Source organism: Cibotium barometz, chromosome 4 (genome assembly GCF_041138505.1).
Source record: "Cibotium barometz isolate CiBa-2024 chromosome 4, ASM4113850v1, whole genome shotgun sequence".
NCBI lineage: Eukaryota > Viridiplantae > Streptophyta > Polypodiopsida > Cyatheales > Cibotiaceae > Cibotium > Cibotium barometz.
The window spans coordinates 24,817,059-24,889,147 of NC_141049.1; the positions used below are offsets into that span (position 1 = coordinate 24,817,059).

Below are 72,089 nucleotides of genomic sequence, written 5' to 3' on the forward strand. Positions count from 1 at the left end.
AAATGAATTCTACATCATACATAAAACTTGGAAATTCTATCTTAAGTTGAGACCCTAACACTTACTCCGTTAATATGAGATAGCCAAGCTTTGAGGTGATGCTTTCCATCCCATACCAAAAAAATTTTGCCTCTCAAATCTGACCACTCGTTAGGGAGCTCTTCTTCAAACACAATGTTTATTCTTGCCCACATTAGACCCCACTCCTGTACATCATCATCATTAACTTGAATAAAGCCCTCCCCAGGCCTTTCAAACTAATAAGAAATGGTACAATGGCATCAATATAGCCGATAATCTCTATCTTTTAGCGTGATCTTCAGGCTTTGGCTCTCGATCCTCAAACTTCTTTGCATCTTCTATTGAGACATGTGTCTCTACAAAATCCATATTTATGGTTCCCTGACTCATTTTCACTACTTAACACCGAAATTAATGCTTCCACTAGAAGAAGGAGAAGAGTTATGTTTCAGCCCTGCAAACAAAGAGGAGAAGATCCACTGCCCAAATGGAGAATCTGTCTGCATGAATGGCTCTGAAAGGGGGGTAAAACTTTAGCACAACTGATGGAACCACTTAAGGCTCACCCACAGAGAAATTAGGGCAAACACAAACACTATGCAGGCTGTAAATCTGTGCGTGGCCACGATCACGAATTCTCCACTGCCCGGATGAAAAATTTGTCTACATGAATTTCTCCGAAAGGGGGGTAAAACCCTAGCATGACCAGCACAGTTGCTGTTGGAACTGCTTCTCTCTCACCCATTAGGGCAAGTGGTCTTTAGTTTTTCTCTTTCATTTTACTGTAATTATATGCATTATGTTTATATGAGCATTGTGTTGTCAAGGCAATGAGAGAGAGAGAGAGAGAGAGAGAGAGAGAGAGAGAGAGAGAGAGAGAGAGAGAGAGAGAGAGAGAGATGACACGAGCTTGAGGATTGAGCGTAAAGCTTGGTAGGCATTATTAGGTAAGGGAGGCACACTCTCATTGTCAACTTAAGATGCCATCACCTAGGAGTCCATTAATCCTCCATTAACCACGATGGCCCATTGTCTCACTAAATATAAGGCCTTCTTTGACTCTATACGGATGTGAGCTACAATGAAAGTACACATTATGCAAAAATGTGTCACATATAATCACTTATGTTAGGGTACAAAAATAAGCCTAGTAATATAAATCTTTTCTCACACAAATTCTATAAACTAAGGAGGCCTACCAAGATGAATATAGAATATTTGAATTCTTTTTCAACTCACATTCCATATCACCATCTATAATGCACACATACACACCCTGGGCCAATCAAAACTGTACAAGTGGTACTTTCTACAAATGGATACACCATATAAAATTTCCTTGAGACTTTTAAAGGCGAGTCAGAGTGATCAATGCTTTCCCAATTAAGTCTTGGTGCACTACACCTCCAAGAAAACTACTAGAAAAAACATTGAAATAATTCACACATTTCCACTTCCAACAACTCTTGTCCTAATGGAGCTCCCACAGGAAAATATACCGTGCAATCTATCCCAATTTTGAGATATTTTGACTTCTATCAGGCAATCTCGTTCTCCCCAAGCTGGTTCATCTTGTAAGATGCAATACTCACGGACTGAGACCTGGGGATCTAAACAATCCCATGATCAACCGACTATCTAGCTAGAAAACCATAATTCCAACTCAGTGAGTCAGTAGCGAAAACATCTAAGGAACCCCGCATTGATGCTTTCTAATCCAACGTCCCACAAAGATCTAACTTAAACGTTATAAACCACAATTAAACATCCAATGAAAGGATACTAACACAATGAAATAGTTCGTAACAAATATACATTATATTACGAAGCCCTACTGAATTACAAAATAAATGATGGGAGTGCAAAATCACCTTTCAAACATACTGGAGCATCTTCCATTACAAAGGACAATATATGATCCTTCCAATCTACATGGACATCATGGCTATAAAACCATTCTTTACCGAGTATAACATCAACCCTATCTAGGTTCATATTAAAAAAATGTAGGGACTCTATGTAACTCTAGATATATATCTATATACCTGTAAGTAAGACAGTACGTAAGACACACGCTTGTCCTAGGTTTGTTGTCCATGTCTTGCTGCTAGGTTCACATGCTACACATGATCACTTGGTTGTGTCTTCACTCCCAACTACTACGCAAGTTTATTATGAACGAAGTTGTGAGTGCTACAAGGTTGGGTTTGGTTCTATGGAGCCTTCTCAGAACTTGTTTTACTTAGATGTTTCTATGGTTTGAGGTTTTTGAGAGACGTTCTTCTGAGGCTGGGCGACCATCGTCTTTTCGTAAGTCCTAGCATACTGGATGGCATCCTCCAGTGAACTTCTATGATTGTTCTTTACCTGGAGCTTGTGTTCTCGTTGTCACCTGCACATTTGTGCTAGGCTAATCTCCCAAGCAAGAACATCATAATCTATGATTAGGACAGCATGTAGGACATCGTCATCATCATCATCATAACACTAGCATCATGGAGGGCATAGAGATCCAGTCAGCAATCTCCATAACCAGTCGCGGCAGCCAGCTAGGGCCTCTAGTAGCCAGTCGGCCAACAACTTGGTTGAAGGCTAGCAAATGGGCAAAGCATAATAGTTAAGCGCAATATTTAATTAGCATTTATGGCACACTACTTGTCCCGAAGCAGGCCGATAGCTAAAACAACAGACCGACCAACAACTTCCATACATATATAAGCATAAAGTGATCATTGACATAATTCATTTAGTCATTCATTCACTCATTCATCATTGTAGAAGTTAGACAGTTAGTAGAAGCATGTAGAAGGCCAGAGGTCACCCATGGGGTACACCAAGGGCCTGGCCATGGCATGCCAGATGGCTTCTCTCCATTTCCTTAGTAATATTAGACTTTGTAGGAGGGGTGGTCCCCTCGACATGAAGGGGGTATTGTGGACTAGCTCCATGAAAAATCAAACCACACAAAACCTCTTGAAAGGCATGCTGAAAATCAAATATTCTTATTTAGCCACACACATATGCAAAGGAAGGGGTATTGTTGACTAGCTCAATGAAAAATCAAATGAACACACAGCCTATTCTTATTTAGCCACAAACGTATGCAAAGGCTGGCCCTTAAGTCATAGAAAAATTATTTTTGTGTGTGATCACTTTGTTACTTTTAGGAAGGCACGGAACAAGAAGAAGATCTACCCCATATATAAGTGGCTTGATGCAATTGGCACAAAACATCGCCGCAGCAATATCAACTGTGAGATCCTCTTGTAAGTGTCTTCACCCGTTCGCTCGAGCTTATCGCTGCCTTGTGCATGGCATTATAATAGCCTGCAAGGTTCTCGCAGGAGTGTCTGCTTTTTGAGGTCTTTATGTCACCATATCTTTCTCCTTGCGCATGCTGTGTTTCTGTTTAGTTTAAAATACAGGAAGATTTCTTTTCAACCCGCGTTCGACTCTACAGACAAATGCGAGATGAAGAGGTAAGGAATCCCCCCCCCATCAACCTCCCCCGCATGGGGGTCATGCCCCAGTAGCAGAAAAAACAAAAGGTTCTTGAACGCTGATCGGTGACAGGGCGAGCTGATTGGTCACAGCGGTCTGACGCACAGCCATTACGTGGCATGATGCATCTTGCAAGCGTGTAGCGCAACAGGAAGCAGAGAGATCTGTAGGCAGATGCTTTTACTGCTGTGTGTCCTGGGCTGGATGTGAATAAATGCTTTTCTAGCAACCACTATGGCTCGTGCGTATGGGAGTTGTGCAAGCACCCAAGCAGTCCTCCATGAGATTGACCAACCTACTGAGGAGTCAGTGGGAGGTGGCCTATGCATTTGGCCCGCTGATGAACATTCCTACGGATGACCTGGTGGCCCATCAAAGGGTGTGAAGAAAACTTAGGGGGTTGGGTAGGGTTATAATGTGCATTCTCATACACATTGATTGCATGCAGGGATTCTGTGACATGATACGATGAATTCATGTAGTTCATCTTGCACTTGCAGAGGCCTGTGTGTTAAAGTGGGTGGAAGAAGAAAATAATGCACACGGAGGGCATGTCTTTAATTGTAGCGTACTTAAGTAGAGAAGCAGTGCAGAAGCAGAGGTTGATGAAGAAAAATAGCTAGAAAATGTGATTGGCAGAATTGCGGCAACATAGAGGGCAGGCCAGTGGCATTTGTGTAGTCAAGAGTAGGGGGCTGTATCACCACCTACAGACAATGGTATAGGACCTCAAACATAGTATATATTTCACAGATGACATGTATCCCCGATATCGCATGCTGAGTGACAGCTTCTAGTTGGCATGAAGCAGCCTGTGTATGTGAAGGGGTATCTCAGCGTAAGGCTACAGGTTGGAAAAGCGCGTGTCTTCCTTGAGGTTATTCCCTATGCCACCTCTCCCAATTTCTGAAGTCCAGGTTTCAAGGAATGCCGCACCCCAGCCACTTAGCTTCTGGAGTGCAGGTGCCCTGGATGGGCTCTTTCCATGCAATATGCATCCTAAAGTGAGAGTGTTGATCAACTTCATCAAGAATTCAGGGGCACGGAATAGCATTCCAGCATATATAGGCAATCTTTTCGGTCCAACAAACGGGTGGGTGCTTCAACTTCTGTGTCCAACCACTTCTGGATGCATATCATTTTCTCTGATGCTTGGCACAAGGGGAAACAACCTTTTCCTGTGCTTAAAGTCAAGGTAGGTAGATGGTTACACCTGTCGGTGAATTTCCTAAATAGTGGTAAGCGGTTTGGTTTGTAAGATGCCAGGAATGGAGTCATTAGTTGCTTGTTATCAGTAGGTAAAAACACTTGGATTATGGGATAGGGCGACCAGCAATTGTGAGCCAGGTCCCCGGGTTGGTGACCAACCAAAGGAAGAGTGTAATCTTTCTCAGCCAAAAAATGTCCTGGAGTCTCAGTCAAAGAGGAGAGGGAAGAATGGTCGTGGGTTCGCGAGTCTATTTTCACATAGAATAATGATTGTAACAGGGTTTGGATGTTTTAACAGTTTGTGATGCTTTTGAGATCTGCATGAATATTTTGTCAAAACTATGTCCATGCATAACATGCTAATCAATATTCCAGTTTAGATGCAGGGTCAATAATAAGAACATAGCGAGTAGAGATTGAACAACTCTGTAAGGACGCAGTGAGCAAAGATCAAACACATTCCGAGTGCGCAAGGGGAATGTAAGCATATTATTTGCTAGATGGCCTTGGAACAATTTTCTCTGCTCCACTTTCCTCCACTTCCAACACTGGAAGTGCTTTATCCAAATGGAGGAATGGCACGTTCCCCCATGATTATAATTTTAAGTGGAGACATGCCACCTCTACCCATATGTTGTGTGTGGTTTTTTCCTCTCACAAATATATACATACAAAAAGCATGGGTGTAGTATGAGTACAGAATGTATAAATAGATCTAAAGTTTGCACCTTATCAACCTGAATTTCTAGGTGTTGATTTTTTAATTTACATTTAAGCATTTTTTGGGAGGGAGAATAATGTGTTTTTTTTTTTTTTGGTGGGGGAGTGTTGTGTGTTGATTGGATATCAGTCAGGGAGGTTTCTTATGGCTACTACAGCTTGCTTTGTGATTGTGGGAGGTAATAACAACAGCCCCATTTATGAAAGTGAAGTTGGGCCTGCTCCTAAGGTTAGTCGAAACAGAAAGGCTTCTTGCTTTGCAAGGCGTTCTTGTAATTAAGTTAACACATGTTTCAATTGTTTGACCATGCGGATAAACTGCCTTCGTCATAAAAAATTGCTTAACTTTTGGTTTACACCTTTAGAAACATTCCACACACACACACTCTTTTTTTTGGGGGGGGGTGAAAAGCTATGTTATATTGCTTCACCGTACAATGAAAGAAGTCCTCAAAAATGAGGCAAGCTTCTTGAAGAACAGCCACACAAGTTAAAAACACTGAAAAAACAAAGCCAATTGGCCATCATTGATCTGATCTAGATGGATGTTGTCAAATAAAGACTAATGCAAGGATTGATGAAAGTAGTGATAGCGTGCAATCCTTACGGAATGAAAAACCAACTGATTTCTTGCATGCCATATTGTCCATAAAGCCCAATATCTAGTCCAGATTAGAAAGGGCTATGCATGATCCAATCTAGAAGGCCACCTATCAAACAACCAAAAAAATCTAGAGGAATACCTTGGGAATCTGAGTTCAAGAGTGTGAAATTTGCCGAAGGAAACTTTGGTTGTCCCCACCAAGCCACGAGCTAAGCTAACTAGCAAGACGCACCGACCAATCTCTACTCCATGACGTCCCATACCGCCACAGAGCTACCTCACGGGCCTTGAGACTGGTGCCGGCCTCAGTTGCATGAGTCGGGTGCACGTCTACACTAGATCCGGGCTACTGACCGTAGAGCTCTCGTAAAGACTCGCGAAACTCTATGACCAACAGACTGACCTTGGCCACCCTTTTATAGGCTCTTGGCCAGTCACCGACACTTGGGTGCCCGCCCATCAAGGCGTCCCCACTTGGGCGCCCACCCGTTAGTCCATCCCTAGTCCAGCTCGCCAATCAGCCTGCCAAGCTCCAAGCTACCCCAAGCCTCGAAGCTAATCTTGTGTGCGTGCTGCACATGGTAGATGCACTCTATGCACATGACACTCTTTCTTTCATGTCAGGGTTGCTTTGATCTTCAAGATGATTATTCCTGCGCCTTGGTTTGTCAATCGAGTTATAAGATTTGGCTCCTCACTAAGACAGCCCATTGCTGGAAACAAAAACCTAAAGACAATCTGGCATAGTAAATTGCCACTCAAATCTAGATTGTTTTTTTTGGTAAGAGTCGATTAGACTGTTTGAGAAGAGCCTTTGTTTTTTGGCAAGTAGGGAAGCAAGAGCGTGTCGACTGTATGAATCAGCAAGAGCTTGTCGGCTGTGTGAATCGGCAAGAGCTTGTCGGCTGTGCGCAGCCACATCTGTTGGCAAGTTGCAGGTGAGCAATCGGGTGATTTTTTTTTCTCGAAGTTGCTGCTCGCGGGTGACAGGCAGCGACCTGACGGGTAGTGGCAGCTAGAACTTGATGTTTTTTTTACCCTACGTTTTTTAAAAGCCCTTTGATGCTTTTTGTAAAAAAAAAATAAAGACATTACGTTTTCTTTTAAAAAACGTAGCATAGTAAAAAAAAACCAAAAGCTACGTTTTGTTTTTAAAAGCAAACGAAGGCAAAGGGGTTTTAAAAAACAAATGAAGGTAGCGTGTTTTTTTTTCAAACATGACTAGGGTGGTTTTTTTTTGTGTGGCTTTTCACGGTTTATGGGTGGCTTTTACAAAAGCCATTCCGTAAGGTTTTCTTTAAAAAAACAAAAAGCCACAAAACAAAAAAGCAAACGCTTTTGTGGGCTTTAAAAACCCAGTTTGGGCTTCTAGTTTTCGACGCAGCACTCTCCTCGAGTTCTCTTGCGTGCAGCCAAGCTTTTCTATCACTTTTTCCATTCGCGATGTCGACCCAAGAATCCGAGATGGAGCCCGTTCCCTGAACCCGAAGACCTGTCAGCTACTACCGAGGCCGCCGATGTCAATCTTTCTTCTTTCATGGAGCATCAGGCACAAGTCGTCGCGCAGATGCAGACCTTGTAAAATTCCATCTCTTTATTGACCACTACCTTGTCTACTCTCTCGGGCATGGATACCTTGGCGTTTGCTTTAGGTACCAACATTACTCCGGAACAGTTTGGGAGCGAGCAAAAGCAGCGTACCAAGGAGATTGTGGACACGTGGCTACATAAGGGGAAGGTCCACTTCCAGTTTCATCCATATGGCGATGACAAAAAGATTCAATTAGCAACAGGTTTTCTCTCGGGCAAGGCTTTGCTCTGGTGGAAAGAACTCAAACCTAAACCAACAACTTGGGCACAGTTTGAAGAAGTCTTCAAGAAGGAATTCCTCAAGAAGGAGGATGACTACGACATAGTCGCTCAGTTTGCCAGTTTGACCATGACCTTGTAGAACTGTAACTTGGTTGAACACAATGCTAATCAATACACTTAAATATACTAAAATTTGATGGACACTTGCTCAAATACAAGAAGTAAATTGCTGAATTGACAAGAGACACACAATGAGCCGGAACGGCCGACCCCTCCCTCAAATAAAGTATACTGATCTTGGGAGAATCAAGTATATAGTGTCATGGGCATTTCTGACCAGATTTCCATACCTGCATATGAATACAGTATTGCAAACAAGTGGTTGTTGATGTAGACTTGCAACCCACACTACCCTGTCAAGTGCCCATGTTCTGTACCATCTGCTCTCTATTGTTCCACCAACAAGCAACAATCTGCAAGAGAGCACGTAGGACAAGAGAACACTACACAGGGTATGCGATCTTGTAATCCGATTCCTCCCTCGTGCTAGTTGCTCCCATATTTAAGCGTAAAAGCTTACCAATAGCAAGTAGAGTCGATGACAGCGGAACTCTTCGCGATGGAAGTCCTTGGAGTGTTGAGATCTTTGATTTGTCGCCTTTCTTCGCGACAAAAGTCTTCAAGAGGATGAAGGGAACCTTGGGAAAGCTTCCCCTATGGTTCAACTTGAGAAAGGAAGACTGAAATTAGAGTTTTCAGTAAAAAGACCAGAAATTACAACAAAAATGAGAGGTGAGTAGGAGAGTGATTAGCACTTGGAAACACTCTTGGAAGCTTGGAAAACACCCTAGCAAGTTGGTATGGCTATGGAGAGCTTGGAAATGGAGAGAAATGGTGGAAAAACAGAGTTTTCAGCCTCCAAAAATCTTCATGAAGAGAAAACACGAATTTTCTCTTAATAAGTAAGTGAATTGGGGTCCAATCAGGTGAAGGGACATGGGGAGATGCCCATTTATGAGTAAAAGGGGAGGATCAGGTCTTGGACATTGAGTCTTGTCTGCCTCGGGACTTCAATGAGTGTGAACTTGGAAGCGGTCATAATTTATAAGTGACTTTTGGGCGCCCAAACTTTAATGAAGTGGGAACGCACTCACTTATAAATATTGGCTAAGTCCTAAGGGCTATTTGAGCCTAGATTGGGTAATGCTTAGCACCTGTTCACATGTCACATAACCATGTCAGCAGACAGTTTCACATGCACGGTTCACGGGCGGGCGTCCCCTAGCCCGGAACTACACATAGGTCATGCAAGCATGAAAACAGCATGCAATTTCACTTGCAGGCAAGCACATAAAGATGCTATGCAATGCAACATTGGTATGGACAATCCCCGTTCATGAGACTATACCAAAATAGACGTGCTCCGGGCAAGTACACGAGGTACCAGACCCAATGGAACACCAATCCACCAAGCATTTCCGGGCATGTACACGGAGGCACAAGTCCCAATGGAAAGCCAAGTCTACAGTATCACATGAGTGGCATCAATCCCCGGCATAAACAACTGCCATGGACACCAGTCCAATGTACATACATGATAAGAAAGCACGGGTGGACCAATTGGGTGGCCAAATGGTGACATCCCCCCGGCTTCTAAACAGTTGTCCTCAATTGAAAAGCATCCAAATATGTCTGAAGCACATGTGGGCAATCTTTGAAGAACTCTTTATCTACCCATTTAGCATCAATGGGAAGATAGTTCTTAAACTTCACAACACCTCACAACTTTGCCTGCAGCAAGCTTGCGTTCCTTATGATACGCAATCTACTCTGGCTGCAAGATCTCCTCAAGCTCATCCACTTCTGGTGGATCCTCAATGATCATTTCACTGGGCTCCGGCCCTACATACTTGCGAAGGAGACTCACATAAAAAGCATTGTGTATGTGCCAATGACTAGGTAATGCCAATCTGAAAGCTACTTCATTGATCTTCTCGATCACTCGAAAAGGCCCATAGTACCTGGTTGCAAGCTTAGGATATGCACCCTCTTTGCCAGGCCTCTTTGCAAGTCTTGCTTTCTCAAATTTCAGCAATACCCAATCATTCTCTTTAACATCAAATTGCCTTCTATGCTTGTCGGCAGCCTTTTTATGCTTGTCTTGTGACCTTGCAATGGCTGTCTGCACCTGAGCAAAAGCAATATCCAAGTCTCTTACATACTCATCAGCTGCAAATATCTCATCCTTTGTGTGAAGGATGGGTGGTAAAACCACCTTACCATAAACAATCTCAAACGGGGCCTTTCCCGTAGATGTATGCACCGTGTTGTTATATGCAAATTCCACAAGTGGTAAGTACTTCTCCCAAGAAGACTTTTGATCCGCCACATAACATTTCAAGAGATCCAACACAGTTGAATTTGCAGCCTCACTTTGCCCATCCGTTTGAGGGTGATAAGCTGATGAGAAGTCCAATTTGGTGCCCATATTATCAAATAAGGCTTGCCAAAAGAGACTTGTAGTCCTGGGATCTCTATCCCCCACAATGGACTTCGGCATTCCATGATGTTTGAACACTTGTGCAAGATATATTTTAACCATATGCTCAGCTTTGATGGTCTTTTTGACCGGCAAGAAATGAGCTTGCTTGCTAAACCTGTCCACAATTGTTCAAATTGCATCATTACCTTGTTGGGTACGTGGCAAGTCCATAATGAAATCCATTGTAATACTTTCCCATGGCTGCGTGGGAATAGGTAATGGCTGAAGCAAACCTGGTGCCTTTTGCCTATCAAATTTGACTTTTTGACAGGTGATACATGCACGTACATGTGCCTCTATGTCCTTCCGCATACCTGGCCAAAAGAAATACCACTCAATCATGTGCGTAGTAGGCATTATGCCTCTATGACCAGCATATGGAGGAGCATGGCACTCATCCAAAACCTTTTGCCTCATGTCAGACACCACACATAGGCAATTATCTTTCATGAGATAACCCTCTTTGATCACATATGAGGCATGTGCATGACCAGCCATCAAATCAGCCCAAATAGTGGCAAAATCAGCATCCGTATCATACAAATCACGCATAGTAGACAAGTCCCCATGGCTACATAGGGCTTTCGTGACAATGCATCGGCCACTACATTCTTCTTTCCCGGGGTGTGCAAGATCTGAAAATGAAACATAGAGAGGAAATTGGCCATCCTCATATGCTTCTCTGACAACTTAGTTTGAGTAAGAAAATACCTCAAACTCTGGTGATCTGTCTTCACAGTGAAATCAGCCCCAAGAAGGTAATGTTTCTATGTAGTAAGTGCATGAATTACAGTCAAGAGCTCTTTCTCATAAATGCCAAGAGATAGCTCTGCATCATGCAATCTACGACTCTCATAAGCCACGGCATGTCCCTCTTGATTAAGGACAGCTCCTATGCAATTTTCAGATGCATCACATTCCACACAAAAAGGCTTTTGCAAATCCGGAATGATCAACACTGGACCATGAGTAGTTGCATCTTTCAATTTGAGGAATGCATCTCTCTCTAGTCCATTTGAATACGGCCTTCTTCTTTGTCAAATCATGTAAAGGAGAAGCAATCCATGCAAAGTGCTGAATGAACCTGCGGTAGTAAGAGTATAATCCAAGAACTCAATTCGGGCCAATTCCGAATTGCATCAATCTTTGCAGGATCCATCCACACTCCATCTTTGGACACAATATGCCCAAGATAATGTATCTCTAACAAGAAGAACTCACTCTTCTTTGCATTTATGAAGAGTTTATGCTTATGGAGCTCTTCAAAAACAATAGCCAAATGAGCTTTATGCTCTTCTTTGGTCTTCGAGAAGACTAGGATGTCATCAAAGAAGACACCTGTAAATTTCGTGTACCCACGGAATATGCGATCCATGATTCTGTTGAATGTAGCCGGGGCATTTGTAAGACCAAAAGGCGTAACAAGATACTCATAAAGTCCAAATGCTGTCTTGAAAGCAGTTTTGTGTACATCTTTAGACACTACATGCACTTGATATCCACTCTTGAGATCAATTCGGCTAAAGCATGCCGATCCATCCAACTTGTCAAGGATGTCGCCTATGCATGGAATCGAAAACCGATTCTTGATGGTAAGCTTATTCAAAGCTCCATAATCCACACACATACGAAAGGATCCATCCTTCTTTTGAATCAAGAGAACGGGTGAACAATATGGGGAAGAGCTTGGCTGAACCAAACCCTTCTCAAGAAGCTCATTCACTTGCTTCATGATCTTCTCTTTTTGGGATACACGAGAGGCTGGCCTATTAGGTGGTGAGCTACCCGGCGCAATATCAATGCGATGATCTTCCAGTCGTACGAGTGGTAACTCATCAGCAAAACAATCATTGTGCTCTTGCAAAAATTTCAGCCTATCATTACTAAGAGTGTTTACATGTACATTATTTTCCTCAACATGATCTCGTACAAAAATCAAGTACGCAAAAATACTCTTTTTCATTACTTTCTTAATTTGTATATGAGATACAAGGGGAATGGTATCACCCTCTTCACCAGCATCATTTACATGTTCTCGGCCTTTATGCATGAAGGTGATCCTGTTGGTCTTGTAAGCCTTGCACGGATCAATACGTGTATGCCAAGGCTTTCCAAGCAATACATCACAACCATTCAAAGGTGCGACAAGAAAATCCTCATGATCCACATAGCCTTGAATGTGTATGCGCAACTTGCCAAAAATAAGCATGACCTGCACTTCTCTACCAACAAAGGCAACCCCTGCTTCAATTTGAGGACCCATGTCCTCCGCTTCAATACCCAAAGCAGCTGCCATCTGTGTGGATATGAAATTTTCAGATGCACAATCATCAAACATGAACAAAGCGGGCTGATCTTTGAGCTGTCCCCAAGATTTACATACAACCCTATCTTTGCTATCATGTGAAGTGTTACCCTGCACATCCGGAACCATATGCACATTAGGCTTTGATGCGTTTGCATTATCACGCTTCTTCTTGTTTGGGCATGCCTTTGCAATATGCTCGGTGCTACCACAAGTAAAGCATTTCCCCTCACTCATATACTGCTTTTTCTGTTCCGGAGTGAGACCATAGTCTCTCAATTTGAAGGGACGTTTCTTGGTAGTGTTATTTTGAGCCTTTGGACCATTTTTATCTTGGTTTTGGTCCTTTTTAGGTGGCTGTCCATCATTTTGCAGGTTTTGGACAGCCCTCTCTTTGCCTTGAAATGAGGGTTTAGCCTTATTGGATTGACTCAATTTGAGTTCCAATTGTTCGGTGGCGGTCGCGACTGCGATTAATTGGTGTAAGGTATGACCAGGATACATTTGTAGTCCCGCTTTGTACACGGGTTGCAATCCCGATTGAAACCTTTTCTTCCTTTCCGCCTTGGTGACATGCATAAATGGAGACACCTCCAAGAGCACTTTCCAAAACTTTTGTACATATGCATTTACCGATTCCCCCTCATTTTGCTTTACCCAATCTCACTTCATTGTTATCTCATTCAATGCATTGGGAGGCAAGAATTGAGCATAGAACCTCTCCTTGAACTCTTCCCATGATCTAACAGGATTCGGTGAGAGCTTCTCCGTGAGCCACCAATTGGCAGCAATGCCTATCATGAACATGCTTACATGTCGGATCATGGATTTCAGAGTGAAATCCTCATCACTGAAAGCAATATCAAACTGGGCAATAAAAGCAAGTGTCTTTGATGCATCAAATTCCCCATGATATGTGTCAAACTTCACAGATTTGTCTCCAGCTTTGAAGTCACGAGACTTTGATGGATGAGTGTGCATCTCAACATGTTTTCCCCCATGTTTGTCCATTGGGACAGCCCCTGTGACTGGCATCATTTGTGGACCAAAAGGTGATGCATAAGGCATAGATACATGTGCCCTGTAAGCATGAGGCATGGCTGGCCCCTCAACATGCATTGATACATTTTCAGCCATAACTTCTCCCTCACCAGCACACTCGAAGGCATGAGTGGCATGAGAGAGACGCGGAATACGTGTACCAACAGAAATTGCAGCCCATGTTGCATGTGTTGTGCATGCACATTTTCAGTCGGAAATGGCATTTGACATACATTTTGACCACTGCCATAAACATTGTATTCTTCACGGGCTACATAAGGTATTCCTGCATGGCGTGAAGTCACTGATTGTTCCTCTCCCATAGCATGGAGATTCATCCTCTTAGACATAAGTTCTTGTTCGGGCACTTGTGGGGATTCCAAGACATGTGTGATGGTTGCCTTTTCTACATAGGCATCCTCGGTACGAGCCAAGTATGCACGTGCTGCATCCCTCGGTTGCATGTGCAACTCTTGAGCAATCATTGCTTCTTCTCATTGATGTAGAGCTCGTTGCTTTCCTGCAACTAAAGGACTTTCTCCACATTAATATCATGCTGCTCAACCATAGCTGAAAATACCAGTATGTCGTCCAGAAATATGAACACACACTTTCCAATCAAATCGAAGAAAACACGCATCATCATGCGGTTGAAAGTAGCTGGGGCGTTCGTCCAAAAATATGAACACACACTTTCCAATCAAATCCAAGAAAACACGCATCATCATGCGGTTGAAAGTAGCTGGGGCGTTCGTCAAGCCAAATGGCATGACCACAAATTCATAGTGGGCCCGTTCCGTACGGAAGATTGTCTTGGAGATGTCCCCTTCCAGAATCCTCACCTGGTGGTACCCACTCTTTAAATCGATTTTCGAGAACACCTTCGCTCCATTCAGCCTCTTGAGAATATAATCAATTCGAGGCATCGGGAATCTACTCTTGATAGTCAGCTTATTGAGTGCACGATAATTGACACACAACCGAGAAGACCCATCTTTCTTCTTGACAAATAAGATCGGTGTTGCAAATGGCGATACGCTGGGGCGGATGAAGCTAGATTGCAACTGTAACATACCCATCTTCACTAATAATGAAATGTCCATGTAATATATAAATTTATGAGTTTTTATGATATAAAAATCAATGATTTTATTATTTAAGTCATTTCTACTTAGAATCTTCAAATTGTGAGCCCAAATTTGGAATCTGCGCGCGATTTTACCCTAATATAGGATTTTACAGCATCCAAAACGGACACCGGATCAAGCTTATACGTAAATTTCAGTCATTTTTAGTTAAAAAGCGACGACCTTTAAACCTTAATAAATGCACGACCGGGCGTCCGATTGATGAACGGTCTGAACCCTAATGACCAGGAGAACCTCCCGGACAAAATTTTTTTTCGTCCCCCGGGACCGTCCGGCACGCAAATCGAGGCCGGCGTTCCAAATTTGGGGACCCTGTCCCAAAAATTTGGACCGTACCGACACCGTACCTTTCCCCTAGACCCATGCAGGCCACTGATCTACAGCCTTTGCTGGTACACCGTCCTTTCGTCCTTGCTTTGCGCAGTGCCCGTACCCGTACCCCACAGCTATATAAACCCCGGGGGTGCTCCTTGGGCAACACGCATTTCTGTGTAGCCTATGCTCTGTTGTGCCGCCGTCCGTCCCTGTGCAATGTACTTGATGTAACATATCCATCTTCACTAATAAAGAAATGTCCATGTAACAGATAAATTTATGAGTTTTAATGGTGTAAAAATCAATGATTTTATTATTTGAAGATTCTAAGTAGAAATGACTCAAATAATAAAATCATTGATTTTTATACCATAAAAACTCATAAATTTATCTATTACATGGACATTTCTTTATTAGTGAAGATGGGTATGTTACAGCAACAATTCTTGGAGTTGGCGGTCCAACTCCGATTCTATTGCCTTGAAAGGCGATACGAAAACTTGCTCGAGGGTTCTGAGCCTGGGAGGAGGTCAATCTTGTGGTCCTCCGGTCTGGACGGGGGAAGCTGGGGAGGGAGACTGTCCCGAAGAAAAATCTTCTGGAACTTTTCATGGAGAGCCAAGTACTTCTCGGAAGCACTGGCCACCGTTTGGGCTGTCTGGATGTATATCATCGCACAATGTGCGCCTTTCTTGATTGCTCGCTTAGCCTGCAAGTGGCTTATGAGCGGAAAGTTCGGAATTCCTGGCTCACACTTAATGGTCACTGGGGCGTTTGACACATTCCGATTGTTTTGGAACGTGTGCTTGTCCCACTTGACATCAGGAAGAAACTTATGAAACCACTGAATGCCCAAAATTATGTCTGCTTCTACAAGAGGGGAAACCATAAAATCAAGCACAAATTCTATGCCCTGAATAACTAATTTAGCACCTAGAGCTTCATACTTGACGCTCGTTGTCATGCCTGTGTTAAAACCTTCAACTTGTTTGTCCACCGAAGTCAGGACGAAACAGGCATGTCGAGCGGCTTGTTCCGTGACCACATCCTCCATGCTGCTGCTGTCAAACAAGACGACGACTCTCTGGCCACCTATGTAGCCAAAGGACTTGAGCAATTCGTTGGACTTATACTCCTGGTCATGGGTGCCCTTCTGCTTATCTTCGAGCTCTCGGCTAATAATTGCTCCAACTGAAGCATTGGGATTCGGAGAACTAGGGACAGCCACTGGGGTCTGTGTGGAAGTTGGGCTCACCACAAAAGCTGTGGAGGTTGCGGCGGCGGTCTTTGGAGTCTTCTTAGGACACTCCTGAGAAGTATGTCCTTTTGTATGACAAAAGAAACATCTACCCTTCCATGCACGCATCTGCAACTCAAGCAAAGAGCTAGGCTGCGGTCGTGACCCTGTGAGAGGGTCCCTGTGTCAAGGATTTGGAATCTGGGATACGGAAGGAGAGGGAGGAGGACGTTTGAGAACGGGTACACTCTTCTAGAGCCTGGATCTGCGCCTTCTGCTCTTCCAACTTGGTTGTCTGGTCTGCGATTGCTCGCATCATCTACTCGAACATCTCTGTAACACTCAAGCCTGCTGCCCTGGTTGGGCTTCTCGGTGCACTCTGGTCCCAAGGTTCTTGGTCTCTCTCGTCGTCGAGGCTCGCCATAGTAGGAAAACGCACTTCCTTTCCGGAGCGCAATCTGACCATCCACAGTGTGTGTGGGAGACTTCCGGAGGCTGAAAACCAACCATCCTTCGAGGGACAGGAGTCACTCCGAAAGGGGTAGTCCATCGGTGTTTGAAAACCAACCACACGAGCGAGAAAAAAATTTGGTTTCTTTGCTGAATCTTTGCACTTGAAGTAGGCTCTGATACCACTGTAACATGCGGAAGCTTCGGGGGAGATCGGTAACTTCAATGCTCAGAAATCAGCACACTTGTCGCGACAGAATTAACGCACAGAACTGAATATAGATGTGCAGAAAAATAGAGAGAGAGAGAGAGAGAGGGACCTTGTGATATTCCATTTCCTTAGATGGACAGGACTTTGGCAAATTTGGACTACACGGAATGGGTTCATCTTTGATTCCTTGTCTGGAATACATGGGCACATTCTACGTATCCGCGGTTTGCTGCTTTGGCAGTTTTCTTCTCTTCTCTCAGCTCAGCTACTGGATGCAGATGTTATTTCGTTATGGTCTATGGCGGCTCGGCTGGCTCATCTTTGATGCTTTTATCTGGGATGCTTATTTGGCTAGGAGGCTTTCTTATTAGTGTACAGGTTTGCATGGTCACGATCCTTTATAGGATCTTTTGTGGGGGTTTTTTTGGGGCCATAGGTTCTGTGTGAGCCACGTGGCTGATGTACATTTTTTACATATAATATAAAACACCATTTCACGAAAAAAAAAAAAAGAGAGAGAGGGAGAAGAGGACACAGTATTGGGTCCCAGATACCCGCTGTAGGGCCAACACCATGAATGGTGTATTTGCTTTATTAGAATGATACAAATCTGAAAATAAATACAGAAAACTTGACCTTTCTTGGCTGAGATAACTCTGCCCTTGACCTGCAATCCTTCACCCCTTTTGCGTTAGCTTGTTTTGGGCTGTCCTGGCCCTTGCTTTAGCTTCAGCACTTGGTGATTGATAAGATAACACAATAGATTTTGGGCCTTGGTTATTTATAGTACTCCAAGACAGCAGTCGGCCAGTCTTATAGCAGTCGGCTGTCATAAATTCAGCCACGACTGAATAAAACAGCATTAAATGCTAAATAAAATCTGCGCATGCTTTCATGTTTGGCTGGGCATTAGGCGCATGGTTTTCTAGAGGCCTGGGCACTGAATACTTGCTGTTTGGAGGCTGGGCAGCCTGTATGGGCTGCCCCATACTTGCCCTACAACCATCACAAGGCTGGATGTCCTGTCGGCTGCCCCTAGGGCTGTAGGATCTTGTGACACGATGTCTCACATGGCCTTTTGTATCGTGAGTCCTTAGCAATCCACTTTATCACTTCAAACTCTGAGAGAGAGAGAGAGAGAGAGAGAGAGAGAGAGAGAGAGAGATTTTATTAGTGTCTTCTGAAGGCCAAAAAACGGCCTATGAGACAAAACCTGTGTACATCATCATCATGTGTCAATGGACATCAAATGGATACAATAGAAAAAAAAGTACAAAGTACTTTATAATGTGGAGATAAATCACATACAAGGCTGTGGTTAACTACTATGGGGTGGGTGGGAGGGAGGGGGGGTAAATACATCCAATAAAGCAACTAGCTCCAACTTGAGATAGATAAAGAAAGAAAGAAAGAAAGATATATTAATGTCTACGAGAGGCCAAAGTCGGCCTATGAGACAAAAACTGAGAGAGAGAGAGAGAGAGAGAGAGAGAGAGAGAGAGAGAGAGATTTTATTAACGTCTTCCAAAAGACCGAACTCGGCCTATGAGACAAATCGGAGTACCTGTATGGGGTATCCTCTGTCATCCCAACAAAATGAAAATGAAATGATATATTAACGTCTCTAAGAGGCCATAGTGGCCTATGAGACCAAAACTGAGAATACATCTGAAGTTCGTGTCTCATCAAAGAGAACAACTAAATGAGACTAAAAAGTGATGGGAGAATTAGGGTTAAGGTTCATTCATGGGAGACATACACAGAGAAGCACAAGGGAGAGAGAGAGAGAGAGAGTTGTGGGGATAAGTCAACTCATGAGGCATGAGTGTGTGACTCCCCTATCACACATGTATATTGCACTAGTACACATAGTGCACTTAGTACATTAAAAGTACTAAGTGTACTATGTACTATAACTTATGGGCTTGTACACACTATAAGGGTGGGCATAACGCCTTTACCCCAACAACCTCCCACTTAAAGGCAAAGTGCCCTTAAGTAAAGGAAAAGAAAAATCAGCATGTACATGATAATATACAAGGCCATATCAAGGCTGAAACTGGCCTCATCCAATGCCCATCAAGTGTCTGCAATGAGCAAACCGCTCCGGAGGCAAACTCTTCGTCAACAGATCAGCCGGGTTGTCATCCGTGTGAATCTTAACAAGCTGAATTTGCTTGTTCTCTATCACCTCTCTGATGAAGTGATACTTCACATCCACATGCTTCGTCTTTGCATGAAAGACAGGGTTCTTTGCCAACTGGATGGCACTCTGACTGTCACAATGCAACAATGGAATATCCCCTGTATATCCCAAATCAACCACTAACCGAGATAGCCATAATGCCTCCTTGCAAGCCTCTGTGGCTGCAATATACTCGGCCTCTGTAGTAGATAAGGCAGTGCACTTCTGCATCCTGGATATCCATGACACAGCACCTCCTGTGAATGTAAATACATAACCGGTAGTAGACTTCCGGTTATCTGGATGACCGGCATAATCCGAATCCGTGTAACCATGCACTAATGCATCCTGTTTGCCAAAGCAAATGCACAAATCCTGTGTGCCCTTCAGGTATCTCATGACACCTTTCACTGCTTCCCAATGCTTCTTGCCAGGGTTGGCCATGTATCTAGAAACCACTCCCACTGCAAATGCAATGTCCGGCCTAGTAGCAACCATGGCATACATGAGACTGCCACAAGCTGAAGCATACGGAATCTTGGCCATATCAGCCCTGTCTCTATCTGACTGTGGGCTGTCCATAGCACTGAGTTTCACATATGGAGGCAAAGGAGTACTAGTCTTCTTCCCCCCGTCCATATTGAACCTCTGCAAGACTTTGGCAATGTATTCCTTCTGAGACAAATACAACACATGCTGATTTCTGTCCCGAAGTATCCGCATACCCAAGATGTGATTTGCATCACCCAAATCCTTCATATCAAAGGTTTCATGCAGCCTCTTCTTCAAGGCATCCATCTCTTTACGAGATTTCCCGGCAATCAACATATCATCAACATACAAGATGAGGATCAATAGACTGCCATCCAAAGCTTTCTTGGTGTACAAGCAGTGATCTATGTCACTTCTCCTGAATTTTTGTGATTTCATGAATGTATCAAATTTATGATACCATTCTCTTGGTGCCTGTTTGAGCCCATAAAGACTCTTTTTCAGCTTGCATACAAGCTTCTCCTTTCCACTCACTGCATAACCCTCTGGCTGCTGCATATATATCTCCTCATGGAGATCACCGTGAAGAAAAGCAGTCTTCACATCCATCTGAATCAAGTCCAGATCATCATGTGCAACCAAAGCTAATACAGCTCTAAGTGTGGTCATTTTGACCACTGGAGAGAAGATCTCATCAAAGTCCACACCATATTCCTGCTTGAAGCCCTTAGCCACTAACCTGGCTTTGTATCTTGGCTTTGCATCTGGTGCAACTTTAAGCCTGTATACCCACTTGCATGGCAAAACTTTCTTGCCTGCAGGCAAATGCACCAACTTCCATGTTTCATTTTTATGCAGAGAATCCATCTCTGACTTCATGGCACGCTCCCATAGAGCTTTGTCTGCCCTCTGTAAAGCCTCCTTATAACATGAGGGCTCCCCACAGTCAGTGAGCATCAAGTAGTCAACCCCTGGAACAAACCTGTCAGGGGCTCTGGAGGGTCTAGTGGACCTCCGTACCCAATGACCATCATTTGCAGGTTGCTGTCCAGCCTGCATATCACCCATTGGTGGCTCCTGTTCCATGCCATAAGGCTGAAATATCATGCCCGGTATTTCTTCTAACTGTGGTATATCCATAGGGATATCTTCTGCCATCTCTGGCTGTCCATTTGGACCATTTTCAGCACCATTTAAGGGCTGGTTTTCCTGCTGTAATGGCTGATTTACAGCCCTTTGTTGTTGTCCATGATGTCCATCATCATCAAAGATGACTCTGCCAGGCTCCTGTTGCCTTGCAGGCTCCTTATACATGCATGTTTCATCAAAAATGACATCATTGCTGCGTATGATCTTTCTATTCATGGGATCCCAAAGTCTATACCCCATTTCACCTCTGTCACCATATCCTAGGAATATGCATTTGTGAGACTTAGGATCAAGTTTGGTGCGCATTTCCCTGCGTATGTGCACGTACGCAACGCAACCAAACACTCTCAAGTGCTTGTATGACGGAGGCTTCCCTGTCCATACTTCTTCTGGCACTTTCCCACCAAGCCTCGTGTTAGGTGACCTGTTTATAAGGTGAACGGCTGTCATAACAGCTTCAGCCCAAAAACCATGAGGTAATGCAGCATGTGACAACATAGAACGGACCTTCTCCTGAATGGTCCTGTTCATCCTCTCTGCTGTCCCGTTTTGTGGAGGATCATAAGGAGTAGAGAGCTCCCTCTTGATGCCTTTAGCATCACAAAAGTCCTGAAACTGTTTGGACGTATACTCTCCACCATTGTCGGAACGCAAAGCCTTCAGTGTTTTGCCAGTTTGATTCTCAACATGAGCAACAAACTTCTGAAACACTGAGAATGTATCACTCTTCAGACGAAGAGGATAAACCCACACCTTGCGTGTGGCATCATCAATGAAAGACACAGAGTATTTTGCCCCTCCCAAAGAAAGCTGAGGCATCTCACATACATCTGTATGCACAAGCTCTAACTGAGCATCTTTCTGTCCAAGAGCTTTCTTGTGGGGGCACTGTAGTTGCCTACCATATATACAATGCTCACAAAACTGAAAACTTGAAAACTTTAGAGAAGGCAAGTAACCCAAACGAGACAATTGCTCCATTCCTTTGACACTCATGTGTCCCAACCGGCTATGCCACATAGAAATTTCCGGCAGCTCGGTTGCATTTACATTAGCATGGTGACAAACACCTGCATGCATGAAATAAAGAGTGTCCACCTTAGAGCCTCTGGCAACAACCAGTGAACCCTTACTAATTTTCCACTTTCCACTACCAAATGTGGTAACATAATCAGCATCATCAAGCTGTCCAGTAGAAAGCAGATTCTTCTTGATCTCAGGCACATGCCTGACATCATGGAGCATAAGCTGTGAGCCATCTGAAAATACAAGCCTCACATCACCTCTGCCAAGAATCTTGCATGCATGGTTATCACCCAAATAAACCACTCCTTCATTGCCAGCAGTATACCTGACAAACAAGTCTCTGCAACCTGTGACATGAAAGGAGGCACCTGAATCAATGATCCATGAGTGCATACCATGACCACCTGTAAGAAGTGAATGGGCATCAAGTGAAGACGTAAATAGGACCTCATCCTCACTGCCACCTGCATGTGACACATTGATTTCTTCAATCTTGACTCCACTTTTGCCCTTTGGCTTTACATCTTTGGCTTCATCCTTCTCTTTGTCTTTGCCTTTTCCCTTTTCTTTTTGATCATTTTTCCATTTGTAGCATTGCTTTTTAATGTGTCCCTTCTTGCCACAATAATGGCATTCCAAATCCTTTTTGGAGCGTGACTTGCTCCTTCCCCTTTCTTGGCTTTTCCCCCTTTGCTGGGATCTCCCACGTGCATTCATTGCATTGGACTTTCCAACAGAGTTGTTTTTCCTGTTCATCTCTTCTTGAAGAAGAGCACCCTCAACATCTGCATATGACAGCATAGCATTCGAATTGCTAGTGGCTGTCCTGAATGTGTCCCAACTCTCTGGCAAAGTGCATAACAAAAAAGTGGCTTTGAACTCATCGTCCATTGCCAACTTTTGATTAATGACCTGGCTGACAATGCCATTAAACTCATTTAAATGGGCTGTCATAGACGCCCCTTCCTTCATCTGAAGACCTATGAGTTTCTTCAACCAATACACTTTGCTTGAGGCACTTTGTTGGGCATACAAGTCCTGCAATCTCTGCCACATTCCCCAAGCTGTCTTCTCTTCACGAATGCTGAAAAGTAATGAGTCTGACACAGACAGATCTTGCCAGCTCATCCATATCTTCCCACTCTTCAGCAGTAAGAGAAGCGGGCATCACACCCCTTTCTTTGATAGGCTTGTGCTGCTTTTTCTGGAGCAACACATTGTAGCACTGGGTTTGCCAAATATCATAGTTATGCGAGCCTTCAAGCTTCTTGATGTGAAGCAATGAAGAGCTCTCACCTGTGGTTGCCATAGCAAAATGCAACCTGTCAATGCCTGACTCCCTGCAAATGTGCAAACACTTCACCCAAAAGCACACAAAGTGCTCACAGTTATTCTCCCAAGCTTTATCTCCCACTGCGGAAGCAAGAATGCAACTTTTCTCCCACTGTATGTGATGAAAACACCAAAATCTGGTTGCTGCAGATTTTGGACAGCACCTTAACATCTGCATATGACAGCATAGCATTCGAATTGCTAGTGGCTGTCCTGAATGTGTCCCAACTCTCTGGCAAAGTGCATAACAAAAAAGTGGCTTTGAACTCATCGTCCATTGCCAACTTTTGATTAATGACCTGGCTGACAATGCCATTAAACTCATTTAAATGGGCTGTCATAGACGCCCCTTCCTTCATCTGAAGACCTATGAGTTTCTTCAACCAATACACTTTGCTTGAGGCACTTTGTTGGGCATACAAGTCCTGCAATCTCTGCCACATTCCCCAAGCTGTCTTCTCTTCACGAATGCTGAAAAGTAATGAGTCTGACACAGACAACATGATAGTAGATCTTGCCAGCTCATCCATATCTTCCCACTCTTCAGCAGTAAGAGAAGCGGGCATCACACCCCTTTCTTTGATAGGCTTGTGCTGCTTTTTCTGGAGCAACACATTGTAGCACTGGGTTTGCCAAATATCATAGTTATGCGAGCCTTCAAGCTTCTTGATGTGAAGCAATGAAGAGCTCTCACCTGTGGTTGCCATAGCAAAATGCAACCTGTCAATGCCTGACTCCCTGCAAATGTGCAAACACTTCACCCAAAAGCACACAAAGTGCTCACAGTTATTCTCCCAAGCTTTATCTCCCACTGCGGAAGCAAGAATGCAACTTTTCTCCCACTGTATGTGATGAAAACACCAAAATCTGGTTGCTGCAGATTTTGGACAGCACCTTAAATGTGCTCTTTTGCCCTTCCAAAGTACTGTACAGCAGTACCAAGTGCTCACCAATGATGTACCAAACCTGTACCGGCAAGTACAGCAGCTGAAATTGAACCTTTTGGTCACTCAAAACAGTGTACAGCCATGCCAAAACTTGCACAAAGCTGTGCCAAATCTGTACCAGCAGGTACAATAGCAATAAATGCTCTCCTGGCTGTCCAAATGAGTGAAAATCAGACTTTTACAGTCCTGTACACTGCATACAACAATTCCGAACAGAAATTGGGCAAAAGCCCCTTGACTGCAAGCTGATTTCTGAGGATTCAAGGCATAAATGTCTTGCTTGCTGCTTTGCCAAGCTCAACAAGCATACAAACTTGAAAAGCCCCTTGATTTGAGATCAATTTCTGATCATGCATGGTACATTGACGCACATGAAGGCATCCAGAGTGTTCACGATGCTTCCCCTTGGCCACATATACATCAAATACATGAAAGCCCCTTGATTTACAGGCACATTGAGTGCTTGTAAGGCATCAACACATTATCCACAGCATCAAATGCGATTGCCTGCATGCAAATCAACCAAATCGGCACAAAAGCCCCTTGATTTGCACTGCAATTTTGCCCAAATGTGCGATTTTTCACATCATACAGCATGTATGAGTGCTTAATTGCACAATTACATCAAAAGCCCCAAATTTCGACATCCAATTTCCTGCAAATTTATCCTGATTGTGACCAATGTCACCCAATTTTGCCAATTTTTCTCAAAAATTGAGCAATTGGGCACCTGTACCTGCTCAATTGCAAATAATGGACATAAAAATTCCCGAAATTGAAGCAAAATACCTCTAATTTGGGCTGAATTTGAGGGGAAATTCTGATTTTTCTGAGTTTCTTGACTTGCAGGCTGAGATGGAGGCGGTGGTGACGGCGACTTCGGTGCTGGGCAGCTTCTGGAGCAGCTGGGCAGCCACGTGTGCTGGCTGTGGGCAGCTGTTTGGGTAGCCCTTGTTGGGCTGCGAGGAGCAGGGCGACCACCCTTTTACGTGGCTGAGCGCTGTCTTGCGTTCGCTTCTGGCCTTGTAGTCGACTGTGTATCCACTCGACCGTGTAGAGCTACGTTGCCTAGCGCCAGTTCGCCAACGCTCAGCGCCACGTTTGCACGGTTAATAACGTGGCCAGTTGAGGACGCCGCTGCTGCCTTCGCCACTCGCTCGCCTCCACGCTCACTGCACCAGCTGCTGTTTTCGCCTAGCGTATGTACGCCCAGCGCTCCCTCACGCTTCGCCTGGCTGCTGATGTCTTCGCTTAGCGCCAGTCTGGACTATACCAGGTATGCGCCTTGTGGAATGCTACACGTAGCTCGCTCCAAGGGGGTTTCAGCAGGCGACCAGTGTGACCCTCACAATCTCAGCCTCACACTTCACATTCAACTTCTGCACGCATTCTATAGACTGCAGAGCCGAGCTATGAAGGGCTGCCATGCGAGGAAGCAAGGAAAGAAACCCCCCTTGTCAACAGCGAAGCATAGAAGGACACAATGAATAAACCTGCGGCTCGCCTTCGCAAGATGCTATCCCCAGCTTCATCAATGGAGAGAAGGGAGGGAGGGATCACTAAGGGCTCTGATACCAGTTGATGGGAGAATTAGGGTTAAGGTTCATTCATGGGAGACATACACAGAGAAGCACAAGGGAGAGAGAGAGAGAGAGTTGTGGGGATAAGTCAACTCATGAGGCATGAGTGTGTGACTCCCCTATCACACATGTATATTGCACTAGTACACATAGTGCACTTAGTACATTAAAAGTACTAAGTGTACTATGTACTATAACTTATGGGCTTGTACACACTATAAGGGTGGGCATAACGCCTTTACCCCAACAAAAAGTATAATAAACTGATTGTCCTACAGTTATAAGAACAGAACTGTAAGACTCCGAAATGATACTGAGTAGAAAATACTGGAAAATACTGAAAAATGTATATCAGGTAGATCCATGTATGTTGATCAGTTGAAGTGTTGCCCTCTCCTTAGATCTAGTATCTCCGCCATGGGACTGTCTAGAATGGAGAGGTCGTAGAAGCGAGGTAGGCGCCTCCGATACCGAGCAATAATGGCTCTGATCTGGCGATGGTGAGGATGATGTGGTCGGGATCTTGGTGGGCGTGGCCGACAAGCACGACATAAGATAACTGCTCTATCAGTGGTGACTCCCTGGGAGCGTGGTGGGTGCCCTGATGGCCCAATGGAGGAGGTATCAGGAGGTGTGTGGGTTGGGTTGCTGGTGCTGGTGCCGAAGAAATCTGTCAGGGTCCTCTGTCTAGGTACATCATGGCTCAGCCTCCTGTCTGCCAAGAGGGTCTCTGTGTCTCCTGAGCTCAAGTATATACACCAGGGCCTTTGTTGTGGGTGTGCCCGCCCTTATTAGGTGTTTTCTCATTTTTCCCCACTCTCCGTATTTTTCCCCCATTTTTCCCTATTTTTCTTGGCATGGGTGGCTGCCCTGTGATGGCAGGAGGACCCAGTTGCTAGCCGATTGCATCAGCATGTTTGTGTTCATATGTTGAAGCTGGCCGACTGGTCTGGACAGGTGGTGGATCTTTTATGCTGGCCGACTGTTGTTTGCAAGTCGTGGGCTCCTCTGGTGTCCTGTCGGCTGCCCTACAGCAGGCCGACTGCTGTTGGGGGGCCATATAAAATGGCCCCCAGCCCCCTTGTCATTTTTGTATCATTCTCGAGATCTTCTTGTGTATATAGAGCTGAGTTACACGCCTCTACCGTTCTCTCTCTTGTGCTGTTATTTTTTTGCATTGCGTTTTGCTCGTGTTCCCAGATGTGGTCATCATCTCCGCTGCGTATTTTGACATGGTATCAGAGCCTAGGCTCTAGATAGTTCTTGGGACTTGTGTGAGCAAGAGGGGGATTGTTGTGTTACTGATTGGTGGAGTGTTCGGGACTGTTTGGGAAGAGGAGAAGCGAGAGGACGGCGGGCTGATTTGTTGGACAGCCACTTGCAGGTGTTAGTTATTCTTTGGTCCCACCCACCCTCCCTTGTCAGAGTACATCCTCGCAATGGCAGATCTGTTTGAGATGGCCGAGAGGCATGTGAAGATCCCGACACTCCCCACGTTCCCAGTGGACCGTCAGTTGGACGGGAACAACTACGGTATATGGAAGGTTATGATGGAATCTGTTCTGGAGTCTTACGACCTCGCTGATTTCGTCATTATTGGGATTCCACAGTCGGAAGTAGGGGAAGGGGAGTGACCGTCGATCCGAAAGGACCGGGAGGCTCAAACACAGATGTGGGATCGTGTCAACGCTATCTTTCTCAATTGCACACCGCAAGTAATCAATCATGTAAAGCATATGACGTTGGCTAGAGGTATATAGCACCATTTGGCCTCTCTTTACAACAGGGTATCGCCCATGAAGAGGATTTCCTTGGAAGTACAGATGCGGGTTATGAGCCGTGCAAAGTCGTTGACGATGCGGGAGCATATTAACAAGCTGCAAGCTCTTCAGTAGGAAGTTCTTCAGGCTGGGAAGGAGAGATCGTCGGAGGACACGGCCATAACGTTGCTGTCACACTTGCCCTCTCAGTACTCAGCATTTTACTCATCTGTGATTACTAGTGGCAGGCTCAGCACCATCACGTGGGAGGAGCTTGTGCCCATGGTCTTGGACTAGGAGGAACGATTTACGAATCATCCTCAGGGTGGAGGTTCGGAGGCCTTAACTGGCCAACGATCGAAAGGCCGTAACATGGGCAAAGGGAAGGCTTCCTTGGAGAAGTCTTCTGAGAAGAAGTCAGACGCTGACCGCGAGAAACTAAAGGCAGAGAGGACTTGTAATGATTGTGGCGAGAAAGGCCACTATTGGAGGCAGTGTCCCAAGCGGAAGACCGAGAAGGGTGAAGATTCCTCAGTAGCAATCATGAAAACTCTGGTTTTTGTGCACCTGGAGGTGATGGACACTGCTTCTAGGCACATGACTCTTCCCGTTCTGGTTTACAGGATCTCTGCAAAGTATTTTGGTCACGTTCTTACTGGGGGTACATCCACTATCCCTGTTCACAGTGAGGGCAGGATGGAGATAGTTCCTGATGGCAGAGGGGGGAAGCATTCCTCCCAAGTGTTGTATGTTCCGTCACTTGGTTTTCATTTGTTGTCAGTGCATCAGGTTTGCAAGACTGGCGTACGGGTGGAGTTTGATGAGCATTTTGTTGCTCTCCGGGACAAAGCAACAAGCCAGGTGGTTTGGGAAGGCGGAGTGGAGAATGGAGTTTACAAGCTTTCAGCACTCTCTCTCCCAGGTCCTCAGGTTTGTGATGAGTGGCAGTCTGGTAATGGCCACTTAAGTGTGGATACGTTGCAGGTACAGGCTTTCCGGGACCAGATGGTGAATAGCTTGCTAGTAGATGAACAGATCGTTGCTGATGACATCTTGCTAGAGTTCTGTTCGACGGAGGACAGTACGGTGGACCTCTTCACGAAGTCGTTATCTCAGAATTTGCTTAGGTGGCACCCTAGCTCCCTGTGGTTGGTTTCACAGCCAAGAGCTGAGAGGGGGTGTTAGAAGTCATCTCCTGTCTATACATATACACCAGGGCCTTTGTTGTGGGTGTGCTCGTCCTTATTAGGTGTGTTCTCATTTTTCCCCACTTTGTGTATTTTTCCCCCATTTTTCCTTATTTTTCTTGGCATGGGTGGCTGCCCTGTGATGGCAGGAGGACCCAGTTGCTGGTCGACTGCATCAGCATGTTTGTGTTCACATGTTGGAGCTGGCCGACTGGTCTGGACAGGTCATGGACCTTTTATGCTGGCCGACTGCTGTTTGCAAGTAGTGGGCTCCTCTGGTGTCCTGTCGGCTGCCCTACAGCAGGCCGACTGTTGTTGGGGGGCCATATAAAATGGCCCCCAGCCCCCTTGTCATTTTTGTATCATTCCCGAGATCTTCTTGTGTATATAGAGCTGAGTTACACGCCTCGGCCCTCTACCATTATCTCTCTTGTGCTGTTATTTTTCTGCATTGTGTTTTGCTCGTGTTCCCAGATCTGGTCATCATCTCCGCTGCATATTTTGACATGTATGTCGGGCGGGTGATAAAATCATCCAGTGAGAGGTGTAGAAAATGGCTCTTGTAATGAGCCATTTTCGTGCCCAAGGGCTCAAGGGGGCTAGTCCATGTCCTCTCTGTGTCCACTCTGATGATATCCATCCTGATAACGTGGTTTTATTTTGAGCGGGTGAGATCCAAAAATGGACAATCCAGACTGTACTGAAAGGGTGGTAGTGCCTCTCCGCAAACCATGTAGGTCAAACCTTGATCTCATCTTAGCGTACCAACAATGAGTATCTCCATCCTGTGCCAACTGTATGGATGAGGTCAATGCCAATTGGGAGTACCTCTGCTGAGGGAGCTCCCATAGCGGCTGTAAAAAGGTGATTGCCTATCATGTGCACAGTGTGTATCTACCGTGTGCTATATGCATGCAAGACTAGTTTCGAGGCTTGGGGAAGCTTGGAACTAGGCAGGCTGATTGATGAGCTGAGTTAGGGAAATACTAACGGGCGGACACCCAAGTATGGACGGGCGGGCGGCCAAGTGTGGACGCCCGATGACCGGCCAAGAGCCTATAAAAGGGTGGCCAAGGTTAGTTATTGTATTATAGAAAGTCTCGCGAGTTTGTGAGAGCTCTATGGTCTTGGAGCCTGGATCTAGTGCAGACGTGCACCTGCTTTATGCAGTCGAGGCTGGCAGCAATCTCGAGGCTCGTGAGGGCAGCTTCGTGGCGGTATGGGACGTCACGAGGAGGAGATTGGTCGGTACGTCAACCTAGTTAGCTCAGCTCGTGGCTCGGTGGGGACAGCCAAGACTGTGGGCTTGCCCACGGCTGTCATGGTTGGGAGGTGAGTCAGGCCTGCACCCCCTTGCTTGTTTGTTTGTTCGTTTGTTTGCAGGATTCGAGTTTCGAACCAAGATCGATCACGAGGGGATCCGTGGGGATTTGACAGTGGTATCAGAGCGCATACCTCGTGAACGAGCAAGTCGGTAAGTAGAGAAGAAGAGGTCGAAGAACGGTATGTGTTAAAAAGCTTGCTGTTTTTCTGTGCATACTGCAGTTTTCAGATTTTGTATGTGTTTTTCCTTCATCAAAGACACCCATGTTGATGGGAGATGGTAGTTAAGTATGGTTGATTGCTTTTGCAAAAGAAGAGGCATGTTTGTTGTGCAGTCGCATAACCTGCAGGGAGAGAAACAAAAAAAAAACGCATGTTTGCTTTTCGTTGTTTTTTGGCGCATGAGAGAGAGAGCGACAGAAGAGCTGGCGAGTGGGTTGTTGGCCGGGTTCTGTTGATGTGGCAGGCAGGCAGGCAGGTACGTTGCAGGCGGGCGGGTGCGTCACCAGGCGGACTAGGCTTGTAGGCAGTCGGGTGGCCAAGCCTGCCAAGCCAGGCGGCTTGCGCGACCACCCTAGGCCGGCCAGGCCTGCGTAGCCAGGCAGCCAGGCCTACGCAGCCTAGCGCACCGGCCAGGCTAGGCCACGCACAGCAGCAGGCACCCAGCCCACGCACAGCAGGCTGGCGAGGCGCACGCTGGCGGACAAGTTGGCGCAGGCACTCGAGCGAAGGTGCAGGCGACGGCAAGAAAGCAGCCGGCAGCACTCCACGTCAGCAGACAGCGTCGGGCTAATCCAGGAGGGAAGCGAAAAAACAAAACGCAAGGAAAGCATTTCGTTTTTTTTAATGCTTTCGTTTTTTGTTTTTTTTTGGGAGTTTAAAATTTTTAAATTTTAAAAGAACCCCCCTCTCTAAGGTTTCCAAGGTGTTTTATTTTTTTTAAGAAAAGAGAATATATATATCCATATATATATATATATATATATATATATATATATATATATATATATATATATATATATATATATATATATATATATATAAGAAAAAAAAACACAAAAGCTAAAGCAAAAGCTAAGCCTAGCTTTTGGAGATTTTTTGGCTTTTGGGAAACCTTTATAAACCCCCTCAAGTGGGCTTCTTGCCACACATCTCTCAAGTTCTCAAGTTCTCGAGTTTTCAAGCTCTCAAGTTCGCTCGCACTTTTGTTGTGCAAAGATCGAATTTTCTCTCCACGTACCCTCTTCACGATGTCGACCCAAGAATCAGAGTTGGAGCCCCTTGTGGAACGCGAAGGCTTGCCGACTACGGAAGGTATCGATGCCGATCTTTTTGACGATTTTGTGTCAAAATCAGATTTTCAAGAGTTCAAAGTAGCTCTCGAAGCTTCTTCGACAGAACCTCAGGCACACATCGCAGCGCAGATGCAAGCTTTGCAGAACTCCATCGCTCTATTGACCACTACCCTCTCTACTTTCTCGGGTATGGATACCTTGGCTTCAGCTTTAGGCCCCAATATTACTTCGGAACCGTTCGGGGGCGAGCAAAAGCAGCGAACCAAGGAGATCGTGGACACGTGGCTACACAAGTGGCAAGTTCACTTTCAGTTTCATCCATATGATGATGGAAAGAAGATCCAGTTAGCAGCAGGTTTCCTGTCCGGCAAAGCTTTGCTTTGGTGGAAGGAACTCAACCCTAAGCCAACGACTTGGGCATAATTCGAAGACGTTTTTAAGAAAGAATTCCTCAAGAAAGAGGATGATTACGATGTTGTTGCCCGGTTTTCAGCTTTGACCATGACCTCGCAGCACCTCACTTATGAGGTCTACCTCCAGAAGTTTCGTGACTTGCAGATGAAAGCTACAAAGATGGATCCCACTACTCTTTTGGGGTTTTTCGTAGTTGGTTTACCAGACTCGTACTGATTACAGGTTAAAAATAACAAATTTCAAACTTTGGACGAGGCCATTCATTCAGCTCGTATCTATGATGATACGATGGTCTCTTCCAAGTCGAAACCCCTTACCGAGCAGGGGAACAAGCATAAAAGAAAGTTCTCCGTACCTATGGCTAACACGACTGAAGGCAAGTCTTCGGACCAACCTTCGAAAAGTTCAAGTTCGACACCAGCGAAGAAGAAACGACTCCTTAGGGCTTTGAAGCTCAAAAAGGAAGGACGTTGTTTTATCTGCGAAGAAAAAGGACACATGCGTAATGAGTGCCCGAAGCAAAAGGGTACCAAGTCAAACGCAGGACCCAAGCCAAAGGCAGCTAACCAGTTGTCTTTGACAGGTACGTCAATTACTGTACTTTCTCGCCCTAGTACTTGTTCTGATTGTCTATTCAATTCTAAAGTCTTTGGCTTGCATGATCTTCTCCGAGTTTATGGAGAAGTGAATGGCCATAAAAGTCACACTCTTTTAGACCCTGGCAGTTCGCATAACTTTGTTAACTACAAACTTTTGCAGAAATTGAGTCTTGATACGACACTCAGCGACCATACCTATGAGGTACGTCTACCTGCGGGAAGACAAGTTTGGGATCGCAAGGTGGAGATGCTTCCAATCCAGATTCAGGACTACAAAGACACTCTGGAATGCTATGTCATGTATCTGGAAAATGTAGACTTGTTATTAGGGATTGAGTGGTTTAAGACTCTTGATGTCCAGATAGATTGGGCTAGTCATATTTTTTCTTTTCAGCATAGGGACACCAAGTATAGTATTTTAGGTGATTGTATTCATCCCTCTCAGGGATCTCTTGTAAATACAATTGATTTTGGAAATATAATGGATTCTTCTTTGTATACCGCTTTCCATTGTGTATTGATTCCACTTTCTTCTTTTCTCATCCCTTCCATGGATGTGAATGAATTAAGTGTGTTTGAAAGCAAAGAATTACAGAAGATACTTGATTCGTTTCGAGACGTATTTCCTAAGGAACTGCCATCAGGTTTACCACCTGAACGGGTAGTAGATCATCGTATTGACTTGATCCCTGGTGCTCATCCTGTGAGTATTCCACCTTATAGGATGAGCCAAGCCGAGGAAGATGAGTTGGCTAAACAACTCCAAGATTATTTGAGGATGGGCCAGATCCGTCCAAGTAAATCACCTTGGGGTGCACCTGTGTTGCTTAGGAGAAAGAAGGACAATACCTGGAGGATGTGTATAGATTACAAAAGATTGAACAAGCTGACCATTAAGAACCGTTATCCTCTCCCTAGATCAGATGACCTGATTGACCGGTTAGCAGAAGCGAAATATTTCATGAAGATAGATTTACGTACTGGCTATCACCAGATACGTATTCATGAAAGGCATGTCGAAAGAACCGCCTTTCGGACTAGTTATGGCCATTACGAGTTTCTGGTATTACCTTTTGGGTTAACCAATGCTCCAGCCACTTTCCAGCAAATGATGAACGATCTTTTTCGTGAACATTTGGGAAAATTTGTGGTGGTGTTCGTGGATGATATTTTGATATATAGTCGTACTCTTGAGGATCATGTCAGACACCTCACGATTGTCTTATCTGTTTTGAGACAGAATCGACTATATGCTAAGTTGAGTAAATGTGAGTTCTTTATGACCGACATCATTTACTTGGGACACAAGATCACTAGAGATGGATTGAGCATTGACTATGACCGAGTTCAGAAGGTTTTGGACTGGCCTATACCGTGAACAGTGAAACAACTTCGTTCTTTTCTCGGTTTTGTTGTTTTTGAGAGGCAGGAAAGCTCGTTGGGCAGAGTTAAAGCAAGATTTTGATTTTGAGATCCGTTATCGGAAAGGGTCCATGAATAGTATTGCAGATGCGCTTAGTCGGATTAGAGAGGTGAATACTTTGTCGTTCACCGAGATTTCTACTGACTTATTTCAGTCATTGAGAGGGCTTTGCAGGACTGATAGTTATTTTGGTCCATTTTGGCAGAAGATCCAGGACGGGAGCTCATTGATTGACCAAGACTCGATGACAGAGCAGTCTACCATTCAGGCTGCAGGAGGCTAGTGGATGATTTGGAATGGTTTGCTATTCCGTAATGACAAAATTTGTGTACCACAGATCTCGGACAATAGGTCCAAGATTCTTAAGGAGTGTCACGACGCCCCTTCTGCTGGACACCCTGGGGTACACAAGACATTATCATTAGTGAAACACACTTTTTATTGGCCGAAGATGAAAGGGTATATAGAAGATTATGTTCTCAAGTGTCAGATTTGTCAAGAAAATAAAGCTGAACACTTTAGACAGGCTGGGTTGTTGCATCCTTTGCAAATCCCAGGTAATAAATGGGAAAGTATTTCCATGGATTTTATTACCGGATTGCCAAGAACACATCAAGGCCATGATTCTATTTGGGTTGTGGTAGATCGTTTGACAAAGATGGCTAGATTTTTACCGACCCGGAAGAATAATACAGCTACGCAATTAGCTCGGCAGTTTATCGAGCAATTGTTTAGACTGTACGAGTTACCGCAGGACGTAGTCAGTGATAGGGACTCTAAGTTTACGAGTGAATTTTGGAAACTTGTTTTTGAGAAGTTGGAAACAACTTTGAATTTGAGTTCCTCTGATCATCCTCAATCTGATGGCCAGACTGAAAGAGTGAATCAGATTTTGGAGGATATGCTTCGAGCATATGTATCCAAAAGACAGAGTTCATGGGAGGATTATCTTCCTATGTTAGAATTTGCATATAACAGTACTAAGCATACGAGTACAGGGTTTAGTCCTTTCATGCTTATGTATGGTTTTCAACCAAGATCACCTGTTACAGTGGGATTCTTAGGACTTCAGCATGATGCAGCACGTAATTTTTTACAAGATATGCAGGAAATGTTACAAGTTGCGAAGGAATCTATTAGAAGTGCTCAAGACCGAGACAGGTTTTATTGTAATAGACATCGTTCACCTAGAGAGTTCTCCGAAGGAACGATGGTGTATTTGCGAGTTCCGAAAGATTCTGAGACTTTACGGACAGGTAGATCTCCGAAATTATCCCCTAGATACTGTGGACCATTTCGTGTTACACGACGGATTGGTTCAGTTGCATATGAATTGGATTTGCCTTCTCATGTGAAAGTTCATCCTGTATTTCATGTCAGGAGACTTAAGGAAGTACTGGGTGGAGCAGATCAGTTAGTTACTCCTCAAGAAATTATAGATGTCCAGGACATGACATTTGTTCCGCACGAACCTGAAAAGATTCTTGGATTTCGTGAACGACGATTGCGTAATACGCTTATCACGGAATACAAGATCAAGGATCGTGCTGAGGAGGACGCTACATGGGAGACATTGACTACTCTTCAGAGAGATTACCCTGGCTTTTTAGTGAGCTCAGGAGTGAGCTCTTAGAGGAAGGGGAGTATGTCATGTGCACAGTGTGTATCTACCGTGTGCTATATGCATGCAAGACTAGTTTCGAGGCTTGGGGAAGCTTGGAACTAGGCAGGCTGATTGACGAGCTGAGTTAGGGAAATACTAACGGGCGGGCACCCAAGTATGGACGGGCAGGCGGCCAAGTGTGGACGCCCGATGACCGGCCAAGAGTCTATAAAAGGGTGGCCAAGGTTAGTTATTGTATTATAGAGAGTCTCACGTGACTTTGTGAGAGCTCTATGGTCTAGAGCCTCGATCTAGTGCAGACGTGCACCTGCTTTATGCAGCCGAGGCCGGTAGCGATCTCGAGGCCCGCGAGGGCAGCTTCGTGGTGGTATGGGACGTCGCGAGGAGGAGATTGGTCAGCACGTCAACCTTGTTAGCTCAGCTCGTGGCTCGGTGGGGACAGGCAAGACTGTGGGCTTGCCCACGGCTGTCATGGTTGGGAGGTGAGTCAGGCCTGCACCCCCTTGCTTGTTTGTTTGTTCGGTTGTTTGCAGGATTCGAGTTTCGAACCAAGATCGATCACGAGGGGATCCGTGGGGATTTGACACTGCCTGGAATAGAGCCTGGAATAGAGCCTCGGTTACTACTGCCTGGAATAGAGCCTCGGTTACTACTGGTGGGGCACCCAGCTCAACCCGAACAATCTCATGTGGTATTGATGATTTGCTCGGAGTCATGTGGGCAATCATCATAATCAGTGGTCTCCCCATTTGCCTCCATCCCTCATCTGTCCCTCTCTGAGATCTGTGATGTATACTGGGCCCCCAAATTGGAGCTCCGTACAGGAGGGTCAGTGGGACAAGTGTATCAAATAGCCACAATTTGGTGCGTGGCTCCTGAAACTGTATGTGTGCACACTGCCTCTCAAGTGCCCCCAAGGTTGCATGCCCTCCAGCTAATCTAGCTGCTGCTGCCTCCTTCAGGGAGAAACGCGGTCTTGTGAAAGTAACTCCCAAGTAGACATATGACCTGACGTACTATACCGGCTCCCCTCGGAAAGTGAACTGAGGCTTTGATCTCGTCACCCATGCCTGTGTGGTGTTAAACACCATAACCTTGGTTTTTCCAAGATTCACTGTCAGATCTCTATCCGCACAGAAAGCCTGTAATGCATCCAGGTGTCTCTGTAATCCCTCCGGAGAGTCTGAGATTAGAACAATATCATCAGCATATAACAAGATGGGTATCAACACCCCTGCCAGGCATGCCCCTGGGCCTCCCAATCTGTCTACATAATCAGAGACCGCATCAATGTACAGTCCAAAGAGGGTGGGCGATAGCGGGCATCCCTGCTTAACCCCTATCGTGCTGGTCACCCTATCAGATAGTCCGCCTGGAGCTCGGACTCTGCATGTCACACAGACTCATACAAAGCATATATCCCCCACTGCATATCCTCGGGTACCTCAATGTCATGCAATTTGTGCATAAGCCTGGCACGTAGTACGGTATCGAAGGCTTTGCGGAAGTCCACAAAGCAACAGTATATCCTTCTCTTCTTTGCCCTGCCCTCTTCAATAAGTGCCCGAAGTGTCAGTATGTGATCCAAGGTAGTAAATCCTCTCATGAAGCCAGCCTGTCCATGTGCTTGACCTAGCACCATCCGCATAGTAAAAAAGGTGCTGCTAGCCGGTCTAGCTCCCAGTGGAGGGGGGGTGGGGGAGCTGTCCTGGTGCATCATATAGCTCTCTAGCATAAGTATGCCATGCCTCAGGTGCAATAATCGGAGTACCAGGTTGTCTCTCCTGAAACATCTTCCATGCCCTCTTGCTGTCCTTCCCCAGGAAGAGTTGGTAGATCTCCTCCTCTAGCTTAGCCAGATAGGCTCGTTTCTTCCTCCGCACAAGGCGCCGAAAGATCATCTTGGCCTGTCTATGCGTGTGAGACCCAATGGCAATCTCACGCTGTAGTTGTGCTCGTGTCTCATGACACTCATCATCATACCAACTGTTTTGTGGGGCAGTGCTACGGGGGTGGGTGGAAGGGATCATAGTGCAGGGAAACGCATATGAGGCGGATGCATATAGTACACCCGCCAATCCTCTCGTGATCTCGTCCAGAGGGCTATGCGGGTCTAAAGCGAACAAGGCATCAGATACTGCATCTCGATAATCTAACTCTCTCACGTGTAAATTGATATCTCGGGTACCTAGGTAGATGAGTGGCTGGCCCATCTCTTGGGGATCTACCTACTAGTGTGAAACTCAGGTATGCATGATCGGCTGCTATGCCAATGGGCCTACTGGAAATCGTGAAACCTCGCACATTAGGTATCAATGAAAGAGATCCCATCAAGTAGTCCACTGTGCTCGCTCCCCCTTTAGAGTTCCAGTGTGTGAGAGCATCTTATCCTTGCCATCTCGATAAGCCATTGTATATGACCAACCCATGTGTTGGTGTTGGACTCACACACTCACACACACAAACCTGCACATTGAGTCTCCACCAAGACATGTATGTGAGGGGTGTATTTTGGGAAAGATGCAACGAAAACCATCCCCAAAGATGGAGCTGTTAGAGCTAAAAGTAAATTACAGCTCATACATAGTGATGTATGTGGTCCAATGCAAGGCAACTCTTGCCTCATTGCGTACCTGATACATTGCTTCCAATGTGTCCCATGCAAGCTTCGATGTCTTGCAAGAACGAATGTGTAGAATAATAGTCCTTTTCACTGAAAGGGCTATCAATGACATGGCCTGTGCATCCCTAGAGTCCCATCTCTTCTGCTCTTGTGTGGGAGCAGGTTCTACTTCAGGAGCTCTTTGAGCACCTCCCCTTTGAGGCGTGGTTGGCTGTATGGTAAGTGGGCATGTGTCATCACTACACATGATGCCCCAAAGCCCTTTGGCTACCAGCAAATTACGGATCATGAAACTCCATAGGGAGTAGTTAGATCCATCCAACTTGTCCTCCTGGGTGAGCACACCAAATACATCTGTAGCATTGTGAGCCATGTCAACAAAATATACCTGCAAGCAAACCAAGCACCAATGTGCACTGCCAGGCAACCAAATGTCCTGTGCAAATGTTTGCCTGCAAACTGAAGCAAGTGTAAACTTGCACCAAATTGTCCAATTACACACAATGTGTACATATGCGACAAATCACAGCTCTAATGCCCAATTAGATGCTCCAATCTGAAAAGTCCCAATTTTTATGCACTCCAATCGCTTCAATGTGCAGTTAATTGGCCAATTTTCACAAAGTCCCAAATTTTTGCAATTGAAAGAGGCTCAATTTGCTGATTTTGACCTCAATTTGGAAAACCCCTAAATTGCAAGCAAAGCAACATGTCCAATTTTTCAATTTGGCCTCAAATTGAGAAATCCCCCAAATTGCCTGAACCCTGAACCACCTGCAATTTTCAAATAATCCTGGCAATCCCCCAAAACTTGTTGAATCTGGAGCAGAGTGCTTACAAAGCTTTTCCCCCCTTTTATACGTTTATTTATTTTGAATATTTAAGTTTCTTGGAGTACAGGTACCTGCATGTGGAGGGGCAGTACGGATGTGCAGGTGGACGAATCGCAGGCGGGAAGCACATGCGTAGGGTGTTGGAGGCGAAAACGGGCGGGAGTCGTGTGCTGGGCATGTGCACCGCCGGTGGGCTCTGGGCGGCAGAGCAGTGGCGGCCGGAATGGCACGACGCCGGCGGACGGGATGTGCCGTTGGGCGGTGGTGGTCTTGGCTGCACTAGTGCCGCCGGCTGGAGCGAGAGGTGCCACCCACGGGCTGAGCGGCGGCGGTGCTCTCCCCACTAGTGCCGTCGGCTATTGGCGGCCGGAAGTCGACGGAAGCAGCAGCGACAGACGGACGGACTGCGCGAAGGGACGGACTGCGCCGACGGAATTTCGCAGGCAGCTGCAAGGCCAAGACTGAACTTCCAGAGGGGCTTGGACTGAATCTCTAGAGCTCTGATACCAATTGTTGGTGTTGGACTCACACACTCACACACACAAACCTGCACATTAGGGTTAGGTGCAGGATGGAGAAGCTCACACAGAAATGAGAGAGAGAGAGAGAGAGCCAAAAGTGTGGTAGCCACAAAATGCAAGTCAACCCTTGCATGTATGTCACATCCATATAATATAAAGTACAAAATATGTAGGCCCGACTCACCTCCCAACCACGACAGTCGTGGGCAAGCCCATGAGACTTGGCTGCCCCCACCGAGCCACAAGATGAGCTAACTAGATGGACGTACCGACCAATCTCTATCTGGTGACGTCCCATACCGCCACGAAGCTACCCTCGCGGGCCTCGAGATTGCTGTCGGCCTCGGCTGCATAAAGCAGGTGCACGTCTGCACTAGATCGAGGCTCTAGACCATAGAGCTCTCACAAAGTCACGTGAGACTCTATATGACTAACGACTAACCTTGGCCACCCTTTTATAGGCTCTTGGCCGGTCATCGGGCGTCCACACTTGGATGCCCGTCCGTCCATACTTAGGTGTCCGCCCGTTAGTCTATCCCTAACTCAGCTCGCCAATCAGCCTGCCTAGCTCCAAGCTTCCCCAAATCTCAAAGCTAGTATTGTGTGCATGCAGCACACGGTAGATACACACTGTGTACATGACATACTCTCCTTCCTCTAAGAGCTCACTCTTGAGCTCACTAAAAAGCCAGGGTAATCTCTCTGAAGAGTAGTCAATGTCTCCCATGTAGCGTCCTCCTCAACACGATCCTTCCACTTGATCTTGTATCCCGTGATAAGTGTATTACGTAATCTTCTTTCACGAAATCCAAGAATCTTTTCAGGTTCGTGTGGAACAAATGTCATGTCTTCGATATCTATGATTTCTTGAGGAGTAACTAACTGGTCTGTTCCACCCAGTACTTCCTTAAGTCTACTGACATGAAATACAGGATGAACTTTCACATGAGAAGGCAAATCCAATTCATATGCAACGGAACTAATTCGTCGTATAATACGAAATGGTCAGAGTATCTAGGGGATAATTTCGGAGATCGACCTGTCCGTGAAGTCTCGGAATCTTTTGGAACTCGCAAATACACCATCGTTTCTTCAGAGAACTCTCTGGGTGAACGATGTCTATTAGAATAAAATCCTTCTCGGTCTTGAGCACTTCTAATAGATTCCTTCGCAACTTGTAACATTTCTTGCATATCTTGTAAAAAATTACGTGCTACATCATGCTGAAGTCCTTAGAATCCCACCGTAACAGGTGATCTAGGTTGAAACCCATACATAAGCATGAAAGGACTAAAACCTGTACTCGTATGCTTAGTACTGTTATATGCAAATTCTAACATAGGAAGATAATCCTCCCATGAACTCTGTCTTTTGGATACATATGCTCAAAGCATATCCTCCAAAATTTGATTCACTCTTTCCGTCTGGCCATCAGATGGAGGATGATCTGAGAAACTCAAATTCAAAGTGGTTTCCAACTTCTCAAAAACAAGTTTCCAAAAATCACTCGTAAACTGAGTCCAAATCATTGACTATGTCTTGTGGTAACCCGTACAGTCTAAACAATTGCTCGATAAACTGCCGTGCTAATTGCGTAGGTGTAATCGTCTTCCGGGTCGGTAAAAATCTAGCCATTTTTGTCAAGCGATCTACCACAACCCAAATAGAATTGTGGCCTTGATGCGTTCTTGGCGATCCGGTAATAAAATCCATGGAAATACTTTCCCATTTATTACCTGGGATTTGCAAAGGATGCAACAACCCTGCCTGTTTAAAGCGTTCAGCTTTATTTGCTTGACTAACTTGACACTTGAGAACATAATCTTCTACATACCCTTTCATTTTTGGCCAATAAAAAGTGTGTTTCACTTGTGTATCCCCGAGTGTCTAGCAGAAGGGGTGTCGTGACACTCCTTAAGAATCTTGGACCGAAATTTTGTCATTACAGAATAGTAAACCATTCCGAATCATCCACTGGCCTCCTGCAGCCTGAATAGTAGGCTGCTCAGTCATCGAGTCTTGGTCAATCAATGAGCTCCCGTCGTGGATCTTTTGCCACAATGGACCAAAATAACTATCAGTCCTGCAAAGCCCTCTCAATGACTGAAATAAGTCAGTAGAAATCTCGGTGAACGACAAAGTATTCACCTCTCTAATTCGACTAAGCGCATCTGCAATACTATTCATGGACCCTTTTCGATAACGAATCTCAAAATAACATCATAATCATCCTCTTTCTTGAGGAATTCCTGCTTGAAGACGTCTTTGAATTGTGCCCAAGTCGTTGGCTTAGGATTGAATTCCTTTCACCAAAGCAAAGCTTTGCTTGAGAGGAAACCTGCTGCTTACTGGATCTTTTTTCCATCGTCATATGGATGAAACTGAAAATGGACTTGCCACTTATGTAGCCAAGTATCCGCTATCTCCTTGGTACGCTGCTCTTGCTCGCCCCCGAACTGTTCCGGAGTAATGTTGGGGCCCAAAGCAGAGGCCAAGGTATCCATACCCGAAAGAGTAGATAGGGTAGTGGTCAAAAGAGAGATTGAGTTTTGCAAAGTAGTCGTTGTACTTGCAATCTGTAATTGTTCGTATTGCCAGTATACCTGAGAACTGGTTGCAAAGGAAGCAAAGCATAATTGAGAACTGGCTGCGCACAGAGTACAGCAAAGAGGCGTGCAGGTGAGTGCGCATAGAGCAGGCGCACAGGTCAAGCGTGCCAGCCTTCTCACACCAAAGAGTCTTACAACGTGCAATCCAGACCTGTCGCCAAAGAGAGAGAAGATCGTTTCTGTCCTGTGTGCCCAGCCGACCAGCTTTTTCAAAGAAAAACCACCCATTTGTGTGTAGGGTGCAGTATCGATCACCTTTATAGAGACTATCTCTGTTGAGACCACGATCAAAGAACGAGATTAAATTGGTCGGTTGTCTTTGTTCAGCAACACCTCCCTTGTTTCTCCTATAAGAGAGAGAGAGAGATCTATACACAGTATTGGGTCCCAATTACCCACTGAAGGTCCCCCTCCTATTGCTAGGAGTATTTGCTTTATTTCTTTGAAGAGTGATTGCACGATTGACTTTTAGATTGTAGATGAGCCAAACGCAAGACCTTCACAAGACCAAGAGTAGGGCTGACTGCACACTGCTGTAGAAGCACCAATGATGACCAATCTCGATGCCAATGCGCTCTTCCAAGTGGCGGTAGGAGGACTGCAATCTGTGGTTGAGAGAAGGGCCTGATTGGAGATTGTTTCTAGGGCTGTGAGATGCTGAATATGCAAGCGATGACTGGCTGAATATGCAGGCTGAGATGTGCTGCGTTTTCTGCAAGGAAGGAGCAGAGGAATGATGTGCTTCAGCCTGGATGTTGATTGCTTGATGACTCGATTGTTGAATGCTTGAATGAATGAATGCTGGAATGCAATGCTAGGTATTTATATGCAAGAACAGGGCTGGTTGGCTGGTTTACAAATGCTACATGACTTGCTAAATGAGTTAATAATGCTGAATATAATGCTTATAATGGTGTCGACTGGGCTATAAAGTTGTCGACTGGGATATAATGCTATGGCTAAAGATTATAAAGGCTAAGGGAAGGTTCACATGCACATGAGATGAATGCTATGCAATGCAGACCATGACGTAATGCAAACTTCTAGACTGACTTCTATATGTATGAATGATTCTCTTCAAGTGGGTTAAGGGACTTGACTGATCGATTGACACTCTATGGATGAGGAAAGACCTATGTAGCTCGTGCCTAACATATCCCGGATTGGGGCTTACAATGGGGCAACGACATACCACAAAATCATATCCTAAAGGGTCCTACTGATGTACAACGATGCACTGATGATGAGCCATCTTGTCACCATGCACTACAGTGCAGAGTACATGTGACGCGCGTTGTCGTGAATTTGTTCATAAATCCTCGTGCGATGCCTGTATAGTCGTCGTACTTGCAATCTGTAATTGTTCGTAAGGTCAGTATACCTACTCACATTTGTACATGCAACACCAAGAAATTTCAAAATTTGGGACTTTGTGCAATTACAACACAAATTAAGACATTCAGCCTTCAAGGTAACAAAATTTCTTGTCAATTCTGCTTTCAGCTAGCAATTTCTCTCCCTACAAGACTTTTTTGTAGTTGAATTGTGACAAGGTAGTTTTGCAATGTTGCATTTCCCAAGCGGAAGTTGACAAAAAGCATTTCAGAAATTGTGTGCATTGCTGTTTGTGTATTTGCATCTAGAAATCGCACAAAATGCTGGAGATGTATTTGGTGTATTGGCACAGGAAGACAAGCTTGACAGGAGTAATTACTCTTGGTGGAGCTTTATGATCAAAAACTTGCTTGTAGCCAATGGCTTATGGGGTTTTGTGAGCGAGGATGATACCCATCGTGCAGACATTGCATCTGGCATGCCTCGAAGAGGTGATGGGCGAGGTGGTCAGTAGGCCCAAGCCCAACCTGCAGCACCTATTGCACCCTTATATAGGAGCAAAGAAGATGGGATGCGAGAGATGTGCAGATCATGTCCTTAATTGGTCAAGAGGTCAATTATACCTCATATCCAGTCTTGCAAGATGTCAAGCATGCTTGGTATACTTTGAAGTTTGGAGGCCATGTACCAGATTTGGAATGAGGCCAAGGCTATGTATTTAAAAAGACAGCTTGATGGTATGCATATGAATGAGGGGACAGGATGTCAGATCACTTGATGAAGATCGAGGATCTTCGTGAGCAGTTGTTAAACATTGATGAAGTGATTCCGGACAACCACCTAGTGTCTACGACACTTAATTCTTTGCCTGAGTCATACTTGACCTTCCACACTTTGCTCAACCTGTCTATGAGGGGAAACCCTAACCCACTCACAATCGAGGAATTGGTGGGGCTTTTGTTGTAGGAAGAGCGGACAAAGAACATGTCTATGGTTAGGCATGGCCATGATCGGGCAATTGTGGCACGTAACAAAGTCAAAGGCAAAATAGGTGGTGATGAGCCAAGGGCTTATTCCGGACAGCCATCAAACATGGAGAAGGATGATGGAGGGAGGCCCAAGAAAAAGGGCAAGCGTCATTATTGCAGGAAGCCAGGTGTTAAATTGATGAATGCAAAAAGAGGATAGCCAAAGAGAAGAAGAAAGAATCTGGTATGGTTGTTGGTGACTCTTCTACTACTCGTGCAGGTAAAGATGATGCATCAGCAAATTATGTGTAGGATGATTGGGCTTTTCTTGTATGAAGTTATGATGCTTCTCAAGAGCATATGTCTCTCACTGTGGATAAGAAACAGGTTGTATGGTATTTTGATAGCGAGGCCTCTAGACACATCATCTCCCGGAGGAATTTGTTCACAAAGCGGCCTTGCCCATGATCCCAAAATTGCATATTGATCAACATGTTACCTTGCTAGTCACCTTGGACTAAAAAGGCTCACACAGGTAGACATTATCCTTCCTAAATGACCTCTTCCTAGATGATGTGACGAGTGTTCTAGGCACCTGACCATGGGTCTAAATGCTTCACACCTGCAAGCTTGCAAGTGAGTTACATATGACTTGTGCGGGAGGTGGGACTTGCACACGACTTGTGACACTAGAGTCTAGACTGGACCCTAGATCTACATGGTGCCTCGTGACATGTCCCTGAACAAGGGCTCACAACATGCACAATACTCATCAAAAACGTGTCCTAAGTGTACTGGCTAAATAGACTGGCCACATGGCACCTTAGTATAGCAAAAGTGCACGTGACACCAAAATTGCAAAGTTTTAGTTGGAAAGTATATACAAGATCTGGTTGCCTTAAATGTAGTCATGAAGATTAGAAGCAAATTATTGAAAGTGTGTATAATCAATTTTTTGATTTATGAGAAGTGCATATTATTTTCGTAGAGTTTCAATTGTAATTTCTTCAAAACTCGATGAATATGCTTGCAAAGGCCATAACATGCACAAACAAGAGTGGTAGCAAATGACTGTTTTGAGGTCTCCCATTGATGATTGTGTAGGCAATTATTCAAGACAATTGTCATGTAGACTTTTCTGTTTTTATGTTCTTTATTCATTGATCTGCATCCTTAGAAATCATATGTTAGCACATGCATGTTTAATACTTTTTGAAAGTATCAAACTAGTAACTATTGTTTGGTGCATGGGGTAGTTTTGACTAACCATTTCAGAAAAGTTGATATGATTGGCTTGCTTAATGGGATTTTTGGTTCTTGGTTTTGTGTTCTTGTAGAAAGAAGAGGCAGCCCATCAGCATCAGTTCATTTTGCATGCTGCATTGGATATTGTTCAAGATTTGGCATGGACCACAAATGCTACGTAAGGTTCTTTCACAATGCAACATCTTATTTTTAAATTATTCTCTCATTTCTTTTTTCTTAATTTCCGCTTTGAGGTTCAAGGTTCTCATTTTTTGACAATATTCTTGTTTCCAAATGCCATTATTCAGGTTTCTGAAGTCAGTGGATAAATTCAATGACTTGACAGTCTCTGTTTACGTGACAGCTGGTCATATCCTTGAGAGAGAGAGAGAGAGAGAGATTTATCAACTTCTTTGGGAAGCCATAAGGACTTAAAGTTTAGTGTTTTTACAATCTGTAATAGGAGATGCATGGATAAGTAGAAGATGAAAGCGACAAAGCATATGCCAAACTAAGCCCTATTGGGCTGTAGCCTTGTGTGCATGTGAAGGGCTGCAAGCTCACTCTTTGTGAGAGCAATGGGGTTACAATGGCGGCTGAGGAATTCATTTCTGGAGGGGCAAAAGGGCGGGATTGTGAGCCCTCCATGTGTTCCTAACATCGTGGAGGCATGGGTGGTTTTTCTTGACCACAGTTTTACCATCCATGAGTTGCTCGCACTTTTGGGTAGCTAAGTTGGGTCACAACTTGCAGCACTGATACCAATGTAGTGCCATATGTGAGAGAGAATGATAGGTATGATAAAGTATGATCAGCTCCTAGCGGAGTTTCATACGTGGCCTTAAATTTGGGGCTATATATGCATGTGGGAGTTGGGACTTAAAAATATTGAGAATTTGACAGTTGAAAGTCGAAACTTGAAGGCTGAAACTTGAAACTTGAAAATTGAAAGTTGAAGGCTGAAACTTGAAACTTGAAGGCTGAAAACTTGAACATACATAGTACATAGTACATAGTATTGGTACAGAGTAGGGGTTTTTCATAGTATAGTGCCCACTGCCCAACGTGAGGCCCAAGTTCTTTAAACCCCTAGCCTAGTACCTACCGGGTGCAGACCAGCCAGTGTCACTTTCAGCAAAAAAATTATTTTAAAAAAAGAGAGCAAGAATAATAGGCCAGTTTCATACGCGGTTTTATCACACGCTAGCAAATGTTTGCTTCACCAATCATACGAGTACGATATGAACTATGTACCAATGTCAAGGCAATGGGGTTACAAAGACATGTGAGAAGCTGGTATTCTGAGCGGCTGTTACAGCTGTGTGCTGATTCCTTGGTGTGCCTAAGGAATATGTCTCTGATCTCACTTTGGTTCTCTTTGAGTGGATGTGTTTCTAGGGATCCTTGGTGTGTGGGCTTTGGTCCTGGGGCGCTTAGAGGCAGCTAGCTGTCTGGAGGTTGTGATGGTCCGGACTCCTTGCGATGGTTCTCTCTAGTTGTACTCTTGTTTGTTTCCTCCTTGGCACAACGTCTCTAACTCGGCATTGGCCAGTCTGGAAGGAGGATGTAAGCACCATCTGATGGTGCTTTCTTGTGTTCTCTGGCCTCTTGTGAATCTCTCTCTATGCCTCTATATCTCATGTAGGAATGATCCTCATACTGATGACTCAGCTAAGATGACAAACTCCTCTCTGATTAGACAACAGAAGCAGTGTTTGCTCTTGTTATATGATGGACATAGCAAGATTGTGTGTATGGCTTGCACACCTGTAGTCCTTGACAGGTGTCACGTCACCTGGACTCAATAGGGAGTTTCATTCTGATTCAAGCCATGGAAATCATGAGTCATGGTTCGGAGCCTCGTATGTGTGTATCTGTCTGTGTGTGTGTACTCATCATGTACGTGTACCTCCTGTTAGTGTACCCACTTGTGTTTGTGTACGAACACAGCCCCTAAAAGGGTTATTGTTCTTGTATGTGTGTGTTTGAACACTCACTTATGTGTGTAGGTGAGTAAGTGTGTGTGAACCCACTCTTAGAGTGGTTAGAATAAATATCTAGATATTATACGTGTTTGACATAAGCAGTGATGTCATTTAGATGAGCCTCTGAGGCTATAAAAGCATTGTACTCGGTGAAGCTTTCACCATCACATCAATGAAATCATCATTGAGTTGTACATTCTCTTGCTTTCTCTTTTGAGCTTTGTCAGATCATTCTCTTTCTCATTTCCTTGTCCATGCTTTCTCTTTTGAGCTTTGTCAGATCATTCTCTCTTTCTCGTTTCCTTGTCCATTCACCACCATATGGACATCTTCCATCCCCCCATAGCTTCTACATCTCATGTGGACTGCAGCTTTAAATCCTTCAATTGGTATCAGAGCAGGATGCCAGCCTATTTAGGGTTTTCTAAACAGTCTGCTCGCGCCAGCTCTCTGCCTCTTGCGACTTGTGGTGCTCCATCCATCAACTGGCCGCTTGCACGTGTTCCATGTTGACTACCGTGCCTGTTGTGGAGCTGCCTTCTTTGCCCTCGCCTAGCTACAAACCCGCACTGCTCTTGTTGCCTCTGCTCACCGCCGATGACGACCTGCAATTGTTGCGCCTGTTTGTGCCTGGCGCCCTGCTGCTGCTGCGGACAGTCACTTGGCTCCACCATTTGCACCCTCATCACTAACGCTCTGCCTCCTGTGTACTGCCCCCATTATCGTCAACATTATCCTACAAACCTGCACTGCTCTTGTTGCCTCTGCTCACCGCCGATGACGACCTGCAATTGTTGTGCCTGGTCGTGCCCGGCGCCCTGCTGCTGCTGCTGCTGCTGACAGTCACTTGGCTCCACCATTTGCACCCTCGTCACTAACGCTCTGCCTCCTGTGCACTGCCCCCATTATCGTCAACATTAGCTATGGTTGTCGGCTGACAAGAGAGCCCACTCCCTTGCATAGCTGCCCAACATCGTGCACTCCTCGTACCTGTTGCTCATCACCTTCGACATCACCTCTTGTCCGCCGCCTCATATCTGCTGCTCAGCACATAATGCCTTCGACATCACATTGAAGACATTCTAATTTTTGGGTCCTCTGCCCTAGCCCTCGGGCCAAGCATCAATTGCTTGGTGATGCCGTCGTAAATGATATCTCCATCGACACTTCACCAGCTTTGGAAGTTTCTAAACTTCCATTCCCTCTGTTTGTGTGAGTGTCATGGGTCCTCTACCCAGGTCGTCCCCCAAAAAGAGATTTGTAATTAGTGTTCGTCATGTATGTCAGTTTTTGTGTGTTTGTACCGCGTTTGTACTGCCTTGTGTTATAAAAGACTCCAGTACTTCAATTTATTCCTGCTTTGAGTTTTTTTTTTTTTTTTTTTTTGGGGGGGGGGGGGGGGGGGGTGGTTCAAGCCCCTTATCAGGCCTGGCATAACAATGGTCGCCGCTGTTTGCTGTGTGTCATGTCTACAAAGTGCAAGTGGCCGGCTGAAATGAGAGGCATCTCTGTGTAGCAAGCAGCAAGTGTGCGCATGCACATGCACAGAGAGAGAGAGAGAGTTATATTAAAGGTCTTCAAAAGACCCAATGGGTCTATGAGACCAAAAGAGTTCCTTGTGGTACTTGGCAATGGAAAAGACCAACAAAACTGAAAAAAATTCATACAAAAACATACACTAGCTGTATGTCTATCATCATTAGCATGAGCATGGTGTGCAATATGGTGAGCATGTGAGTACATGTGAAAATACGTGGAGGATACATCTCCAAGTTGGTACAAGAAAAGGTTTATGTGGGTGTGATATCATCACTCATCTGTCCAGAATATCTAGCATAGGTGAGTCTACGACTGCCGAAAGACTGGCCAAGTCCACCCTCAGTGGGGGAGTATCTTTGTATCGCTAGAAAAAAAGTAATATTAACGTTAACAGAAGACCCACAGGGTCTATGAGACCAGAAGTGACACAATGATACATTGGATATACTGAGCCATAGAAAAAAATAACTGAGAAAAGAGAAAACAACTATTACTAGTGTATACAGATGTGATGCTAGCATGTGACCCTATATGGGAGAAGCTAGCCATGATCAACTAATGATGATGCCCTCCTCAGCCAATACGCATCTGATGGCAGAAAGAGTATCTGGCCTCTGTAAAGGAAGCATATCATGGCATCAAAGAACCTCTTGGAGAGAGAAAGAAAGAAAGTTATATTTACGTCTTACAAAAGGCCCGATGGGTCTATGAGACAAAAGATGATTACAAGTATGCATGGAATATCATCGTCGTGGAAATTTAGAGAGAGAGAGAGAGAGAGAGAGAGAGAGAGAGAGAGAGTCCCGTTAAGAAGTTATTGTTTTAAAGGGAATGAAAATGTTATATCTACTTGTCCAGGCTATGGTTTTGTTGGCCTTCTGAATGTGTGCATGTGAGTCCAAAATAATTTTTTGGTGCCAAACAATAATGGGTTTTGAACTCTGACTTTAAAAGTAGTCCCCTTTATTCACTTCCTCTTGTCCCTCCCTTTTAGCCTCTCCTGTTCTCCTCTCTCGAGCACATTTTAGAACAATATCTATTTGGGAACTTTAACTAGCTGCACACGGACAAAGCTCATGCTCCTCCATGATTCACGCAATGAAGATGGCATCAGAAATTTTTTCCAAGAAGTTTATGAGCTCTACATCAAGGTAACATCATCTTAAATATGGCATCCTTGCTTGTAGGATTAAAATCACAAGGTCAACATTGTAAATCAGAGATCTTACAGTTTAACTCCACTGGTTGTTTGCAGATACTGCTAAATCCTTTGTACATACCTGGGTCTCGTATCGTGTCACCTTATTTTGATACAAGAGTTCGTGCTCTTGCTCGGAAATACCTGTGATGGCAGGGATATCCATAATGCTTTCAACATTAACCTGTATTAATTGCATGCTGCCTATGAGTGCATTACGCATTTTAGCAAGCGAGGGATTGTACCCCTTTAGTATCCCTGGACTTCAATGTGTGTTCTTAATCCATGTTGCAATATTCACAGAGAATTACTAGTGGGAAAATGAGAATTCCAAGGACTGATGTGTGGTTAGCAATTTTTGCTAATAGAAGGCTGTTTTTGGGCAGCATGCTGACCACACTGAAATAGGGGCTGGCCTAGACTTTCTTGCACGAAAGGGCTTCCATGCTCTGAATATCACGAGTCTCTACCACCCTAGGGCTAGTACATTTGGCGTGGTGCCCAGTGGCCTTCATAACACCCTCCTATTGTATGACCTTCCGAAGTGCATTCGCAAGTTGGAGCTATTGTTGTCTAGCAGCAGCCTTCATAACACCCTCCTATTGTATGGCCTTTTGAAGGACATCCACAATTTGGAGCCAGAACACCTCCATTTAGCTGGAGAGATCCACGCCACAGGCTTCTTCAATTGGTAAGGGCCCTTCTCAACTGGGCCGGAGGTGATAAATGTGCATTTAAACAAACAGTTTTCCTCACGTTCTCACAAAAGGAATCTTGAATTTGGAATGATTAAGCAGCTAACTGTTGCTATGGCCTGGTTTCCTGACATCTGACATGGCCCAGTTAACGGGGCCTTGGGGAAAAGCCTGCAAGAGATGTATGGTTGTGTAGTGGTGGCTTGTTGTACCAAGGTGTACAAATACTGCATAGTTAGTGAAAGTAAGCTTGAAAGAACAAGACTTGCATAGCTTAAGCAGCATGCTATTGGAGAGATCTGGAAAAGCTTTTCATAAATCATGCATTACTTTCATTCATCTTTCTCAAATAACAAATTGTACAGTTACATCCTCACATGGATCACTTTTACAATGAGAAATATGAATATTATCTTTTCCTTTTGCTATTGGGGGGATTCCACCCAAAGTTTACATCCCAACTTGATAATACATATGGCTTCAGGCACAAATCACTTTAACAGTCATTGCGTACAACCATTTTCTTCACGGTCGAGCTTGGCAAAACCAATGTCATGGTCTTCAACATAGCATATCGGGTTGCTTCTAGTCTTTCTTATATGTGGGAGCCTAGGTGGAGATTGTTTCACCTTTTGTGTACATTGTAGTTGCTTTTACGGGCCTAAACTTTTGCATGAGACTAACTGTTGATGTACATATGGCAAGAGGATATGCATCCTTAGCCTCTTAGAGAGGCAATGTTTCTAGGCCCGTTTCTAGGACCCCGCACCAAATCTTGGCTATTTGATACAAAGAGGATGGACTATGCATTTTGAAGTAATGCATGCATGATCATTCTCTAGTGAGTCTAATATGAATGGGCATGGGGACCTAAAAGTATGAAACCGTCACCTCTAATGTTGGCACCTTTGTAGAAAAAATGTGAAGGTTGAGACGAAAAACATGAGGCCAACATAACCTACTAGTACAATGAAGAGTAGGAGAGGAGGGGTTGCATGAAAGGCTCACATTTGCCCAGAAGGGGCAGCTCTACTATCAAGCACAAGAATCCTCATCTCTAATGTTGGTATCTTTGGAGAAATATCATGAAGGTTCAGAGAAGGCAAATAGAAAAACATGAGGCCAACAAAACCTACAAGTATAATGAAGAGTAGGGGAGGAGGGGTTGCATGAAAGGCTCACATTTTGAGGGTGTATCACCTAAAGCCGCTAGACAAGAAATTATTATAAAGTTATTTTGGGTATTGTATCATTTTAAGGGTTTTATGGCAACTCGTCAATTGTAGTGGTTCCATCTTGTAGGCGTATTTGGTAGTGATGTGTCAACACACGAGGATCAGTCGGGGTACTTTTTTCCTCTTTAGGAGGTATTTTTCCGTGCTAGTATACACACCCATCTTAGAGTGTACTTATCTTCTTAGTACAACACATTCATTATCTATCTATGTGCTCTCTTGAGCTTCTCCAGTGTGTGTGTGTGTGTGTGTATTCATGCAACCTTATTTTTAACATTTGGTATCAGAGCATATGCACCTTGTTCCTGTGTTATTGTCTACCTCTCACCATGAGTCGCATGTCTTCTTGAATCTGATCAAGGAGTCCTTTTGGGATGTATTGGTAGCCAATGGGCTATGGAATGTTGTGGTTGGCATTGAGAAACGCACTGGTTCTTTTGGTAAACATGATGCAGAAAGCAGATCTGCAGACATGGACTTAATTTCACATGGTGCATTACCATAACATAGCATACCTTCTATGCAGGAACAAACAAAGCAAGATGGAGGAGATGCACAGGTACATGCGTTTCTTGCTTTGTCATTCAAGAGGAGTATCATTTCTTACATTCGGTCATGCAGGATTGCTAAACATGCTTGGGATGCACTTGTGCCATTGTATCAAGTACGTAATGAAGCAATGCAGAAAACAAAGAATCTGCAAACTATGCACATGACGATTGGGCTTTCATTGTGCAATGCAGCTATGACCCTTCGCATAAGGATGTTTGTATGGCTGTTACAGATGTGCATGTCTTGTATTTTAACAATGGTGCTAGTAAGCACGTCTCATCGTAGTTTAATCTCATCACTTGAATCTGTTCCACAGTGAAACACTGTCACATGTACAAACAACTCCTCATATCTTGTAAAAAGAGTTGGTAAATTATTCTCACTGCTATAAATGGTGGAATAATTACGCTTTTAGCTGTATTATATGTACCAAGGATCAAGAAGAACTTGTTATTTGTCTCTTGCATTACTAAAGTTAGCTTAGTGGTTCAGTTAAAGGATGACAGATGTATTGTTCATGATCGTAGTGATGGTAAGACAATTATTGCTTTTGGTACTTTGTCTCATGGCCTTTATAGGCTATAAAAGACAAAAATGTTGCATGAACAATTTCTGCTACAAAGGTAATGGGTGATGCTACATTGTGATAGGCACGCTTTGGTTACTTGAACTTTGGCAGTTTACTGCGTTTGCATAAACATGATATGGTGTTTGAGTTGCCACATCTTGAAGTCTTTATCAAACATGTTTGTGAGGGTTGCATTTTTGGAAAAATGCAACGGGTATTATTTTCCAAAGATGGTTTAGTTAGAGCTATCCAAAAATTGCAGCTTATACATAGTGATGTATGTGGTCCTATGAGGACACCATCTATTGGGGGCTATCTTTATTTTGTCACATTCATTGATGATTATTCTAGGCATATTTGGGTATATCCATTGAAACAGAAATCAGAGGTTTTTATGTGCTTCAAGCACTTGGTTGCTATGGTTCAAAACGCTTATGCATGTAAGATTGTTATCTTGCATACTGATCGAGGGGGAGAGTATATGTCTAAGGAGTTTCATCCATACATGGCTAATAAAGGGATAAAACACCAATATATTGTGTCTTACGCACCTCATCAAAATGGTATAGTTGAATGTAAAAAAAGATCTCTCATGGAGATGACACCTTGTATGGCCAAAAGTCCGGAGTTATCTCATGGTTTCTGGCTAGAAGCAGTCATGTGTGCAACATATGTTTTGAACATGTGTTCTACAAAGACTTTGCATTCAATTACGCCTTTTGAAGCTTGGAATGACAGAAAGTCCTTTGTGGTCATTTACGTATTTTTGGTTGTCTTGCTTATATACTTGTGCCTGAACAACTTTGCATCAAGCTTGATGATAAGGTTATTAAATGTATTTTTATGGGATACAGCTTGGAAAGTAAGAGTTACAGTCTCTATCATCTTGTTACCAAGCGAATTCTTGTGAGTAGAGATGTATTTATGAAAGATGTAATTCAGTCCTTTCTTTTGTGTAAAAAATAGCAAAATGTATCACGGTATTCAACACTCTTCTTCCATTGTTCAATGCAGGACACATTGATATAGAGCATTTGAGTAATCCAAGGAATGTTGAAAATCAATCCACACAGGCTATAAATTAGCATGTTTTTCAGTCCACAGATCAATCTATTGATGAGACAAATGCGGATAACGTAGATGAGAAAAGAAGGAAAATTGTGGAGTCTAAAAGTATGTCAAAATGATTAGTGTAAATACTACATGACAGTAAATTGGTCACTCCTTTGCCTAGCAAAATACGTACAGGCTCTTATCATGTATCTCTTATTGACGTAGGTTATGTTCTTTATTGTCAGTTTATGTGATGAACAGGAATCTGTCTCCTTTGATGAAGCAAAGGAATCTGAAAATTGGATGAGTACTATGCAATCCGAGTATGATTCAATACTAAAAAATGATACATGATATTTGGTAGATCTATCTCTTGGCAAGAAGGCCATTGGTACGAAATGGGTCTAGAAGCTCAAACGTAAAGTGGATGGGAGTGTTGAGCGATACAAAGCTAGGCTTATTGTAAAGAGTTATGCACAAGAGAAAGGCATTGACTATGGTGAAACTTTTGCAACCACATGCTGTATGACTACCATGCGGACTATCATTGCATTTGTAGTACATAAAAGGTTGGAATGTACGTCAGTTGGATATCAAAATTGCTTTCTTGAATGGAGATTCGCATGAGGAGGTCTATGTATCTCAATCTCGTGGTTTTGTTCAAAAAAGATGGGAATCAAAAGCAGGTTCTCAAAGCGTGGTATGAAAAGATACATGCATACTTGGTTGCACAGGGTTTTTGCAACAGCCCAGCTAATGGTACTCTCTATATTAAGGGGACCAAGGATGTTTTATTGGTCATCGTGTTATACGTTGATGACATGTTGCTCATAGGTCCTAATGATGATCATATTTCAGCTTTTATAGCTGATTTAAAGAAGTCTTTTGAGATGTGAGATCTTGAACTGTTGCACTATTACTTGGGCATTAAGTTTTGGCAACGTAATGATGGCATTGTTATGCTATAGAGAAAATACATAGATGCAATTAAAGAGGTTCAATCTTGAAGATTGTAAACTTGTGGCTACACCTATAGAGTCAGGTTTACGATTAAGTCTTCAAGATGCAGGTTACTGTTTTGATGTTGGCTTGTATCAAGAAGCTGTTGGATGCCTTATCTTTTTGTATAATACTAGGCTTGGCATTCAATATGTGGTCTCAATATTGAATATATTTAGCATAGTTCAGGCTCGAAGCATTGGAGGGAACTAAGCACTTTGGGTTATTTTATCCCAAGGAGAGTAAATCATAGTTACATGCATTTTCAAACTCAGACTGGGCTAAATGTTATGGCACACAAGTGTCTATGAGTGATTTTTGCTTTCTCTTTCCTGACTCATGTATATCATGGCTCAACAAGAAGCAACCCATTGTGGTCACTTCTAGCTGTGAAGCTGAGTACAGGGCAGTGTTTACAGCTACAGTTGAGTGTGTGGCTCAGGCGCCTTATTGTTGTTTTGGGTATTGGCGAGTCCTTAGCCACTACCATCTTCACTGACAGTCAGAGCGCTATGGTAGGTGAGAAATCTAGTTTTTTATGTTCGCACAAAGCACATTGAGATGCACTATGATTATGTCAGGAAGAGATACTCTGCAGGGAAAATCAGCTTGGCTTATGTGTCAAAACATGACAACTTGGCAGATTTGTTCATGAAGGCTCTCCCACGAGAAAGTTTGAAGCTTTTTGCAAAGCTTTAAACTTACTTTCCTTTGGGGACTAGTATGGTCTCTCTATCACAGTCCAAAAAACCTTACACATGTCCCACTTCTAGTGCTAGCTAACCCCTTGTTCACATCATTACTCCTAGGGGGGATTTATAGCCATATTTGGTAGTGATGTGTGAATACTACCATGACCAGTCGGGGTACTTTTTCTCTCATCTTGGGTATACTTATCTTCTCTTTATAGCACATATTCATTATTTATCTATCATCTCATTTTGTGCTCTCTTGAGCTTCTCCACTGTGTGTGCACGCGTGTGTGTATTCTTGTAACCCTATTTTCAACACATCCTAGATGTACTGAAAACGTAAGGTTCACCTTTGCTTGTAAACAGATTTTGAACCAAGTTTGTGTTCCTAACCCACGTTAAGATGTGTTCATGACCTTTGAAATTCTTTCGAGTGCAAGTTCCTCTTATAGATGACAAGTTTACCAACTTTGAGTAATTGCTAAGGAACGTATGTTTTGGGGATGAAAACATTATGCTTCATAGAGAAGATTGCTAGAATACTCTTAAGCACAAGAATTTACATTGACAAAGAATACATGAATTGAAAATAAAAAAGGGCGTACCTACATAATTACCTAAATGGTGCTATTGATCATGTTGGTTTATCATGTTGGAGCTCACACCTTTTTTGTCTCACATCAACTCTAATACCAATGTGACATTCCTAGTAGGACTCGACTGTAGATTACTTAACTACATAGTTATATGATTGCTCTTTGACCAAAGAAACAACACCATAGCTCACCACCCAAACCTACAACTAAACAACTGCACCCTAAGAAATTAGGTTACAAGATTACACATAATTGGCTAAGCAATTTTTTTAATTTTATTTTTGCATCCCATACTACAAATGATCCCACCTAAAGGTGGCGGAGCTATTGATAGCACAACTTAAACTCATAAAACAAGAGTCTTACTAGAGTAAAAATAAATAACTAAAGCCAAGTACCCAATTGTATAAAGAAAGCCATGACAATAAAAGCAATCTTGTGCCATGCTTAGCTTCCTAGCTAATTTTTAAGCTTTTCTCCAATCATGTCACTTAACCTAACCTTCTAAGATTATTCCAAACCCTAGGTTCTATGCATTCAAGCTTAGGATATTATTGCATCTTGACATCCCACTAATCCTAGTTAGCGACTAACGTTGTAGTTAGTGTAGGGATGCGAGGTGAGATTGTAAAGGTCTTTGCATTCAATTTGACATAGACTAAAGATTTTTTTTCATGTAGATAGTAGATGTATTATCTTAGGTGAGTATGCTTTGCTTTTGTCGAATAGTTGGAGGACATTTTTAGGATCCTAACCTCTCACTTTTGTGACACAAATGTCTTGAGATAGTTTGAGCTTTAGATGCGATTTCATTATAATAATAATCTTTATCATAACGTATTCTAGTTCAAAATGCCCATAAAATTTTTTGGCATGTGTTAAGAGAATATCATTGAGCTTGTGTTAAACTAACTCAAGGTATCCTCCTACCTAGTATCCAAGTTGGACCATCTTGAGATCACAAACTTCAACCAAGTGATTCAAAAGCAACTTTTGTGTTGCCAAATTGCTTCTCACTCTAAGGAGTTGCGCCCATTGGTTCTTGACAAAAAAGAAGATGATTGAGAGATAGTGTTGGAGTAAAACCAACTTGGTTGCCATCATGAAGTCTCATGTTAATGTGGAAGTCACATTATTATGGATATAACTGAGAGAAAAATGTGCTTTGTAGGTGTAGTTTTTGGAAAATATAGTACCCATAACCATGCATGTGATGATAATTCTTGCAAAATAGTTTACATTAGGCACTTAATTTGAATTAATGATCCAATGAAAGTAACAATCATGAAGGTGACATATTACCATTGCTCTTGCCTTGGTTTGTTATTGTTAAATTGATTTACTTATCACTTTTGGTGACACATTTGATAAAAATGCCAAGAGGTAATTTAATAGGAGTTCATCTAGTGGTGGTGATGAAGGGACTATGAGTTTGACCAAACTCTTTAAAAATTTATTGAGAACATGAGTTTTTCCTAAGCATGACAAGTTGGCGATATCTAAAGTTGTTTTCTTATGGCTCAGTGTAGATTTGGAACCCTAGATTTCGTGTTTGAGTTTAAAAGACTCTTAAGCACATTATCTTGATTGCACCATTCAAAGAGTCAATCAAAATGTGGATCAACGGGCACTTACATGTTGAAGAATCTTGAAGAGGTTGTCTTGGTTACTCAAAAAGTAGCATATGATAACTGGAGATTAAAAGAAGTATTCATTAACTTGGATTAAGAATCACTGGAGTATCAAAGATTTCCAAAAAAGAGACATTGCATGGTTTCAAGTATTAGGGTTTAAGATTTTTTTGAAACAAGATTTCACAAGGTACAAGTGTAACTTAGAGATTAATTTGTTGAGTGAAAGGATGTTTTTATGTGAAGTTTCGAAAGAGAAGTCAAGATTTTCCTTTGCAAATTGTATGCATTTGTTGGGACTATCAACACAATTGTGGTTATTCAAATCTTTGTGAATAGTAGCTTCCATTCATATTTGTACCTCATCTCTGAGAGAGAGAGAGAGAGAGAGAGAGAGAGAGAGAGAGAGAGAGGTGGGTGGAGCAGGCATGACATTTAAAAAAGAATAAAAAGGCCTATGACACCAAAATTTGAGTAATCATGCTAGGCATTCCATGTAGAGGAATCGGAGGTGTCTAATACACCCCACACACTGTAAAGTGTAAATAATATAATTAAAAAAGACAAAAGGCATATGAGACCAAAATTTGAGTGCATCATGCTGGGCATACAATGTAGAAGAATCATAGGTGTCTAATACAACCCTAGCATGAATATAACAATTAAAAATAATATATAGTTTTGTATCCTATATAAGTATATCCAAAAGCACTACCTAAAGCCTTTGGAGCCTTTAGTTTCTTAGAAATAGGTAACACTAATATGGGGGGAGTTGTTTTTGTGAGGTTCCATGCGACCTTTTTTCAAAACAATTTTGTGAGTTTTTTCTCAACGTTTCAAGTACTATTTAAAAATATAATCTAAAGATGAGGAATTACATAAAAAAAACTTGAAATCTTCTTCTAGTCATAATAAGAACAATAAAAAATAATAACTTCTATCAAGAGAAAATTTGAATAACCAAGAAAGAACATACTTGACATCTTCTTCTAGCCAAGAAAGAACATACTTGCCATCTTCTTCTAGCCAAGTTTCATGCCACCATTTTGATGACATTGTGCAATAGGACCAGTTGTAAGATTGGGTGTGATTGATGAGCTAAATCTCCTTTATCTAGTATTGAAATAGAGATTTTTAACCCATCATTGGTTGTCTTCTTAAACCCTCCAACCATAAGCATGTTAGCCTCCTCTTGTGTAATATTTGTGCCCAACCTCTACATCTTGTTGCACCCCTTCTTCAAAACAAGTAGACATTATATGAAAGATACATGCTTTAATGATTATGCAATTGTCTCACCCATGATAATGACTTGCATGGAAAGTGCACTATCAATCCTTTTAATGACCTCCTTGGGTATTTCATGTTGTCGTTTTGATTTGCATTGTGCAGTGCAAGATTGGATGGCTGATGAGCTGAACCTCCTTCATCTAGTGGTGTTGAAATTGAGATGAAATTGATAACTTTCACCCATCATTGGTTGGCTTCTTTGTTTGCAACTTAAACCCTCCAACCATGAGCATGTTAGCCTCCTCTTGTGTAATATTACTTGTAGATCTTACTTGCTCCTTTGTCCACTATGTGCATTCTTAAGCATTGTAAGCCCTGCATTCATTGCTTTAGGCTTGGCCAAGCAAAGTACTTGAGATATGAGCTTTAGATTGCTCATTATTACTGAAATGGTCCATGCGTTACTACTCATTATTGATATGGGCTAAATAATATAAAGAGCCCTCTTGTAATGCCATTTTGAGATTGCTTGCCTTAGAGTTTCATGGCTTGCCTCATAGCTTAAGGCCTTAGATTTTCAAAGGCTAATGCTTTAAAAACAATGTGGGCTTCAAGTTCTACTTGCTTTGCTCATGGGATTTAAACAATCCCAAAATGGGCTCACATGAGGGATTTAAAAAAATATGGAATTGCAAGTTAGCTTCATGCCCATAGATTTTTTTTAATGGCCTTGCCTCATGGTTGGTGTTGTAGACTCTTGAGAAGAGAGGCATTTGGCCAAACATAAGTTTCGCTATTGGGCATAAACTATGGGTAGCATAAGCTATTGGCATATGGGCATGTGGGCCATCAGATCACATGAAAGCAAACATTTTTAATAGGCTTTCCTCATGCGATCTTCAGACTTATAAAAGAAATGTGAAAGGATTTGATGCTGGTCATTTAGATGCTATGATTTTACATATTGTCTTGTCAATTTAATGATAAGATTTGATGTTGTTAAATTAGATGGTATGGGCTTTATATGTCAGTTGATCATTTTGATGTTGTTATGGAAAGCTCCCATATGGTGTGGCAGACCTAATGTTAGCCGCTTTTCTCAATCGATCATTTTGATGTTGTTATGGAAAGCTCTCATATGGTGGTAGTCCTAATGTTAATCATTTCATTGTGCAACATGGTTTCCTTGCCTGACCTACTATCGTAAGGCACTTTGCCATCTTACTCGCGCGAATGGGCACTTAATTTTTGTAAGATGACACTGGAACATATAAAAGTAGCCTTACCATTCACTTAATGTCAAATAGGGAAAGTCTACAAACTTAGTGTACATAACTACTTAAGACTAGTAATAGAGGCCGGACTATTTTTAAGTTTGGCCGGCCTAGTATACAAATTGGTCACTTGTATATAAGTCGTTTTTAAAAATAAGAAATACACAATCATTCCCTTGTAATAGTTTTCTTATGAGATCTCCTTCTTTCCTCTTCTTTATTACTTGCATGCTATTGTGTTCTAACTTGCTTGATGAATGCTTATTTGAATAGATGTGATTATAGGTTTTCCTCTTGTATTAGCTTCTTCTTTTCCCACCTTTTGTGAGAGAGAACCATCACGAAGGACTATCTCTTCTGTCCTCCATCTAAGCATTGAGAGGTCTCCCTTCAACCCTAGCAAGGTGCATTTTGATGTGACAACAAAGTGAAGACGTGTGACGGATGAACTACTGCACCCACATGGGAAGTTGCATTTACAGCTGGAAGATAAGACCTAACGGCAGATGCTTTGGTAACATAAAGGTAAGCTCTTGACGTAAACATATTTAGTGCCATTGCGGGAACTAGCCTAGGCCTTAGCTTAGTTTTTTTAATCCATTCCAAGCTATTGGGATCACCTAATATTTCTCAGTGTTGATTAGGAGGCCACACTCCAAAAAGCATATGGTTTTGGAGCACTGGATGTGTTTGTTTGATGTGTTTGATTTTGATTTGGGATTTATTTTGTATTATGGGAATCTATGTTCATCTATTGCTTTGAAAAAACTCTAGTTTTTAGTGATTTATAGGAAATCGGAGCCCAAGGCTTAGATTTCATTGCTTGGATCCAAGAATTAGCTTAGCAATTGTGATTAGGAGTGGAATCCACTCTGAAAACATAAGCATTGTTTGAATTAGAGTGAAATTATCAATTTTTGTTTATGTATTTTATATTTTTTCTTAGTTTGTTTATGCATTGTGGAATTGGTAGAGTAGAATTATGCTAAACCATCAAAAAATAATACTTGATCAGTTGCAATGAAATCATTAATTAGGATTCAAAACACTAATCATACCTCATTAAGTCTAAAAGGCCTTGGCGCCATGGAAAGAATGGAGGTGAAAACCCAATAGTTAGGCTTTGTCTAATCCACTCAGGAGCATAAACAGCTCAATGAAGAAACCAATATGAAGTGGCCTAGCTCAAAAATGCAAAATCGGGGTGTGTTATCTCGTGAAAGTAGGTTGCCTAGGATTCTCATAGGTAGCATTGTCACCATGCAGAAGCACCCAAGAGCTTCACTCTGTCACCATGTAGAAGCACCCAAGAGCTTCACTCTGTCTCACCGCCACTCTGCATATCAAGGAAACTCGACCCTCCTCTCACTCCATCGCTCTCTCACACACACACTTAGAGTAGAGAAGAAGAGTACTCTTAGATTATGCATAAGAGAATGAGAGGTTTTGGTTACAAGAGGCCTTATCATTTTTAGGGTTTACACCCTTAGGCGGGCCAAAGCTTAAAAATCAAGTCCTCGAGCATCCTAGGACTCCTACACCAGTGCAAACAATTATCCATTAATTATAACCTCAACATAAAGTCTCGTGGTATACTTTTAATCAACAATCAGCAATACATATGTAAAATAATACATTACAATGCTCAACAATGAAAACCAGACTTTCAAGCACCTATGGCCAATATGAGGTAGAAGTTGTTCGGTATGTCCGACATCGAAGGGTTAACATGTCCCCTTTCTTGATGTAGATTATATCCTTGGAATATGTCGATGAAGATCCATCAAGGTTGTATTCAGAATGGGTATTTTTTTGCGTGTTGGTGTTGGAGAAGCTTGTGGAAATGTTAGAGGTCTTGTTAGATCTACAAGGCAACATGGCATAACTAATAAAGTGTTTAAAATTAATTAAAATTTAAGTACAATGCAAACACCTAATCAAGCAGCAAGGAAATTTTTATTGTGATTAGTCAAATTTCCTAGTTATTATAAAAGTAATATTAAAGCTAGTCCAAATTCTATCTAAACCAAAACTGAGTTATGAATATGCCTATAGTTATGACCTTAGTCTCTACACACTATCAATTTTCTGAAACCACTCTAGCTATCATCTAGCCTCATAAATACAAGTGCTAAGTGATGTATTTACAAGCTTTTCTCCTTTAAATTTTGAATAGAAGAAATTATAGTTTTAAATTTAAAGATAAAAAAGTAAGAGTAGGGCACCACTTTATAGAGACCCAAGCAATGGAGATCTCCTTCAAGAGTATCTAAGAAGCGCTAAGTATCTCGACGACGATAGCAATGGTATTTAGTCCTACCAAGGTCTCACATAGCAATGGTTATCTTCTTAACCTCTTTTTTTTAATTTGTTTGTTTTTTAAAAAAAATAGCTACTTTCACTTTCACAATTCACCTAGAATTCTCTACTCTATCTAAAGAGGGCACACTAAGAAAGGTGAAGTATAATCCTTTGGTATACTTTAAGGTCGATCTAAGTAAATATTAAACTAGGATCAATTCCAAAGGAAGGATTTAGCCTTGATGTTCATCCAAGCAATAACTAGAAGAAATTTGGACTAGTCAGAAGAAACACAAGCAAGCATTCAAGCAAACATTGAATTGAAAATTTATAAAAAAGATTGAAAACAATAGCAACATTTGAGGATGGGTTTAGAATATACCTGGTTCGTTGCATGGTTAGGAAGTTGGTCTTCTAGAATTGTACTTGTAATGTTGATTTCTTTCCATTGTTGCTTCCTATTGAACCTAGGAAAAAAATTTCAAAATCGTCACAAGAGTTTGTTATCAGATAGCCATAACTGATACACCAAGTCGGACTCTAGTGTCACTAAGCTCATCCTCCTCCTCACGATTTTGATTCTAAAACATGCCTCCTCTGGTGTACAAGGCAATGGTCTGAGTGCATTCTCACTTGTGATATGGCATGGGTGTACTATAGGCAAGCGAGCTAGGTAGCTATCGCTAGATACGTTGTCAAGGAAATGACCCACCATGCTCTAGAAGGAATAAGGAGACGGTAAAATTATTTCATAGAATGATGGTGTAAGTGCATAAGCTCTCTCCCTCCTCCCCTTCTCTAAGAGCTCTTCCTGCGCTTTCCTTACTTGATAGGGTTCTCCCACTGGGTAAAGTACACTCACTTCATCATGTCGTTGTGGAGTCTCTCTTACCATGGACTGTAGGAGTCCTATCCCATAACGCCTAAAATGAGTTCTATAGTGTTAACATAAGTAGGACACTACAGATAACATGCAATGCTCACAACTAAAACATGGTGCAAGGGGATAAAACTATAAACAGAATAGGTCCATAAAGGTGGCTCCACAACATTTCTCCACTAATGGTACATAAAAATACCACGAGTGGCTTCGAAAAGAAGGAATACTTAACTCTTCTTAACAGTACCAGTCCAGACAATCTGGGTCCAAGATGGGGTCACTCATATCAGTCCATAAAAAGTTCATGCTCAAGGCCTATAATAATTAACAGAGACGTACATTCATTCTCTCTTTTCGGTATGTGCTCTTTCTCATCATCTTTTTTTAGTTTTATTTTTATTTGTATTTGTATCATATATATATATGTGTGTGTGTGTAGAAATGTTGTATATGTTGGTTCAAGCTTTATTGTCATGGGGCTAGCTTTTCCCCAATAAACTCTCTCTTGATATGGATATGAAATTTATCGGGGAGAAAATGTGGGGGTAAAAGTGATGATATTAGTATAAATCTCTCCTACTTGCTTCTTGTCATACCTTGACTTCGTGGAAGGTATTATAGGTTTTATGTAACCATCCTTTCCAACTTTTCTCCATCAATGTTTGTTGGTTAGGAGAACCCTTTGTTGCTTGTTGTTATCTCATATCAATCTCTATCTCTAAGGGAGGTAAGGGGCCTTCATATAAGACTGGATGTAGCTTATGGATTCTTTCTTATAGATGAGCATTGGGGATCTAGAATTGTTTGGTTGATAGTGGTGAAGGTTCATCTACAATAGTCTTCTCTTTAAATATGATCCTATGAAGCTTTTGTCCACCACCACCATTGAGAGGAGACTTGGGAATTGGTAAGCAATGATGTGGTATAATGAGGTGGAGAAAATTTCTTTACATTTGGTTGATGTTGAAGCTTCATCCTCATTGTGACTACTGACAAGAGTGAGAGATGGTAAGGGGTTATGAGTAGAATATTTAGCCATGGGACTTTTACACATGATGTTGTTTTGGAGGCATATACCTAGTGTTGTTATCCATGCCTTGGATTAACACCTCAATGTTATCTTACAAATATGTAATTATCTTCTTACATAATATAAAACACATGTTTTCTCTCAACCATGAGTAAAATTGGACAACCGATATGTAAAATGGTGTATCCAACTACTACAATCTGTAGCTAGATACACCATTCTGCCACAAAAATAATTTGCACAGAGCGTCTAGAGACATGCCCCCAAGTCAATCATACATCCTATAGTCTTTCTCCATGTGCGACCAAGTATTACTGGTTTAGGTAATGTTCTTGATTTAGGAATAACCAAGAAGTATCCCACCAAGTGCTTATTATCATAATCTGTTTTAATTTGTAGTAGCCCAAGACCTTAGTGTTCTACCATTGATACCTTTCACCTTTAAAGAGGTGTCTACGAGTTAAGGTTTTCTTCTTAAGGTTTTCTTCCCAATTGGTTCCATGCATTGAAGGAAATTAAATTGTGAGCCCCTGTGTCAAGCAATGCATTATAGAGCACTTTATTCGTAAAGGGCTAGGCCATTGAATGGGTGTTCATATTCTATTCATAGAGGTGCTATGTGTGCTCATCTGTGTCTCCTTAAACTTCTCTTACAAACTTGTGCGGATCTAAGGATAGCTTCTCGTTTTGTTGTTGCTCTTGTATTTGTCTTTCTTTGGCTTCTTGTCGAGCTTGAGATTTCTTTAATTCTGCTTTTTTCTTGGCTGCCTTCTTATAATGGGCAACCTGCAAGGCTTCCTTGGTAAGACTCCATTAAGGGTTTCAACACGCATGGTACCTTGAGGTATTATTTCCCAAACTCGAAATGGTCCTTTTTCGGTATACTTGAGTTTCTTTTCCTCAAAGCGGACTTCGTACATGAGTACAAGGTCTCCCTCATTGATTTCCTTATCCTTGAGATTGTTATCAAACTACTTTTTTTGGTGATCCTTTTTTGGTCAACATGTTTGGCCTAGCAATTTGCCTTTCTTACTTTCGTTGTTCAAGAATGAACAACCGGTCGGCCAACATGTTACCCTCAAGTGTCTCAGCTATTGGTACCCTTAAGTTGGGTATCATGAATTCCCATGGCATTACCACCTCAACCTCGTATACCAATGTGCAACTAATTTCAACTTTATAAGCGGTTTGGTAAGGCCATAAAGCTCTTGTGAGCTTGAATTCGCAATCATTGTGTCAAGCCTCTTTTGTCAATATGGAAATGAGGACTTTGTTAGTGCTCTTGGCTTGACCATTTGCTTTTGCAAGTATTATGGAGTGGACTTGCAGTGTGAGGTCATGAACATTGTGCTAAGATATTGGATTAGATCATTTATAAAATGTTTCCTTTGGTCACTCACGAGCTCGAAAGGACAACCAAATTAAGTAATGATATTCTCATAATGAAACTTAGCTATAGCCAGAGCGTTCGATTTTCTTAAAGCTCTTACTTCCGCCCATTTTTGTGACATAATCTGTAAGTCTTAAAATGTACCTTGCTTGGGTTCTACATTCAGTCGGCTTGATGGTTCCCATAAAATCAATGTCTCATTTCATAAAGGGTTCTAGAACTTTAACAAGGTGCAAGGGCATCATGTCCTTTTATAGTTTAACGCATCGTTGGCACTCATTACATCCTCTAACAAATAATGCATAATCTTTGAAGAGCATGAGCCACTAATATCTCGATTGAATTATTTTCCTTACGTTAATATCTATTGAAAAGTGTCCACTCTTGTTGGTGTGCTTGCTCGATGATGTATAAGGATTCATCGTCTCAATATGTCATCCTTACATCTTCTATAAAGAGTTCTAGAAATCAATTAGTACGGTTCTGCTTCTTTACGCAACCTCCTTGCTAGACCTTTCCTTGGCTTCTTTCCTTTTGAAAAACCATTAGCACAAAAGTTAACGATTGTCTCACTCCACTTTTGTATAGTCACAACTTTGAATAATTTCGATTATGCTTCACCGTTAGGTCCACAAGATAGATGATAAGCCATGACATGTTTCTTGCCAGGTTTTACAACCACTATAAAGTCAAATTCAAGGAGAATCAAAAACCACCTACTCTAGTGATTCTCCTTGTGGAGCAAGGTTTATTGACAAGGTATATCAAGGCTCAATGTTTAATGTAGAAAATAAAATTAGCTAAAAGATAATGTCAGAATTTCTTCATGGCATATACCATTCCTAAACCTTCATGCTTCGAGTGGTGATATAATTCATCTTAGCCTCACACATCTGTTTGGGTAGTCTAGCTTATGTTCACTTGGTTGAGCTAGAATGTATCCAATGGCAAAGTTGGAAGCATCAATATTATGCACATGGAAGATAATAATCTCCTAGTTTGGTACTCGTATGATTAGAGCACTAGTAGCCAAATCTTGCTTTAACGTATTATAGGCTTGTTGGCATTCTTCTATCCACTCAAATATGATGAGAAGCTTGTACAAGGGACGTGCAATCTCAACATAGAAGAGGATAAATCGCATGTAGTAGCATACATGTCCCATAAACCTTTGGACTCCCTTGTAGTTTGTTGGTGGGGTTAATTCCAAGATAATTGTAATTTTACTCTCATCTATGAAAATCCCATTTTTGGACATTATATGTCCTATGATGACTTTGTGTTTAACCCATAATTGGAACTTGAATGGGTTTAGAGATACGCAATAAATCATTAAAATACCTTTTGTAAGCAAGATAAATGCTCCTTCCATGGCAAATGAATGCATAAATAATCTAAGAAAGTGTCAAGAAATGTCCTTATAGGAAATATTTAAAGACAGTGTTCATAAGCCATTGGAATGTGGCTAGTGCATTTGCAAGCCAAATGGCATAACTTTATAAGCATAAACTTTGTGTTTTGTAATAAAAGAAGTTTTAGTGTGATCCTCTAGAGCAATGGAAATTTGGTTATATCCTGAATACCCATCTAAAAAGTTGTATGCTTCCTTGCTAGCTACTCGTTCGAGTATGTGTTCTGAATACGACGCAAGGGATAATGATCTCGTCTTGTTATTGTAGGGATTGACACATACTCACAATTTTCCATTCTTTTCAGGCATAACTATAATGGGTGACACCTAGTCCAAATGTTCAATCTCATAGATGAATCCACATTCGATGAGCTTGTCTATCTCTTCTTTAACAATCTTAGCTTACTTTGGAATCATTGGATAAGGGAACTAATAGAAATGTTTAGCATTTGGTACCATGGGGATTGTGTGTGTTGCACAACCTTAGTAGGTACTCCCTTTTTATCATGGTAAGTCCATGCGAAGAAATCCTTATATTCCTTGAGGAGTCAATGAGTTCTTCTTGACTCGGAGTGAGGTCTTTTGCCATAAAGATTATCTTAGGGTCTTTCCTAGATTCAACCAAATCTACTTCCTTTACTTTAACTGGACCATCATAATAGCCTCCTTCTTCCTCACTTATCGGTTTTCATATGGCATTGCTAAAAACTTACTTTGCGATCTCCAATCATAAAACATTTATTGTGCTCTGGGGCAGGGCATGAGTTAGGTGTTGGCTTCTAATTTTCTTCAATTGCCTTAGTTGCAGCTTCCACTTCCGTCTCTTTTTGGGCCATCTCTTTGTTCTTCTTCCACCTAGCGGAATGATTAAGTTTTGGTTCATCGGTGGTGACATTGATTTTGGCTATCAACTTAGTGGGGAGGAGGGTTGCCATACATAACTCTTTGTAGTTCCTCTCCCCAATCGTTAATGAATTTTTATGATACGCATTGAACACACCAGCACACTATAGCCATTGGGTAGCACTTGTTCTCTCTTGTAGCCTTTTATGATGATTGGCACCATGTCATTTTTATCTCTGCCATTTTCAGAGATACTCAAGCCTCGTGTTTTGAGAAACTTCATTCCTTTCTTTAGATTGGGACTCAATATCAGATTCAGACCTGTTCCTTGCAGTTTTGGTTTCACTTCACGGTTTCTCTTGATGTTATCAGTTCTTTTTTGCTCGTAGTATTTGAGGAGTTGGTGTCACTTCCAGTCTCTGTTTCAAACTCCTCACCACCATTGGTGCTTGTTTCAGAGTCATCCCATGTGGACTCAAGTTCACTATAACCAATCCCTTCAACATAAGAATGCAAAGCACGAATCATTTGTAATGGCAAACTCTTTGGGAAGCTCTTCACCATCAAGTGTAACCTATATAGATCCTCTAGTTCCCTAACTATTGATTATAGTCATCATATGTATTCATTAAATCATCTTCAAGCTCAATAGATTATTTTTCAACATCCTTGTAGGGTGGGTTGTACCCTACATCGGTCTCTTCTCTACAAGTATAGCAGTATGACAATGGGGCTGAATGAGTGGCGTGGTGTTCGAAAAGTCCTCCACTACCCATATAATATACGCGGCCAGTCACAAGATCAACCCTAATGATGGGATCATCAAATTGGAGGTAGACATGGTTCTTAGAAAGACCAGTCATGCACCATCTTTGTCTCTCTCACGAAGGGGCATTCTAAGATCATCATATATAATTTAGGTTGTTTGGGAAATTCCATAACAATGAAAGCATGTTTAACATGATGTTTAAGAACCTTGATCTTTAAATCGCATAACATCCCGATAGGTTTGGCGATAGTCCCCGTCAACCATCTCGACAATGATATTTGTGGTGTTAGCTGCGATTCAATGCAACCCAGGAAACCTTGATGAACTTGGCTATGGGCCTTATTTATGTTATGTAGTTAGTCACAAGCGACGTCGTTATGAGTGGTGTAGTACCCAATACCATAGAGTCTAGAATTGTGTTAACAGTATCTTGAGTGGATACCTCTCTATAGTCTAGGAATGTGAAGCTCATGCTAGTAGATTCTTGGAATCTTGCATAACCTTGAGGAACAATAACTGTATTCAGTGCTTGGTCCATCATGTAGCCAGGTGTCACCACATATGTGGGATCAATAGGGCTTATTGATGGTGTTTCCATCTCACTCAAGGTAGGACCTCGCGTATTGCTTGTCCCAACCTATGTCACCAAAAGTTGTATAGGTATAGTGATTTCCTGTCTAGGTCTCTCTTGCTCTACAATAGCCTGAATACATTCCACAACAATCCAAAGTTTCTCTTCCTCATATGTGGAAGTAAAGACAACTTGCTTAATTTCCTCCTAGCTAACACCATAAATAAGGCCCATAGACAGGTTTATCAATGTTTCCTGGGTTACATCGAATTTGTGGCTCTTGGTTTGGAGTAATGTATGAGAATCTTACGCCTAGATCCACCTTGGATATGAATTCATGTGGTTTGGCACTCTCTAGGCTATCAGTCACATGGATAATTGATGCAGTTTGGGTGGCTAATCATTATTGGGCCTGACCTAACGTTTCTTCCTATTTTTCCCTAAGCTTGGATTAGGGCTTCTACTTCTTGCACTTCCTCTTTAGTCCTGCCATCTGGTAGTAAGGTTTGGGCAAGGTTTTAGTCTATAGGCATTGGGTTTCCAATCAAGCTTGGGGGATTTCCACGTGCATGGGGCTCATGTGTAAGGTGACACTGCTAATCTCAACTCCCTCATCCCTAAATTGATATGCTACCTACTTAGGTGTAGAGGTTATAACCAAAGCCAAACCCCTGAAGTAATTGGTCATGCCGCCTATCAAGCTCTAGTGGTATCTTTTAGAGTTTATTGCATTTGAGTGGGCTTTTCTCCCCTAGGTCCAGTATCCCTTCCAGATTGGAGGAAGTGTCGCTACTTGTTAATAGTCTTAGGCCTAGTATCACATTGAATCTCGTTCTTGAAGAGCATCCCAAGACAAAGATAGGTTGGTAAGAGCCTAATTGGGTCGACACAGTTTCCTCTAAACCTATCTCTAAAAAGCACCCAGATCGTAACTACATATCATTACAGGCTGTTTAGGACTACAGGGATGTTTCAGGCTGATTTTGTTTTTTTGGATTTTTAATTAAGCGCACTACTAGACATTACTAAAAAATAAATAATGCACTATTTTTTGGTTGACCAGAGGTTGTTTCCTATAGTTGTGGGTCCCTACTCATATTCCCGCCTGTAGGTTCTTGTGGTCCTTCGGATTTCAACAAAGGAACGGAGTCGTAGCTCTTTGATTCACCCCTAGCCACAAGTCATCCCCGTATTTTGCCACATATGTGGGTTCGGTCCTCGAAGGCCTCTGTGGAGAGCTTGATTCAACCTGCTCGTGGCTAGATCAATCGGTTTTGGGTCAAATAGAAACAACGTCGAAGATTCAACCTCGTTGCGCCTACACCTTAACTATGGAAAATTGTAATTTTTTTTGGGTCTTTGATACAGTTAGCCAAAAGGCTAACAACTAGTGGCCCAAATTACATGAGGATTAAGCCAAGTTAATCCTCATTATAAGCACTAATGTAAAAATGCAAAAAACTTACAAAATAAAAAAAGTAATATGGTTTGCAAATCTTACCCAAATCATTGTTTTTATCCCAATTTCTTCATGTAGAGAGTCAAAATTAGGATAAATCCCATGCTTGAAAACCAATTTTTAAGTCAGTTTAACCAAATTCATTCAATTTCAAGCCTAAATTATTGTTTTTCTGTGCGAAAATGAAAAATGAACAAAAATTGAAAAAGAAAAAAAATTATCAAATAGAAATTGTAGAAATTAAAAGACAGTTTAAGGGTAGCAAGAAAAACTAAACATAGATTTATTAAGATAATAAGAATATGCAACATAAAACAAGAACAATAAAATAAAGGGTTTTCTAAGATTTCCTTTCTACTCCATTCTTAAAAAAATGAGAAATATAACATAATTAAACTATACAAGCATTTAAAATGCATTGTGGCTATGCCGTTGGTTTATTCCCTACGAGATAGCACAACGGCACAACTTATGGAAGGCCCTAATACCATGGAAAGGATACAACGAACAACCCAATATCATGGGGCTTTGCCCAACCATACTCGAGCGCACAAACAGCTCAACTGAGAAACCAATATACCATGGCCTAGCTTATAAAATAT

The 72,089-nt window shown here is 42.7% G+C and overlaps 1 protein-coding gene across 12 annotated transcripts; it reads left to right on the forward strand.

Moving 5' to 3' along the window:
- The first annotated feature begins 3,140 nt into the window (after window positions 1–3,140).
- On the forward strand, window positions 3,141–50,693 carry LOC147639075 (SNARE-like superfamily protein). Of its 12 annotated transcripts, none has more exons than XM_086787138.1 (7): window positions 3,141–3,287; window positions 5,107–5,211; window positions 5,582–5,680; window positions 45,679–45,764; window positions 45,895–45,955; window positions 50,175–50,261; window positions 50,366–50,693. In XM_086787138.1, exons 3-7 carry the CDS (start codon window positions 5,597–5,599, stop codon window positions 50,456–50,458), a joined length of 411 nt encoding a protein of 136 aa, XP_086643264.1. In that variant the 5' UTR covers window positions 3,141–3,287; window positions 5,107–5,211; window positions 5,582–5,596; the 3' UTR covers window positions 50,459–50,693. The 12 variants fall into 12 exon arrangements, with proteins under 12 accessions (XP_086643264.1, XP_086643312.1, XP_086643304.1 ...); XM_086787186.1 differs by having other exon boundaries at window positions 3,178–3,287; window positions 5,558–5,680; XM_086787178.1 differs by having other exon boundaries at window positions 3,180–3,287; window positions 5,112–5,211; window positions 5,558–5,680.
- Window positions 50,694–72,089: the final 21,396 nt, after the last annotated feature.

Coding starts and splice junctions, on each gene's coding strand:
- LOC147639075 (XM_086787138.1), top strand. CDS start 5,597: ATGGCTACTACAGCTTGCTTTGTGATTGTGGGAGGTAATAACAACAGC. Junction 45,765..45,894: donor GCATGGACCACAAATGCTAC/GTAAGGTTCTTT, acceptor GCCATTATTCAG/GTTTCTGAAGTCAGTGGATA. Junction 45,956..50,174: donor CTGTTTACGTGACAGCTGGT/CATATCCTTGAG, acceptor ACTAGCTGCACA/CGGACAAAGCTCATGCTCCT.